The 72,089-nt window shown below is 34.5% G+C and overlaps 1 protein-coding gene across 2 annotated transcripts; it reads left to right on the top strand.

Moving 5' to 3' along the window:
* The first annotated feature begins 49,583 nt into the window (after positions 1-49,583).
* On the top strand, positions 49,584-59,497 carry LOC145046636 (gibberellin 2-beta-dioxygenase 8-like). Of its 2 annotated transcripts, none has more exons than XM_078994920.1 (4): positions 49,584-50,074; positions 50,814-51,253; positions 58,344-58,665; positions 58,756-59,497. In XM_078994920.1, exons 2-4 carry the CDS (start codon positions 50,823-50,825, stop codon positions 58,984-58,986), a joined length of 984 nt encoding a protein of 327 aa, XP_078851046.1. In that variant the 5' UTR covers positions 49,584-50,074; positions 50,814-50,822; the 3' UTR covers positions 58,987-59,497. The 2 variants fall into 2 exon arrangements, with proteins under 2 accessions (XP_078851046.1, XP_078851052.1); XM_078994926.1 differs by lacking the exon at positions 49,584-50,074 and adding an exon at positions 50,240-50,410.
* Positions 59,498-72,089: the final 12,592 nt, after the last annotated feature.

The following is a 72,089-nucleotide window of genomic DNA, read 5'->3' as shown; positions in this document are numbered from 1 at the left end:
GGCTTAGGTTGTGTGCTTATACAGCGAGGACAGGTTATTGCCTATGCCTCAAGGCAGCTGAAAACACATGAGATCAGTTAAACCACCCACGATATAGAGTTGGGAGCAGTGGTCTTCGCATTAAAGATCTGGAGACACTATCTCTACGGAACCAAGTGCACTGTCTTCACTGATCATAAGAGCCTACAACATATTTTCAATCACAAAAAGTTGAACATGAGACAACGACGATGGGTAGAACTACTCAGCGATTATGAGTGCGAGATACGTTGTCATCCAGGCAAGGACAATGTGGTAGCATATGCCCTCACCCGGAAAGAGTATTCAAGTCGTAGAGTGAAGGTACTGACAACGACCATCTATTCCCATTTATCCGCAAAAATCAAAGAGGCGCAGCTGGAAGCCTTAAAACCGGAGAAAATATCGGATAACGCCTTAAGGGGAATGGAAAAGAACTTGGAGATCAAGGGAGAACGAGTTCACTATTTCATGAACTGGATCTGGACCCTAAAATACAGCGGGTACTGGGAGATCGTCATGAATGAAGCTCACAAGACTAGATACTCTGTACACCCAGGTTCGGATAAGATGTACCTGGATCTCAAGAAGTTATATTGGTCGCCAAACATGAAAGAAAATATCGCTACTTTCGTGTGCAATTGTCTGACTTGCGCTAAGGTGAAGGTTGAATATCAGAAGCCATTAGGATTACTCCAGCAGCCAGAAATACCTTAGTGGAAGTGGGAGAGGATTACTATGGATTTTATCACTATATTGCCCAAATCTCCAAGTGGGTACGACACCATATGTGTGATCGTCGATCGATTGAACAAATCTACCCACTTCCTGCCAATCAAAGAAACATTCAAAATGGAAAGACTTGAACAAATTTACATTCAAGAGATAGTTCGTCTGCATGGTGAGCCTGTGTCCATTATCTCCGACCGGGATAGCAGATTCACCTTGAGATTTTGGCAGTCACTAAAAAAAGCTATTGGAACTGAGCTATATGTGAGTACAGGTTATCATCCACAAACCGACAGGCAAAGTGAGAGAACCATTCAAACCCTCAATGACATTTTGAGAGCGTGCTTTATCAATTTTGGCAAGTCATGGGACACCCATTTTCCCTTAGTTGAGTTTTCCAACAACAACAACTACCATACCAGTATCAAGGTTGCGTCGTTCGAAGCCCTCTATGGCTGTAAGTGCAGATCCCCTCTATGATGGGCTGAGGTGGGGGACATGCAGCTAGCTAAAGGTCAAATCCCTGATAGCACTCTCACGGGTCCAGAAATCATTAGAGAAACCACCAAAAAGATCGTACATATTCGAGAACGACTGAAAGCCTCCAGAGATAGACAAAAGAGCTACGCTGATAGAAGACGAAAACCATTGGAGTTTCAGGTTGGTGACCATGTTATGTTGAATGTCTCACCCTAGAAAGGCATGATACGCTTTGGTAAGCGTGGAAAGCTTAAACCAAGATACATTGGGCCATTCGAGATCCTCACTAGGATCGGCCCCGTAGCATACAAACTCCGGTTACCCCATGAGCTTAGTAACATTCATCCCGTCTTTCATGTGTAAACTCTTAAGAAGTATTTATCTGATGAAACACCTGTGATCCCTATTGACAAGATTGAGATCAACGAGAACCTCAATTTCGTGGAAGAACAAGTCGAAATAATGGATAGGGAAGTCAAGTGGACGAAACAAAGTTGCATCCCGATAGTGAAGGTTCGTTGGAATGCTAGTCGGGTTATGAAGTTGTACTTGCAATAATAGTTATTAGACTTATCCAAGTAGGAGACTATTGGATTAGTGTTTAGGTCCATAACTATAATTGGTATATACTTAACCCGACCCGGCATGGTCCATTTGGGTTACATGACATCGTAACCTTTGGATAGACCGTTTGTGAGAAGAGGATATTTATGACATATTAATATATTTTAAGTTCTAATATATTAATATGAAATCATATTATTTAATTAGTATTGATAAAGAATTAATTTGGAATTAATTTAGTGATCAAAAGAGACTAATTAAATATATGGGGATTGATTGTGTAAATCATTCACTCTTATATATGTGGGCTTATGATCCATGATTCCTTATGTTGGGTTTAACCCATATGGTGACCCATGGATACTCCATGAAGGTTAAAACCCATGGAGCATAAGTAATGGCTAAAGTCATGGGTTACATGGTGTAACCCTAATGTCCACACTATATAAAGACCCAATTAGTTGGTGAAATTGGAACTTGTGGATACACAAGAGCTCAACCCAATTTCTAAGAGTCAATTATCTCTTCTCATGGTTATTCCAAATGTTGATGATGTGGTGTGAACCATTTGAGGTGTCACACTTGGGGCACTGTGACACCCCAGAACTTCTACCTTGTTCAAACACTCAATACTATCAATGTTAAACTCTATTCAACTATCTTTTAGCATTGTTTTAAGTCTGTTTGGATGATCTAAATCCTTGTACAACCAAAGTTTGACTTAGGGATGGGTTGGTTTAAGATCTAGGGTTGCAAAAAGTCCAAACACTCCCTCTAGAGGAGTGTGTGGCCACACACATGAGTGTGTGGCCGCACACCCGAGTGTGTGGCCATAAACATGAGTGTCTATACCCGCACACTCAAGTGTGTGGCCGCACACCCGTTATCTATATATAGAAGAGGCTCATTTTCACTTCATTTCCCTTCTCCTCAACCATACACACCTCTCTTTCTACTCTTATCATCCACAAACACATCTAAGGCTTCAAGATAGTAAGTATTACATCCTTTTAGCTTGCTATACTCGAAAGATTTCATGATTTAAGGTCTGATTCAAGTCTACCACACACTCCGACCACACACTCCAACCACACACTCCGACCACACACTGCGGCCATACACTCTGACCACACACCTCGACCACACACTCCGACCACACACCCTGACCACACACTCCGACTACACACCCCGGCCACACACTCTGACCACACACTATTTTGTGTGGCCTTACACTCCCTTCATACAATCATATGTGATTGTAACACTTGTACCAAGTGTTTCCTAGTCACATAGGGTGTCGTTTGTCATGATTAGTTATATTATACCCTAATTATGTCCATACATTGTTATATGTTAAATTGGGTCCGTTTGTGCTCAAGGTTGCACTTGACACTCAACGTCCCTAACGATCTTACATTCGAATCACACGTCAAACAGTGAGTTCATACCCCTATGATTTTCCTTGTTTTTCATGTTTTCACGGGGGTAATACAAGCAAATGTACAAGGAAACTTGTGCTCAAAATATATTATTTTGTTGAAGTTAATAATATTTTTAGTACGTTTTAGCACAGAATACATTTTTATCAAACGATTAACAAATCAACTCGTAGAACAGTTTTCTAAACTAGGGTAACGAGCTTGTGAATCATGAAGTAAAATGTATTATTTTATAAAGGATTCATGCAAATCATAAACAGGATTTTCAGTATTATTACTTGTAAATTTGTTATTCAAAGTTGGAGACACGTCCTCGGTAACACTCCAACAGAATCAAAGTGTAGGACTAGCACTTGTAACTAGAATCACTTATAGGGAGAGTGTGACTGTTGTGTATAGATCTACACGGGATTGACAACCCCACACCTCGCTGCTAGCTATAACCGGACCGGTAGGTCTACGGATGACAACGTCATTAACGATACCGGCCATTCCGGGCCATATCCAGTCAGTTATGGTTATAAAACTCAAAACCTAGATAGCAGATATTTACTTTTGTAATAATGAATCAAGTGAACTAACTTCAAGGTAATAACCAATTTGATTACTAGCGGGTATTAATAGTACCTTCAGGATTTAGTTCAAAACATTTTCTTTTATTAGTTTTATTTATAAAATAGGGCTAATATACCTCACTGGGAGTAACCAGGGTTTTTTTGAAAGAAAACTACATTTACCGATATAAGTACGGTAAATACTTGTACACCTCAGTTTAGAACGGATAACCAACCATCAACTTTTAGGGAAAATATAGAATTTTCACAGGATAACTCGGTTGTTCATAAAAGAATTGTTTTTACATATAACTAACGGGTGTTCATATTCATTCCACAACTCCTTGGATTATACATACCTTGTATAAATCTGGATGTAATGGAAGGAATGATTTTTCAAACATGCATTTCATAAGAAAATATAGGATTTTCTTGAGGAACACTTTTCAAAAGGATTCAAGGAAATATTTTCCATCAAAACTAAATGCTTATGAACTCACCAGCTTTATGCTGATATTCTTTCAAAACTGCTTGTATTCTCAGGGATTTAGTAGACAGGTACTTCCAGGACTTTTGGAGAAGTCGGCGCGTTAGAATCACGTCTTTCGATTTTACTTTTGTGATGAACAAAACTATGTACTAAGACAATGTAAACCTTATTCATATATGTATTCAATGTTTGGTTGTATTTACTATGCTTTCTATGATATAGCTATTGTGATACTATGCGTGACATCAACCACCCCCGAACATTTCCGTCGTTCCGGTTTGGTGGTGTGATAGGAACTAGGCTCTTAAACTCCATGGAATCAAGCTACAACAAAGAGGTATGTATTCTATCTCATTATGTTATTTAGGGTAATACCTTGGGAAATTGATATTTGCATGTATAATAGAGAAAAAACAGATCCAAGGTATTTAGGGTTACATGTACACTTGAGGAGTGTTAGAATGCTCAAAACCCATCAGTTTCATCATTGACCAACTGAAAAGGAATTCCCTTTACCTAAGTTTCAATTGGATAGAAACTTGGAGTCGTGCAATTTGAATAGTGTGATGTATGAGAATCTTGATCGTTGGAAGATTAGGACTAATTCATTGATCACATGTTTATGTAAATCAAGTGAAGAACTAAAGGATCTAGTACACATTGGTGTGGACAATTCAGGTCCGGTTATAAGATTAAGCATAATTCTGATGCTTTGAAAACTTTCAAAGAGTGTCAGAACGAATAAAAAGAATTTCTTAGGCAAAAAGATAAAGGTTTTTCCAATATGAAAGGAAAGGATAGTACTTTAGTATCATGTTTTATGATCATCTTAATGATTGTGGAACCATATCACAATATATCCTCGAAGAACATCTTAGTGCAATTATTTTGACTAAGAAGTGGAATAGGATATTGTTAAAATGGTTCAATCATGAGAGGAGTCGTACTTCGTGTCCAATTGAAATTGTTCAATCATGAGATGAGTCATAATTCGTGTCCAATTGAAATTTTAGAGTCATACTCTAGTAACTATAAATCGTATCTTGAAGCTTGTTTCGTACTAATTAGGTTTATAACACCTCCTGAAATGTGGAATAATAATGTTTCTTACTCTTGCACAATAGAATCAGAAGTTGTGATGTTTTGGCTAAAACAAAGTATGAACTAATGACAATTCCATGGAGTGTTTCTTGTCGAGAATCCGCACTAACTTTTAAATATGTGTTTTTGCTTGCCAAGGATTGTACCTAGAGAGAGAAACTTATAAGTCAAGAAGTCAGTCGGAGTCTTATTGATCTTGAAGAGTTTTAGAAGTCAATCAAGAATAAACCTTTTAGTAATCACTAGCACATGACCCGAGGTGATAACCTATCGTGTTAAGTTGACACATTCTTGTTTCTATGCATCTTCCAGTTAAGTTGGCAATCCTTATGAGTTCTATGGTTTTCATTTTACTACAAAAGGCAAAGCACGTTGGTTAGTGAAAGTGAATTGATCAATATATGTGAACTGCTTAACAACTTGGAAGCACTGGTAGACCCTTGTGCTACCAGAAAGCAAGAAATTAAGAATGAACAAAGTTCAGTCCATGAAAGGAAAACTAAATTTGATTTTGGTTTCGTCCTCAACCTTATGTTATGATTGTAGGTTGTAAATGATAACATTCACATGGATGGGAACACATACAACATAAAATCTAGGTGGCAAAATTTTTCGCTCTAATTCATGAAAATGATTATGAGGAAACACTTTCGCTAGCAGATTTTGAAGATTTGATAAATATCATTTTGGTTTGTGGTTGTGTTAATTGCGTTCTCAAATATGCAATATGATTACAACATACCTTTTCATAGTTCGAATTATGAGAAATGGTAATAAATAGTTTGAACATTTGGGAATTATAGCTATAAGTTCTGAAAGGGATAAAACACACACACATATGCTATTTAATGAAAGGTGTATGAGCCTAAGAAGTCTGGCTGAAGAGTTATCGAAGCATTACATATCAGAAATCTGCACTTTGTTATGAAAGTCAATAGTATTGATTTCTATAAGTTTAGTTGATTTATGGATACATGTCAAAGCTACTGGGAGCATAATTGTTCTGTTAAGTGTTGCAAGTTCGTAATATTAGTTGTAGGAAACAAACATTTCAAAATTTGAAAATTGCAAACTTTGGAAATTATTTCGCTACATAAAAAGGGACAGGACACTCATACTTTATTTCAAATCAAAAAGTTTAGATTGAATTTTAAATGGATCTCAATCTTGGACATATATGAATGTCATGCTGAAATAATTCAACATACGAAATTTGATATATTGATATATTATAGCAAGAGACTGATCAGACATCATGTCTCTATATAAGACATTATGTGTCGAGTCATATATGCTTCGGATATAGGTTTGTTTACATATGTTATAATATTCACTTGTTCTTATTTTTTCAAAATCCTTGCGTATTGAGAAGGTAAAAGGACTAGAACATGGTGTAACTAAAGTTGTTAACACGACTGCCAATTACACTCTAAGGGTTACTGAAGATTGGTTGCTTTTGCAAAGTTGGAAGTATAATATTAATTTAGACGGAACATATTGATATAATTTTGAATGGAGGTGACTCTTTTTCATAATTGATAGTCATATGGGAATATGGAAATATTTCCATAATGGGAGTTGATGATTAGAATCCACATGTGAGTTAGGAACTTTATTGTAAAAACAATGTTCAAGGAGTGTACTTTGAATTTAAGACTTCATTTCCATGAAATTGTTTTTAGTATCAAAGCTCCAATGGAATTCTTTGTAATATCATTGGCTAAGTCTCTATGACTTTGGGGCCTCGACATTACTAAAGATCATTGCATTTAAGGTTGAACTCTAACACATTCTAGTAGTGACAAGAATTTGGAATTGTGGATTGAGCGTCATTAGAATGTTGTCCAATCGATTTTCTCACAAAGGAAGTACCATAGAGAAAGATAGTATGTATGTTTATTATGACTGATGTTTAGTTCAAGTGTCTAGTTGATTACTCGAAAAATTATACAATGGATAAAGTCTAATTAATATGGTGATCAAATAATAAGGGTTTTATATATACTCAATAGTTTTGAGACCAAAGTTAATCAGGTTATTATTGTGTTTCACTTTGCATGTTTTACTTCCCGAATAATTGGATTATTGAACCATCCACAGTCATTCGTACTTTTGGAAGTAAGTAGCGTTAAGACTGTCATGAAGTGAATCCGAGATTGTCTATGGAGATTAGACATAGCAATGGTCTTGTTACAATGTTTATGAGTACTTGGAAAATGGGGATTTTAGGTATTGGAATAACCCACGTTTAGAGAATTACTCCATGGATTTTATCACGAGTAATTTTGAGACAAAAATATATTATATACTTGAAACGAAGATACATGATTTTTTGATTACGAGTCAGTTGTACATCGATAATACGTATACGCATCAGTAACTTGATGTTATAAAATGTATTTTGGTACGGGATTTGATAAGTGAATAGTGCAAGCATGTAAATCATAGTTTGTCCGTTCCTTTTTCCCTAACGAGAAAAGCGATATATGTGGGCCCCTCGATGATTTGATGATGACATCTAAAGCGCTTGGCCAAGCCTAGACTGGATTAATGTGTTCAATTGGTAGTCTAATTTCGGTTGTAATAAATCAGAAATCAGGAAACAATCTTGTACAGAGAGATTGATTATAATTCATGTCTCATGTCCTATGATATCTAGTAGAATGGAGGAATATTTGATCACTTATATTAGGACACGTAACTGACTGCGTCAGAGTTCGACAACGGCTTTTGGAAGCTACAATTTGTTCATCAGTTTGGAAGATATACTGGCAATTATAGTTATTAGACTTATCCAAGTGGGATACTATTGGAATTTGTGTCTAAACCCATAACTTTAATTAGTATAAACTTTAATTGATGGTAGCACAGTCCTTTGGGTTGCCCTCAAACCTAGGAATTGAATAGGGTAACCTTTTAAGAGAGAAAATGATTTATTAATTTATTATATTGTTACTAAATTAATTAGAAATCATAATAAATGATTTATTAATATATTATGATGATAATATATTAATTGCAAATCATATTATTTAATTAACAATTAATTAGAAATTAATTGGAATTAAGTTTGGGATTAATTAGATTAATTATTTATTGAAATTTGAGGAAAGGATCCCATGGACCTCATTGGATGAGGTGGAGGACAATCTCTTGGGAAAGCCCAAGGAATTTCGTCTAATCCCCTTGAAATAGGGGAATGTATTGCTTGGTCACAAAGCTAAGGGATTAGGGTTTCCTCTTAAACTCTTGCTTTGGCACCATGCTACCTCAGCTATAAAAAGACTTTTAGCCTTAGAATTTGATACAAGACATTTCATTGAAGGCTTAGGGCCGAAATTCTACTCTTTTCCTCTCTCTCTTCAAGCTCCCTGGTTGTTAGGGTTTGAGTGTGAAACATTAGAGGTGCGACACTTGTGGCGCTTGCTTCCAAAAGTTTTCAAGAAGGTGTTCATTGTTATTTACAACAATAACAATCAAAGTAAATATTCCTAACCCTAATTTGTATAATTTTGATAATAGCCAAGGGTTATTAGGATTTTCCATTTGATGTTCAATAGTGATGAGAATTGTGATCGAGATTTAGAAGGCAATCATGATTATTTGAATGAAAAGTAAGACCACAAGGAGTAAATATAATCAGATCTTATATTGATGAAGAAACTGATTACAAACTAAGGAGAGAAAAACTTATCTCTACTTCTAACCTCAGTCCCTATTTATAGGAAACATGAGTGTAAAAAAAATATACTAAGTCCTGAAAAATAAGCATCGCACAAATGAAGACTTCGTAAAATAACTAATATGCGAAACTCAACACAGACACTTAGACTTTTACAAAAACTAGACTCTACATTCTCCCCCTTTGTAAACAGTCGAAGCTATTCAGTTTGTTAAATTCTAAACAGTTGAGTGCATCGTTCTTCGAATTTCTGAATACTAAGTGATGATCTTTTTAAGCTCCTTCCTGTCACCTTCATTATTCTTTGAGCAACTATTCATATGAACAATGAAATTCGTATATTGCAAAGTTGTATATCTTTCAATCTGTGAGACTTGAAACAAAAATCTTTTGGGCTTCCCATTGGTATCTTTGCCTGCAAAAACCATGCCAAAAGGTTTAAGGCATATTTCCCCGTCTGCATATTTCTTCAATTCTGTTTGAGGCAGAGTAGATTCCCAAGGAACTGTGACTTTTCTTCCACGAACTGATGCTAGTTCTTCATCAGTTAATGCCAAGCAATCATAGTAGTTATCTATGAATATCATGATATGTGAAAAACCAAATTTGAACACATTAGTATCATATCCGTTGAATTGGTTTTCTTCCATTTCTTTCAGGATCAGAGCCACTTGAATGAGATCATTTAGATTCATCAAGGGAGAGTCAGCAATTGTAAAATCAACAGGCTTGTTATCTGCTCGGACAACAAAGTATCGAAAATTTTGAAGCATGTTCTCGAACAGTTCATCCTTCGTAATGGTTAGCACTTTCTTAATATTCATCAATAACCAAACCTCATCTTGATCCTTCGCAAGCACAGCATGAAATCTGATTTTCATTAAAGTGTATTCATCAACATTTTTAAATTTTTCACTGATCTTGTACTGCGCAGTGACAAACATCATTTCATTAATCGGAAAGTCAAGTTGGCATCTGTTTGAATTTGCAACATCATAACATCTTCTGGGCTTTTTCTCAAACTCATACAGATGACTTCCAATGACTTTGGATTCAATTGTTTCGTATGAATACAACTTCACAGGATCACCTTTGTTCAAATTTGGTGGATCACTTGCCCTTTGCCTTAAAATGCTTTGAATTTTCCTTTGCTTTTCCATTTCTGCTTCAATCTTTGCTTTCCTTTCTTCTTTTGACTTTTCGTAAGCCACCTCTTTTCCTTTTCCATTATTCACTAGTTGAGGTTTCACACTTGAACTCCCTCCTTCTATTGAACCAATGATAATTCCCTTGAGAATTGGCTTTGTGAATGGATTTGTTGTTACTATTGTTGAAGGAATTGGTTTAGTGAGTATTAGCAGGGTTGTTTTGAGCTGAGTGTAATGCATCTTTCCAACTGCTTTCACATCATCATCTTTACTTCCTTTTCTTTCTCCCCCTTGCACCCCTGTGGAAGTAGGTGGGGCATTCTTTGGCAAGATAGAAGTAAAATTGGTGATCGATGCCAATGCTTTCTGTATAGCTTGCTCCAAGGTGTTGACTTTAAGTGTTTAAAATTCTGGATTTAGAATTGATTGTTGAGAAGATGTTGAAACACAAATTTTTAATTCAGTTACCAACTGAATTAATTTTGCGAACTACTCCTTAACTTCTTTGTGTTTGGTTTCGATAAGTGGAGTAGAAGATTGACAATCAGTGGCAACTTTTGTAAGTGTTGCAGCAACAATATCAACACGCTTTTTCACATCCACATTTTGCGAATTAAGCTGCTGAAGCTATTTCGCAATCTCCTTCTTTAACTCCTCAACTTTGAAGTTCACATCTTCCCGGACCTTCTTCACATCTTGTATAAAAAGAACATGGCGTTCTTTTGTAACAACTTTCAATTCTTGTACAGCATTGTTAAAAGACTTCCCTTGAGCTTGAATGAGAAGCTCATTATTCTTATCAGACTTATCAACTGTCGCAACTATTCTTTTCTCAGCAGATTTGAGCAAAGTTTCAACCTCCAAATGTGATACAGAAGATTTTGTACCAGATACGGCTTGTGATTGAATGATAGCGTTCGACTTTCGATTCAAGATTTTAAATTGCTTTCCTGACATAAGCATATGATCAGGAATTTCCTCCTCCTTTGAATCAAAATGAAAAGCATCAAATGTTCCTCCAAAACCTCCTCCTTCGGTTTCTTCATCAGATTGAGCTTGCAAAGATGGAAGTGGTATTGGTTTAGGGGACTGTGAAAGGAACAGTGTAGTGAAGGGATTTTGTAAAGGATGATCAAATATGGATGATGTGTTTACATTTGTATTTGGGAGAATATATGGTGGTAATGAAGTAGAGAAAGTCTCAGATGAGATGGGTAATGAAGTGGATAAAATGATAGGTAGTGAAGATTCAACACTCTTGATAGGTGTCCCCGTATTAGATACGTTAACAACCATATCAGAAGTAGGTACCTCCTCATGAACTGATTTCGTGGTGACTACTTCGAGTGGAATAGTTGTGGTGGTGGAAATTTGCGAAGTAATGGGAAGAGAAATATTTACCATTGAAACAGGTGGATTCGCAGAAACCACTTCCTCATCAGATGACTCATTTTGAATTATAATCTTTCGTTTCTTGTACATCTTCTTTGTGATATGCTTCGCAACTTCTTGAGCTCTTCTTTTCTTTGACATAGGAGAAACCGGAGCAGGAATTTCTTGAAACATAGCCCCCTTACTACTCACTTCAGTTTTATGAATAGTAGGAGAGGAGATCTTCTTTTTTGAAACCTTTTGTATCTTCTTTAGGACCCATGACTTAGTTGGTATAATATCCTTCGTAGGTTTGGAAGCTGACTCAACCTTCGCAACCTCTTCAGCCTTTGATACTTTTGGAGATTCATGTTTTTGCTCCTTTTTAGTTTGTTTCTTTTTCTTGGATGATTCACCGGTGACTTCAAGTAATACTCCAGTTCGCACGTTTGTATCAACAGTTTTCATGTATCCAGCTAAGACCTTGTGTGTAGAAGACAATTTGCGAAGCATTGTATCTGGAATTCTAGCAACACTTGTGAAGATATTCTCATCATCTTCAACAACTTTGGGAAATTTATATAAACAGAACTCTGCAACATCTTCACCTTCAGGAACATGAATTCCCTCTTTCACATAGACCTTTTCCAATATCAACCTCCAGTATCTTGCACAAGAAATGCCCTTATCAACACTTGTGTTTTCTAGGCTTTTGTTGAATTCCTTCCAAAGTTGAGTGCCATAATCAACACTGAGATCATAGTAAAGTCCCATAACCATGGCATAGACCTCCATTCTTCCCCTGTCTAAACCAACACTCCTTCCGGTCAAACATCTTAAAAAGATTCCAAATAAGAAGTTCCAAATGCATGGTAAGCTTGATTTTATGAAATAATTTATCTTTTCAAGAGTGGGTTAATGACCCATCTCATTGAACATGAAGATACTCTGTGAATTGGTTGGCTTAAAGAACGGTGGTTTATTAGGAATGTTCAAGAAGTCAATGAACATGTTCTTGGTAAGACGAACCGTCTTGTTATTCACCAAGTTGAAAGTTATCATGTCAGTTGTATAGTTGTATGACGTAGTTGATGCCGCCATTGACAACCAAGACATAGGAACAGGGAATGAACTGAACATAGTAGTTGACAGTGCTGATCTTTTGAGTGCAACGATCAACATCTTCAATTCGTCTGGGTAAGATGAAACTTTGGGATCAACTTGGTAATTTGTGCTTTGAATCTTCATAAGAGACTGTGAAAGAACTTCCTCTGTGTTGGATTCAGTGGCAACCATTGTTAATCTGAGAAATTTCTTGAGAGAAAGATTAGGGCTTTTTGTTCGTCCGAGAATTTTGAATCGCTTAACGATTCACATAAAAGATTATACCTTTTATAGGTTAATCTCAAAGACGATCCGTTTCAAGAATAGAGTGGGCTACATGTGTCGGGAAACGTGTAATCAATAGCCGCTGTGGTGATCATTCTGCATGAAGTTCCTTGAAACCAAGGTTGACGGTTACTTGAAACTATTCATGAGTACATTTGAGTGATAGAAGACCCTTCGGTATTGAGGTTGGGCTCTTTAGTTTATGGGATTTTAAACGAAGTCATTTACCAGACTTGCAAAATCTTCAGCCTAAGTTGGTATTACTGAGAACCTCAAGGATTTCGTGAGTGCATGTGATTAAAAAAAAATCAGATAAGAAGCAAGTAAATTTTTTTTTGGAATTCTGTGATGTCAAAATTTATGGACATACAACAGTAAAACCCCAGGCAATGGTTACTTCATTAATTACCAAGAGGGGTAATCAACTGCTTTCTCATTTTCCCGTGACATACAATCAAATACTTATAGAGAAGTATCGAAGGGCTTCTTTCATAGGCTTGAAATGGTGGCTTGCAAATTTCGTTACATATCATCCTAAACATAAGGTGAGTAATTGTAACCGAAATTACTTGTGTAAAAATTGTGTTTAGCAACAAGTTTGCTTTGGATTATTTTTGAAAAGTGATAAGGGTTTCAGATATATACTCACACTGATATTATATTCATGGTAAAAATTTAAGTGTTGGAACCTGTTGGGAAACAAACTTCGTGTGCTGCGAAAATTTGATCAGGATCACCCATAAGAATGAATATAATTTGGAGTATATGAAATATTAGGTACAAAAACAAGTGTTTCGTAAAAATCTGGAACATAGTTCCCCATCAATTCCTTAACTTGCGAAGTTTGTGGGTTTCACCTAATTCACGGACTCATGAAACAAGATCATTAACACAGAATGATGACATGTCTAAATCACGATTGGTTTGATCAAGTGACCTCTTGGACATGTGTCTTTGTGTGTGCATCGTGTTAAGAAATTTTGTGATTAAAAGTATTGGTTATAAGATCGACTGTACCTCTGTTATTTGTGGACCAAACAGAAAACTCTTTACTCATGTGAGATGAGTAAGGTAGCTCGTTTGACTAATGCGAATACAAGCCTGATTGGGAAGAAATTTTCATAAGATAATTTCATTAAGGATTTCATTTCTCACACATAGAGTCATATGAGGCTTGGGTCAACATGTTACAGCATGCTTCTAGGGACATCCTAACTAGTACATAGTTGAAAGAAATGATACCTTCCCATAGACACATAAGCATGACCTTTTCGCATTTTGCTCTGGACTAAAACTGAAAACACACAAAACTTAAAGAACAAAAAATATTTTTGTGAGTTTGTATTTTTCAAAAATTAAAGACAAAATAAAAGAAAATCTTTTTGTTGTTTTTGAATTTTTCAAAAATAGACAAACAAATGAAAATATTTTTGATTTTTCATGTGTTTCGCAAAGCATAAAAGAACTATATTAAATTGAACCTAGTTACCAAATGTGTGAATCCGAAGCAATGCGAAACCGCTTAACGCACAGTTGCTTCTAAATGATTCTGAATCAGAGCTATTGAATGAACCTTTCATTCTTGAGTGATAGATTTTGATACTGAATTCGCATCGATCATCCCTAAACCTACTAAAATTCTTACAAATGATTTTTCATCAAGAGGTTTAGTAAAAATATCAACAAGTTGTTCAGTGGTTTTTACAAAATGAACTTCAATATTCCCATCTTCCACATGATCTTTGATAAAGTGATATCTAAGAGCAATATGTTTTGTCTTTGAGTGTTGTACTGGATTATGACAAATGAGAATTGCACTTTGAGAATCACAATACAAAGGAATCTTTTTCATATTGATAGCATAATCGCGAAGTTGACTCTGAATCCAGATGATTTGCGAAGTACAAGCAGTAGCTGAAATATATTCAGCTTCAGCAGTTGACATAGCAACACAAGTTTTCTTCTTTGACTGCCAACTCACCAATTTTCCATCTAGTAATTGACAGCCACCACTTGTACTTTTTCTATCCAAAGCACATCCCCCTAGATCAGAATCTGAAAAACTTGAATGAAGAATCCTGATTTCGCAGGATACCAAAATCCTAATGAAATTGTCCCCTTAAGATAGCGAAAAATATTTTTCACTACAGTTAAATGAGGTTCTCTAGGATTAGCTTGATACCTAGTACAATTACACACATAAAACATAATATCAGGTCTACTTGCAGTTAAGTACAATAAAGACCCTATCATGCTTCGAAATAGTGTTAAATCAACAGCAGGAGTATCTAACGAAGGAGTTACTCTTGTTCCCACTGCCATTGGTACTTTAAGCTTCGTGGTGTTTGTCATTCCAAAATTTCCAAGCAGATTCTTTGTATATTTTTCTTGGTTGATTAAAATTCCATCCATGTTCTGTCTTATATTTAAACCAAGAAAATTGTTAATTTTTCCCATCATGCTCATTTCAAATTGACTTTTCATGAGATTTTCAAATTCAGTGGACAATTATGGATCAGTTGAGCCAAAAATAATATCATCAACATAAATTTGAACAAGCATACGATGATTCCCAACTTTCTCGTGAAATAATGTTGGGTCAACTGATCCTTGTTTAAATTTAGATTGTTTCAAAAAATTGGTAAGTGTTGCGTACCAGACTCTTGGTGCTTGTTTTAACCCATAAATTGCTTTGTCTAATATGTAGATATGATCAGGATGTTCCTGATTTTTAAATCCTGGTGGTTGTTCAACATAAACTGTTTCTTCTAATTCCCCATTTAAGAATGCACACTTAACATCCATTTGAAAAACATCAAATCTTTGTGAGCAGCATAAGCTAAAAATATGTGAACTGCTTCAAGTCTTGCGACAGGAGCAAATTTTTCTTCAAAGTCTATTCCTTCTTGTTGCGAATAACCTTTAACAACTAATCTAGCTTTATTTCGAATAATATTGCCTTCTTTGTCGGTTTTATTTTTGAAAATCCATTTTAATCCGACAATTGAAACATCTGGAGGTTTAGGAATTAATCTCCAAACCTTGTTTCATTCAAATTCAGCCAGTTCAGATTGCATAGCAACAACCAAATCTGAGTGTTCCATATCATTCTTTACTATCTTTGGCTCTATTTTCGAAATAAAAACTTTAAACATACAAAATTCTTGATTCGCATTCAGTACCTCATTTTTCGCACGAATTTGAGCTCTTGTCAACACACCATCTTGTGTATTCTCAATCACCTGTTCTTTGGGATGATTCCTCGTCCATTTCTCAAGTGGAAGAAAATTAGGATTGAATTCCAATGATGCATCTTCGTACATATCTTCATTTTCCGATCCCTGCAACAGAAAAATTATCATTTAATTCATGAAATTCATCATTTTCATCAAGATTAATTGTCTCTGTTTCATCATGCTCCCCCTCAACATGATGTTCATCTTGATGCTCTCCCTCAAAATGATGTTCCTATTGAAATTACGAATGCTCCCCCTCAACTTGATGATTCGTAGTCTCATTCTCCCCTTAGAAAGTTTGTTGTTCCTGAACATTTGTGATCGTATGCTCCCCCTCCATACGAGCTTCTGGCATACTTTCGCAAGATATTGACGTCATTGCAATTGTTGAATCATCAGTATGTTTTAAAGATTCTGATGTTTGATTATCAGGAGCATTAACTTCCACATCAATTGCCCTGTTAGAAATTCCAAAAATTAAGTCATAATCAACATCATTGATATCTGAATTTTCAATTTGAGTATCAGAATCAACAAGAATTGATTGATTTTCAAATTTAATATCCGTTTGATTAAGATAGTAATCATCAAAGGTTAGGTTGAAAGTTTCTTCAACTTTTCTTGTTCACTTGTTTAACACCCTGTATGCAACTAAATTTTGCGAATATTCTAAGAATATGCCTTCATCAGCTTTTGCTTGGAATTTTGTCAAATTTTCTTTTAGATTCATTATAAAACACCTGCAACCAAAAACATGGAAAATTTCACATTAGGTTTTCGATTGTTGAGTATTTCATATGGAGTAATATTGAATCTTCGATGAATGAAAGAACGATTCTGAGTAAAACAAGCAGTCGACACAGCTTCAGCCCAAAGATATTGTGGTAAGTTCGCATATGTGAGCATGGTCCTTGCTGCTTCGCATAGAGACCAATTTCTTCTTTCAATAAGACCATTTTTTTGTGGAGTGTATGGGGATGAGAAATTATGCTAAATGCCTTTGGCTGTGAGAAATGAGTCCAGCGTTTGATTTTTAAACTTAGAACCATTGTCACTTTTAATTCTGTGAACATTCTTTTTAAGACTCATCTCAATCATTTTGATAAAATCAATCATCATCTAAGCAACTTCAGATTTTAACCTGAGAAAGAATACCCATGTAAATCGAGAAAATCATCAACAATAACTAAAATGTACTGCTTCTTATTGATTGTAGCAACAGTCGACGGTCCATATAAGTTAATGTGAAGAAGTTCCAAAGGTTCCACAATTTTTGAATCTATCACAATTGGATGACCTTTTCTATGTTGTTTTCCTTGTTCGCAAGCTGCACACAAGGTATCATTGTCAAATTTTAGTACAGCTAAACCTCTAACTAAATCTTCAGTGACAAGCTTGTTAATATTGCGAAAGTTCAAATGAGACAATCTTCTATGCCAAAGCCAGCTGACATCATTAGAGGCCTTTGACAATAGACACACTGCAGGTTTGCCCACAATCGGTTTGATGTCGAGTGTGAACATGTCTCCATATCGTTTAGATTTGAGAAGTACTTCATTTGTCACTACTTTTGAAATGATACTTCCTTCTTCATTGAACACAACCTGATTTCCAGTACCCACAACAAGTTGCGAAACACTAATCAAGTTATGTTGAAGACCTTCAAAATAAGCAACCTGGTTAACTGTGAATTGTCCATTTGTGACTTTTCCATAACCTTTCACTTGACACTTGTGATTGTTTTCAAATTTGACTACTCCTGCATTTTCCAAGCTTCTATAATCTCGCAAGTTTTCCTTTCTTCCAGACATGTGACGAGAGCAACCACAATCAATATACCATTTCGCATCATATTGCTCATCAAATCTAGATATTGAAATTCTTTGAATTTAAAAACCACGTTTTCACTTTGTAGGTGACATTATCAATTAAATCAACATCATCAAATCTAGATATTGAAACATAGTTTTTCGATAGTTTTGGATTTCCATTGACTTTTACCTCATCCTTCACAACATTCGCAACTTTCACAACTGGTTTCCACTTTTCTACTGGAACTTGCGAATCATGAGATGATGAACTACCAGTATAAGACTCATTCACAAACTTGTCAAATGCAACCTTTATTTATTGTTTTTAGAACTTTCCATTTTGGTATTGTTTTCCTTGCCTTTCAAGCCAATTATTGAACGTATATACATCAGATTTTCCTTTTGTATACGAAACTTTGGTAGGTTTTGTGATTGAAGGATTTGGAAAATTTGGTTGTTTGGGTGAAAATCTTGGTTTTGTTTGAGTTTTGTAATTCAAAGTTGGTGAATTATTCGTTAATTTTCTAACACTTTGAAACTTATGATCATTCACAAAGTTTTGCGAAGTCTCAAATTTTCTAATGTTGTTAAATTTTCGAACAGATTCATCTTTATTTTTCTTTGAAATTTTGTCAACAGAATATATCGGTTTGTGAAAACTTGTATCCTTATGTTTATTTGTTCCCTGAAATTTTGATGGTTTTGTGCTAGAAATTTGTGCTTTCGTAACTTTTGGTTTATCATTAGACACGACTTTTCAAAAGATTGCTTTTCTTGCTTTTCATTTTGAAACATTATATTCTTTTGAATACTATCCAACCATCAACTTAAATTCATGAGAATTTAATTTCACTTCCATCTTTAGTTTTTCATCTTTTTCAAAAACTTTGTTTTCTTTTTCACCTTTAACCACCCATTTTTGTGATGATTTTTTATTTTGAAAAACATAAGAGTTTTCAGTTAAATTGTTTTCTACCATATTTTGATTTGCAAATAAACCTTCGGTAGTTGACTTTTTGTTATCATTTTCAACCATTTGATTGAATTCAGGCTTGATGTTCTCAACATTTCCAGTTGTGACAAAGACTTGGTTTGGAAAAATCGTGTTATCAGTGCATATAAATTTCGGATATACCACAGTGTTGGTTTCCAAATAATGTGCACCTTTGTCATTAAGAACTTTGTCAAATTTATTTGTATCACCAAACACTTAATTAACAAGAACACGTTGAGGTGATTCATGCGAATCTTTCACTTCTTCTTCGGCTTCATTAGTGTCATATGTTTTACAGCTTTCAACTTCCACATTTTCAAAGTCACAAGTTTGTGAAGTAGAGGGTTTATCATTTTCATCCTTTACTATCGAATCACCTATAATTTCTTTACCTTTGACCTTTGATGTGATATTAATAATAAACCATTGAGATCAATCAACCTCTTCTTCCTCTTCGATCTCACTGATTTCACTCACATTATCTGATTTGTCATTGACATCAGCATAATTGTGTTGAGAATCAGGAGTTGAAGTTTCAGTTTTCTTTAGTATTTTCACTTGTTCATTCATTGTTAAGATTTCATTAACAATATTAACTAATTCATTCGCATTCAAAAAATCTTCAATTTTGATAATACCATATGCGAACCTATCATCAGGTATTTTGTCAAAATGAGCAATAGTATTCTCACAGTTATAAGAAACAACATCAAATTTTTTCGCATTCAAATTCAAGAAAAGGTAGTAGTTTCCTATGTTGTTCATTGCTTATCTCAGATGAATGATGTAAAGTAGTTAACTTTTCATACAAACGTTTAGCAGAGTTACAATAAATGTTTCTTTGTGCTAGTAACAACCTAACTTCTTTATCAAGTTTGTCCCTATCACAATTTACATTTTTCATTTGTAATTCTAGTGTATCTACTCTGCTTCGTTTTATTTCTAATTGTCTTCTTGTCTCAACTAATTGAGAATTTAGATTTTGTGCTTCAGTACTAGCAGACACAATAACAACATCAAAATAAGCAACAGTATCATCAAATGAAATTATTTCAGCATCATAAGCAGATAAAGGAATATTAAAAGATTCAAGAATAGCATGTACCTTAGTGGTCATTAGAGATTTATCAGTGGACTTGGACACAAAGCATCCTCTAGAAACATTCTCTTCGCAATTATCTTCATAACTTGCGAACATTGCACCATGAGTTGGGTGCCTCATCTCTTCATCATCAGATCCTGAAGACCATATCCGATAAGTTCCACTTTCTTCTTCATCAGACTCTCCTTTCACAACCAAAGACAAGCCTTTTGCCTTTGCACGCACCTCCTTAAGCTTTTCTGAGTAGTAGGCTTCATCTTTAATTTTCCTCTTCTTCTCCTCTTTCTTTTGCAAAATGCAATTAGCTGCGAAGTGATTCGCACCATTGTACTAATGGCAACTAATTCTTGAATCTCCTTTTAGTTTCTTCTCAGCTTTTGCATCTTTCTGCTTTTCTTCATCCTTCTCAAATTTCTTCTTTTCCTCACCTCCAGCTTTTATGAAACCACTCTTCGCATCAATTTGCTTCCCTTTTGGATTAAAAGGCTTTTTGAAAAATTTCTTAACCCTATTATTTGAATAAAATGCAACTACTTCGTCATCAAAATTCATTAAGAAACCTTCATTGTCTGATTCTTCTTTCTCACCGGAATCAGTTTTAGTAACCTTTGAAACTAAAGCCAATGGTCCTCCTAGACTCTATTTCGATTCTTCAAGCATTTCAGTAACTTGGCTTTCATGTGATTTCAGCTGGTTGGATAGATCATTCAAGGTGGTTATATCAAAACTTTGTTGGTTCTTTATCATCATACTCACACTACGCCATTCTTTGCGAAGACCCATGATGAATGTCAGATTGAATTCCATGAGAGATCTTGGGATTGCATAATGGCTGCAATGATAAACAAGCTCATTCAGATGATCATAGTAGTTTTCAATTGTTTCAGCATCGTTTTGTCTGAATTCCTTAAGTTCAACAAGACATTGCTTCATAGAATTGATCTTTGTCTTCTCACTTCCTTGATATTTCTCTTTTAGTGTGATCCAAATATCCTTGGTTGTTTTACAACTACGAATGTAATTGTAAACCACAGGAGGCAAAGCACCTCTTAGCTCCCTCATACATCTTTTCTCATTCTTCTTCATGCAATTCTGTTGTTTAACAACGTCAATTAAAGAAGCAGATGATCCGATTGTTTGAACATTTTCAGGAGGTAGAACTTTTCCACCGATACAATTCCAGAGTTCTTCATCAATTCCATTTAAGTAATCCTCCATCCTATCAACCCACTGATCATAGTACTCAGGGATTAACATTGGAATTTTGGTTGAAGAACCAATCAAGTGAGAGAAAGAAGTCATGGTATTCATGTTGAAGTTCTCCATTGAGGAACATGAGAATTTTTCAGAAAAACATGAAAAACTTGATGATTTTGTGAATTGATCGAATGAATTGATCACTAATTGCTAATCGATCACTCGACTAAACAATTCAAATACAGAATCGATTCAAATCTGAAGATCAAGAGTGATTTTCAGAACCAAAATGCGGAAAATTTTTGAATAAAAACACTACTCAAAAAGCAAATGATTCGAAAATGAAAATCAGATCAATGCAGTTTGAATCCTGCTCTGATACCAATTGATGAGAATTGTAATCGAGATTTAGAAGGCAATCATGATTATTTGAATGAAAAGTAAGACCACAAGGAGTAAATATTAATCAGATCTTATATTGATGAAGAAACTCATTACAAACTAAGCAGAGAAAAACTTATCTCTACTTCTAACCTCAGTCCCTATTTATAGGAAACATGAGTGTACAAAAAATATACTAAGTCCTGAACATTAAGCTTCGCACAAATGAAGACTTAGTAAAATAACTAATATGCAAAACTCAAAACAATCACTTCGACTTTTACAAAAATTAGACTCTACAAATAGTTGTATGTTCAATTAGAGAAAACATAGATCAGTCAAATTAGGGTTGCATGCACACATAGGATTGTTTGTTATGCTCAAAAACTCATCACTAGAACCATCTGTATCAATAATAGAGTAAATCTAAAGCTCATAAATTTGTAATATTAATAAGTTAATATAATCAAATCACTGTCAATATACATTTAGAAAAATATTTACTTACCTATCGAGATAACATTGTTATGTAATGTAAATGAGAGAAAAGGTTGTCATAGGGAAAGATTACTCAAATCATCAGCAGGAGGATAAACTGCTTGGAAAAAAAGTAATTGAACTTCTTTTAGTTGTTGTGATACATTCCTGAAGACCTCCAAGATCATTTGCCAATGTTGGTTGATAACGCACATTAGATCGAATATGCCCAAGTAGAGCAAACATTTTAGAATTAGCATGTAGATATAAAGAAAACAATAATCAATCACACTTTAATCAAGAAAAAATAAGTTGTAAAGTAATAAGATAAACATTAAATGATAAATGTGTGAAACAAAAAATATATTGAATGAAGAGAAGCATTTCTTGATCTTCAATATCTCTTGAAGTCTAAAGTGTTCAACCACAGTCATCCCTAAACGAGTACATATACATGGGCATTCCATTTACCATACACAATAGGACATCATCTCTCACTCTAGAAATAAGAAGTTTGAAGTAATTCATAAATACCATGGAAATGGGAATGGAAAATATAAAGTTCTAAATAACATAAGGCGTGACTTGGCGGCAATGTCAAACCTCAAGCTTTTTTGAGTTGTGGCCAGCCACGTCGTTTGTAAAGCGTGACTTAAGGTGGCAATTTTTCATAGAATTAATAACTTGATTTATATTTTCTACTATTATTCCTTTTTATATACATATGTGACTTAGGGAGGAGGGAGTCATTCCGTCCCAACCCACTCAACTCACTACCGCATCACTTTTTCTATCTTTTTTTTCTTCATCTTCTCCAACCCATAACGCACGGAAACCCTGTCTTTTTCAACTCACTGAACCCACTAAATTAAAAAAAAAGTACAAAAAAAAAAAAACTAAGTTACAAGTCTTAATTAGCAATAGAGCTACCGGTGGTACCTCCAAGATACCACTCCCTCTTTAGTGGGTTGGGAGTGGTGGGTTGTTTAATTGGTTTCACTAACTCGTTTCATCATCTCTCTACTTTTTCTCTCTTATTTTCTATTGTACCATGCGTTTTAAGACTTGTACGTTAGTTGTTTTGTATTTTTCTTAATGAGTGGGTTGAAAAAGATAAGATTTTCATGTGTTGTTGTCACACCCCGAAAATCAAAGGCGGAAACATTTACGGGGTGGACTACCACGTCGTGTATCAAATCCAATGTACATAATAATCACAGTAAACAACCATTACATTACATATATATATATATATATATATATATATATATATATATATATATATATATATATATATATATATGAAAGTTTACATTTGTTTCAAAAGTAAAGTTATACAAGATATACATATGCATCATATTAACAAAAGTTGAGGCGAATCTTCCACACACTCCGTCTTCACCAAAAAGAGATCACCCGGTACCTGTCTAACTTGGACCTGAGAATACAAGCGGTTTGAAAATCAGCATAAAGCTGGTGAGTTCATAAGCGGTTTTGTTTTATGAAAATGTATCGGTTTCCTTTAGTTTCTGAAAAGGTTTGTTATCCAAGAAAATCCCATATTTTCTTATTTGAAGTTAACTTAGTTATCATTTGTTACCAATTCGATTACGTGTTGTGTTTTACCCCAGGAAAATCCCATATTTTCCTAATTGTAAGATAAATTGTATATCACAAAGTATAGTTTAATACACAAAACTATATGTTGAAAATCTTGGGATCACTATCCCGTAAGAGATATAAAATAGTTTGACACATATACAAATACAGATTTAAGATCATGGGACTACCATCCCGGACTAGACACGAGATATTTTGATATATATGGAAATATAGATTGAAACCATGGGATCACTATCCCGGACAAGATATAGCTTTAGACCATGGGATTATCATCCCGTACTTAATATAGATTGAATTCATAGCTTAATATAGATTGAATTCATAGGATTACTATCCCGTAAGAGATATAAAAGACAAAATTACACAAATGGTCCCTGTGGTTTGCCAAAAGTCACAAAGTCAGTCCCTGTTAATTTTTTTTGACGCAAATGGTCCTTGTGGTTTGCAAAACTTGCATGGATGGCCCTTTTTACTAACTCCGTTAGTATTCAACCGTTAAGGACTGAATTCGTAAGGGCATTTTTGTCTTTTCAAATATAAAGGGACTGAATTCGTGACATTTTGTAAACCACATGGACCATTTTTGTAATTTGTCTAAAAATAATATAAACCACGGAGAGGAATCGAACTTGAGACCTGCTCTCCTCCCCCTAACACCCTAAACCTTATGCCACTAAGCTGCAACCAAACATGGTTTATTATTTCGAAAAGTAAATTATATTACCTAAAATCGCAAAAAAGATAAATAAAAAAATAAATTACAATATTTTTTACATAAATTTTTTTATTAAAACAAAATGTAGTTTTACGTATTGTAGAAAATTTGAATTTTCACAATTACTATATGTTTTTTTTATGTATTTATTTTACGTAAAATATTTTCTTTATGTATTTAAAAAATACATTTTCGTATAATACATTATTTAGAAAACAAAATGTACTTTTACGTATTTAAAAAATACATTTTCATATAATCCGTTATTAATAAAACAAAATGTACTTCTATGTATCGTAGAAAAATAAATTTTTACAATTAGTTTGTATGTTTTTTTATCGTATTGATTTTACGTAAAATAATTTTTTTATGTATTTAAAAAATATCTTTTCATATAAGATGTTATTATGTTGTTATAATATTAAAATATACTTTTACCTTATGTTAATATCTTTAATTGGTTAAAGCAAAACTGCAAGTATTTTTTTTTACATAAAAACATTAAGAACGTGATAATATAACGTCAAAATATATTTTAGGATTTTTTACATATAAATATTAACGTGATAACATATTATATGAAATTGTATTTTTACGTTACGTTAACGTCTTTAGTTTGTTTTACGTAAAAAAATATGTGTCGCTTTGCTTTAATCCTAAAACATATTTTTACGTTATGTTATCGTGTTATTAATGTTTTTACGTAAAAAAAAACTTGTAGTTTTGCTTTAAACAAGATAAAGACGTTAACATAACGTAAAAATATCTTTAAGTTATAACTACATAATAACTTATTATATGAAAACGTATTTTTCAAATGCATAAAAAAATTATTTTACGTAAAATAAATACGTAAATAAATCATATAAACTAATTATCAAAAACTATTTTTTTGATGATACGTAAAAATGCATTTTGTTTTATTAATAACGTATTATACGAAAACGTATTTTTAAATACATAAAAAATTATTTTACGTAAAATAAATACGTAAAAAAATATATAAACTAATTGTAAAAAATTAATTTTTCTACAATACGTAAAAGTACATTTTGTTTTATTAAAAAAAGGTTTTATGTAAAACAAATTGTAATTTATTTTTTATTTATCTTTTTTGCGATTTTACGTAATATAATTTAATTTTAGGAATAGAAAACAATGTTTGACTACAGCTTAGTGGCGTAAGGCTTAGGTTGATTAGAGTGAGGGGGAGGAGGTCCCGAATCCTCCTCCCCTGATTTTGTAGCATTTTATTATTTTTAGACGAATTACAAAAATGGTCCCTGTGGTTTATCAAATATAACGAATTCAGTCCCTTTATATTTGAAAAGACGAAAATGCTCTTACAAATTCAGTCCCTAACGGCAGAATACTAACGGAGTTAGTGAAAAGGGTCATCTGTGCATGTTTTACAAACCACAAGGACCATTTGCATCAAAAAAAATTTAATAGGGACTGACTTTGTGAGTTTCGGTAAACCACAGGGACCATTTTTGTAATTTTGTCGACATAAAATAAAGACCATGGGATCACTATCCCGTATAAGATATAGTTAAAGACCATGGGGAAAAACATCCCATACAAGTTATAGATACAATACCATGGGATCACTATCCTGGACTAGATACAAAATAGTTTGATAATACCATGGGATCACTATCCCGAAAGAGATATAGATTCTAAAACTCAAACTGTGAATAAACTAATATTAATACATGTTGTGAGTCGGGTAACCATGCTAATGCGACAACGAGACCTCCTTGACGTTTGTCAGACGTCGAAACGATATCCAGAAATTTGTCACCCCAGGCATGCCCGCCTAACTGTAGCTAGCAGTTAAGGTGTGGGATTGTCAGTCCCGAATAGATCTATTCACAAATTCCTTGCTTTCCCTCCAGGAGACTCTGGTTACACTTCCGGGGAGGATTTACTGATCATCCATAAACGGTAGTGACTATCTCACAAACTAGTACTAAACTATTCACAAGGTTCTCATACGATATCAACATACAGAAGATTATGAAACGTAATACAGCGAATATAGATACATACAATGAAACTATCTGACAATACATTCAAATGATACGGAGATAAACAGAATCAGACATAGTTTATCTAATAACTTTATATAGATATTAGTACATGATAAAACGAACAATAAAGAACCCCAAATTATTCCCATAATAATTTGATTAGTTTGGTTATTTTCTTAACTAAAATACATTTAGTTGTAATTGATAAATCATTCCTTATGCTCAGCATAATACATAAGGAGTAAAAGAGTTTATAACTTTGTCAGATATTTTTGAAACATATCAATATTATGATTTGAAAATAGTTATAGTTTGCTTGTATTCCCCCCCTGAAAACATTGAAAAACACGTAAAAGGGCGTAGGGGTATGAACTCACCGGACGAGAAATGTGGCGATTTCGGATGCTAAACGTTGGTCCGGGGCTTGCAAAAGCACGAGGTTCCTAATTAAAATGTAAAGATACACATTTGAATCTAATTAGGACTTAGATTGATTATTTGATAAGTATAATTACTTCTAGTCGCGTAAACACTCCGATACAAGTGTTTGGAGGGACCCGGGTGGCGTTTAAGGACATGTAATGATGCGAGGGACTTAGGAAATGAGTTTACTCCCCAAGAGTACACTTCTAAATGGTGTTTACGGCCAATACACCCATTCCTCATGAGTTTACGGCTGTAAACTCATGATGGGTGGTTTATGGTGCAATTTGGACTTCAAACACTTAGGGGACAATTTCTAGATTTGGTTTAAGGGTTTGGAATAAGTTTTAATCACCAAAATGACACATTTTAGGGAGTTTACGGCCTAAGAGGGTTCCATGGCCGTAAACTCATGAATGATATCTTAATCCATGATTTGAACTCGAATTTGAAGGCTAAGAAGGTTACAATACAAGCTAGGGAAAGTACCTTAGAGATTTGAGGCCTTAAATTTGAGTTTTGGACCCTTAAACTTTGGATTTAGGAGAGAGGTTAGAGAGAGAGTAGACAGAGGAAGAAAAAGCTTCAAATGAGTGCTTAAACACGTTTATATAGGTCCTTAAACTTGGACACGGTGGAATTCTACCCGATACCGACGTTAAACGCGGCTTTTGGTCGCACCCGATTAAGTTTCCGTCACCCGGCGGGGACGTTTCTAAAACTTATGAAAATAATTATTTTGGGTTAATTACTTGAGTTCCTGAGTGGTTTAGACACTCATTAAATTATAATAAACATATAAGTTTAAATAATTAACCCAAAGTGAAAACGGAACGAATTTGATAACGGCAAATTTTTCGGGTAGAACGGGTTTTGGCGACGAACAACTTCGGGTTGTTACATTATCCCCCCGTTAGAGGGAATTTCGTCCCGAAATTCAAAGAATAAGATATAGATCATGAATTTGGAATGAGACACGAATGGATTTGTTGCCTCGGATCTTCACTTTCTCAAGTGGAATCAGGTCTCTACTGGGCGTTCTAGTGAATTCTCACTATCGGGACGTGTCTTTGTTTCGTACCTTGACTCTTTCTCAATCTATGATATCAATCGGTTTTCTCATGGAAGTTCCAACCCTGGACGACTTCGGTTTTCTCAAGGAATCACTAGGGTTTCGTTGGGTAGAAGCTTTTAAGGATTCGAGACATGATGTACTGGATAGATGTTTACAAGCTCTAAGAGCATCCGAAGCCTGAAGATTGTAGAATCAATCTCTACGAAGACCTCGAAAAGTATGAGGTGGGACTAAACTTTAGACGTTCGAATGAAATTCCCGGGAACTCTTCGGGAAAGACATTTAGTAGAAAGAGCTACTAACTTCCCATTTCTCAATGATCACAGAAACGAGGAATGTGTGGTAATTCGTATCAGGAAAACTTTTGAGTTTTTATAGCATGAAACAATACGAAGGTTTGATGCCGAAGATCATCAGAGTCAGGTCGAGGAAAAGATATAGACAGGCGACCCTCTCGAAACCAAGATAACAACATGAATGAGGCTCAGTCATTCCATGTTAAACGTAGCTTCAAAGCATTCTCGTGAAAAGTTTCCCGTTTAATCGAATGGAACATAATAGTCCTCTGGACTGAGGATTCAATCTATAGGTACGATGTTAGTGTTCTCAATCTCATTGGTTAGTCGTCTCGATGATACACATTTCGATCACGTACGAAGGATTGAGCTTAGAAAACTGTTCGAGTAGATAGTTAACAGGTTTCCCTCTAAATACTGGAATCGAAAAGAGTTGCAGGTATAAGAATTATCAAAGAGAAGTATACCTGTGGTGACAGAGGGATCAGTGGTGGTAGTTGCTTTAGGGCAATTCCTTTTGAAGTGCCTTGCTTCACCACAATTGTAGCAGGTCGGACTGATTCCTGCTCCCGATGATTAGTTCGTTGATTTGACTGGTTTTCTACAGGTTCGAGCAAGATGGCCCTTCTTGCCACAGTTGTCGCAGGTCCTTTCGCGACATGGACCAGGAATGCGGTGATGGTAGTTGCACTTACCACACCAAGGAAGGGTACCAGTGTATCCACTGGCGGGAGTTTGGGCTGTGGATCCAACAGCTGAGACAGCAACAGGGGCAGTAGCAGCATGGACTGCTACCGTTTGCTGTTTCTTAGAAGACCCTTTCATACTCGGGGCCTTCCGCTTGTTCCGAGATTTCTTTTTACTTTCACCTCCACTTGTTTCTGACTCAGGAGTGGTAGCTTCCTCATCAAAGTTGTCTTCGTGATCGATCAAGATTTTCGCAAGACATTTAGCGCTATCGTAGGTGTCTGGCTTCGCAGCGAAGACATTCCCTTTTGTTGGCTGGGTCAATCCCCAGATGAATCTCTCGATCTTTTTACTCTCCGGGGTAACCATTCCCGGACAGAGTAATGCCAGGTCATCGAATCTTGAAGTATAAGCAGCTATGTTGGAACCCTTCATCTTAAGGTTCCAGAGTTCGTGTTCTAGTTTCTGAATTTCGCCCCGAGGGAAATACTCTGCAAGCAGAAGCTCCTTCATAGCTTCCCAACCCATGGCATTTGCTACAGGTAAGGTTAAGGATTACACTCGGCCGTTCCACCAAGTCAGGGCTTTGTCAAGGAAAGTGCAGGTGGCGAACTTTACTTTGTCAGACTCCGAACAGGCACATATTTCGAAGATTGATTCGATTTTCTCAAACCATCGAGTTAGGGAAATGACACCTCCAGTGCCATCAAAGGTTGTGGGTTTCGCGTTCATGAAGTCTTTATAGGAACCCCCTCTTCGGTGTTCCTGGCTGTCTTCTGGATTTTGGGGCTGGGGACCACCTCCGGAGCCACCGGGATTCATTTGTGACATGGCTGCCACCATTGCAGCAGTCAGAACTGTTTGAAGTGATGCGAGATCAAATTGAGGAGAAGGTGGTGGGAGAGGAGGATTGTCGTTGTTCTTTGAGCTGGGTCTCTTTCTTGGAGGCATCTTGATCTAAGAAGATCAGGAAAGAGAGGATTATAAGTCCTCTGAATTGAATCAAGAGATATGGAACATGGGATATCTCATCAAGACAGATATAGCATCATACTAAGCGATAAAGCAGGAAAGAGTTATCAAGATAGGACATTTTATCGCTAGAGAGATGTTCAAGTAACATCACGTATACAAGGATTTTCTACGAAGGATTGGCTCGAGAAATACTCCCATAGTATTTCATGGTTCGCTGCAGTGACGATTCGTTGTTTGGGATATTAGGTAAGTTTTAGGCATGCTGCGTACCACAGTCACTCCCAAGCACATGTTGGCCGTGTCTCGAATGAATATAGTTAGCCAGTCTATATTGATCCTAGACACAACTACATAACTGCCCGGGTTTAACCGTAGTGTACAACACCCATTTACTTATGTTTTTTTCTACTTGTAGTTACGGATTTCGACAGTTCGGTATACTTGTATACTTTTGAAAATACTTATAGTTTTGAAGATACTTTTAGTTCAGAGCATTGAGGCCCTTTAGTGTTTATAGTTTTATACCATGTAAGGTTTGGTATACTCCGTTCACTATAAACAAGGGCTCTGATACCAATCTGTCACACCCCGAAAATCAAAGGCGGAAACATTTCCGGGGTGGACTACCACGTTGTGTATCAAATCCAATGTACATAGTAATCACAGTAAACAACCATTACATTACATATATATATATGAAAGTTTACATTTGTTTCAAAAGTAAAGTTATACAAAATATACATATGCATCATATTAACAAAAGTTGAGGCGAATCTTCCACGCACTCCGTCTTCACCAAAAAGAGATCACCCGGTACCTGTCTAACTTGGACCTGAGAATACAAGCGGTTTGAAAATCAGCATAAAGCTGGTGAGTTCATAAGCGGTTTTGTTTTATGAAAATGTATCGGTTTCCTTTAGTTTCCGAAAAGGTTTGTTATCCAAGAAAATCCCATATTTTCTTATGTGAAGTTAATTTAGTTATCATTTGTTACCAATTCGATTACGTGTTGTGTTTTACCCCAGGAAAATCCCATATTTTCCTAATTGTAAGATCAATTGTATATCACAAAGTATCGTTTAATACAAAAAACTATATGTTGAAAATCTTGGGATCACTATCTCGTAAGAGATATAAAATAGTTTGACACATATACAAATACAGATTTAAGATCATGGGACTACCATCCCGGACTAGACACAAGATATTTTGATATATATGGAAATATAGATTGAAACCATGGGATCACTATCCCGGACAAGACATAGCTTTAGACCATGGGATTATCATCCCGTACTTAATATAGATTGAATTCATGGGATTACTATCCCATAAGAGATATAAAATAAAGACCATGGGATCACTATCCCGTATAAGATATAGTTAAAGACCATGGGGAAAACCACCCCATACAAGTTATAGATACAAAACCATGGGATCACTATCCTGGACTAGATACAAAATAGTTTGATAATACCATGGGATCACTATCCCCAAAGAGATATAGATTCTAAAACTCAAACTGTGAATAAACTAATATTAATACATGTTGTGAGTCGGGTAACCATGCTAATGCGACAACGAGACCTCCTTGACGTTTGTCAGACGTCGAAACGATATCCAGAAATTTGTCACCCCAGGCGTGCCCGCCTAACTGTAGCTAGCAGTTAAGGTGTGGGATTGTCAGTCCCGAATAGATCTATTCACAAATTCCTCGCTCTCCCTCCAGGAGACTCTGGTTACACTTCCGGGGAGGATTTACTGATCATCCATAAAGGGTAGTGACTATCTCACAAACTAGTACTAAACTATTCACAGGGTTCTCATACGATATCAACATACAGAAGATTATGAAACGTAATACAGCGAATATAGATACATACAATGAAACTATCTGACAACACATTCAAATGATACGGAGATAAACTGAATTAGACATAGTTTATCTAATAACTTTATATAGATATTAGTACATGATAAAACGAACAATAAATAACCCCAAATTATTCTCATAATAATTTGATTAGTTTGGTTATTTTCTTAACTAAAATACATTTAGTTGTAATTGATAAATCATTCCTTATGCTCAGCATAATACATAAGGACTAAGGAGTAAAAGAGTTTATAACTTTGTCAGATATTTTTGAAACATATCAATATTATGATTTGAAAACAGTTATAGTTTTCTTGTATTCCCCCCTGAAAACATTGAAAAACACGTAAAAGGGCGTAGGGGTATGAACTCACCGGACGAGAAATGTGGCAATTTCGGATGCTAAACGTTGGTCCGGGGCTTGCAAAAGCACGAGGTTCCTAATTAAAATGTAAAGATACACATTTGTATCTAATTAGGACTTAGATTGATTATTTGATAAGTACAACTACTTCTAGTCGCGAAAACACTCTGATACAAGTGTTTAGAGGGACCCGAGTGGCGTTTAAGGACATGAAATGATGCGAGGGACTTAGGAAATGAGTTTACTCCCCAAGAGTACACTTCTAAATGGTGTTTATGGCCAATACACCCATTCCCCATGAGTTTACGGCCGTAAACTCATGATGGGTTGTTTATGGTGCAATTTGGACTTCAAACACTTAAGGGACAATTTCTAGATTTGGTTTAAGGGTTTGGAATAAGTTTTAATCACCAAAATGACACATTTTAGGGAGTTTATGGCCTAACAGGGTTCCATGGCCGTAAACTCATGAATGATGTCTTAATCCATGCTTTGAACTTGAATTTGAAGGCTAAGAAGGTTACAATACAAGCTAGGGAAAGTACCTTAGAGATTTGAGGCCTTAAATTTGAGTTTTGGACCCTTAAACTTTGGATTTAGGAGAGAGGTTAGAGAGAGAGTAGAAAGAGGAAGAAAAAGCTTCAAATGAGTGCTTAAACACGTTTATATAGGTCCTAAAACTTGGACACGGTGGAATTCTACCCGATACCGACGTTAAACGCGGCTTTTGGTCGCACCCGATTAAGTTTCCGTCACCCGGCGGGGACGTTTCTAAAACTTATGAAAATAATTATTTTGGGTTAATTACTTGAGTTCCTGAGTGGTTTAGACACTCATTAAATTATAATAAACACATAAGTTTAAATAATTAACCCAAAGTGAAAATGGAACGAATTTGATAACGGCGAATTTTTCGGGTAGAACGGGTTTTGGTGACGAACAACTTCGGGTTGTTACAGTTGTAGGTTGAGAAAGATGAAGAAAAAAGAGAGAAAAAAAACTGATGTGGAAGTCGGTTGAGTGGGTTGGGAGGGAATGACTCCTTCCTCCCTTAAGGTGGCATTTTATCAAAGCTTGACAACAAGTATAAACCTTGGAGGCATTGCGTGTCATGATAGAGCCATAACGAGCTTTTTAGAACCTTGAAAAATATATAAAAATTTACCTAGCTTAATAACACTGCTTTCCATCATTTCCCTGTACAGATCAGTACCCTCAAGGATAGGTTCTCCAATGCCAAAAAAGATAGAGAAACCACTAGGGGAGACAAAATAAATAAGTATCTGCAAGTAGTGTCATGAAAATCAAGGTATTGACTTGAATGTATAGAGAAAAGATAATTAACATTGGATTTTGAACATTGTTGATAGGCCCCATTATACGAATGGTCTTCCCATTACTCATTTTAATCACAAATCCATCAGGGCCACTTTTAACCTCAACTAAAGTATGAATACCCCAAAAAAATCAACTTTGGATAAACTAACTTTTTTAATTATGTAAATCATTTGTTTTTAGTGATTATCTTACCAACTTCAACCACGTCGAAGTTGACACAATATGAATTCTTCCCATTGAAACTCTCCATCATGTTAGCTACATGTCATAGTTTTTGAACCATGTCGATGAGGCCCTTGGATCCTATGATTGTAAATTCCTTTAGATCCCAATATTCCACTTCTATGAATCATTTCCTTCATTAAAAGCCCGTTAATTGTAGGAACCGCACCATGCTTCCTACGGAAAGAAAGAAGAACAATTGGATCATGCATTCTATGCGAGGATATTAAACTAATGAGTAATATAGGTGAAACGGAGGTAGCTTAAAAAGAGGACTGTCACATCCTGTTTTAGGGGCTAAAAGTTTTTGGCTTTTTGGTAAAAATAAAAAAATATATATTATTAAGTTGAAATAAAATAAATCAAAGAAAAAAATTAAATATAGTAATTTTTTGGAAATAACCATAATAGTAGTAAAAATCTTGTCATTAGTTGGTATTTTAAAATAATAAAATTTTAATGTCTAGCAAAGTATTCTGTTAAAAGCGTTATTTGCGTCAAAAGGGTGAAACTTAGGTTTGACTTGAGAGTTCACCAATTTAGTGACTTGGACTTAGTTTGTAAAGGTTCGGATGGAAAGGGATCATTTTGGAAAGTTATTGGTTATTTCCTTAGTTAGTTTGGGGTATTTATGAAAAGGCTTTTTCAAGGAAGGATCAAAGTTTTTTAAGTGACCAATGATGGCCTATTTGAAGTCATCTTCTTCTTCATTCTCCCCCAATCACATTTTAAGCCATTTTCCTCCCATTTGGACAACTTTAGACCTTAAATCCATGGTGTAATGATGCTTGAAGTCCATTTTTTAAGCATTAGTCAATTGCTCTTACAATCTAACATTTAGTTTCTTCTTCCCTTTTTCTTCTAAATTCATGTATGGATTTAGGTTATTTTACAATTATGAGTGTTTCATTGCATTTATGACGATTTTCATGAATTTTATGTTGTAATTTCCCTCTTTCATTCATCTCTAAGCTCCAACCAACAAATTGTTCTAAGATTTGTGAGATTGAAGGATTAGTTCGTGTGTTTTCAAACCCTAAAGCCCCAAATCTGAATTTATACTTGAATTGTGTCATTCTTATCAGATTATTGTTAGTGTTTCATCTCCTGATCCTTACCTATGCTCCAACTAGTAAATAGATGCGGGATTGGTGGGATTAAATGTTGTTTTGATGGGGCTTTGAAACCCTTGAATGTGAAACCCAAATCCAGTTGTTACTATCTAGTTGTAATCTTGACTTTGATGTTCAATGATTTTGGTGATATCAATTCAATGATCCATTTGTTAATTATTGACTTTTGGTGAGATGCTTGGTGTTTGATTCAAAATTTAGCTTTTATGTGTTGATTTGGGAACTCTTAACCCTTGATATTACATATCTAGTTTCATGACTCCAAGCAATTATATGAGCTTGATTTCATGATTTGGCTGTGTATTTAGCTTCAAGTCATTGGGTCAATTGTCAATTCAAGTCTCATTTTGATGATTATGGAGTTTTGATGAAGTCTTAGCTTCTATGTGTGGTTTGGGGATTGCGCAAACCATAGATGTTCATAGGAATAGTTTCAAACTTCATTTAGTGTTATAAAGTTGTTTTCATTCTTAAATGATGTATTGTATTTAAAGATCTAAGTCACTCCATGATTTCATGCTTGACTTGGTGTTTGTAAGCTTTATGAGATGTTGAGCTTTTTTGATGTTCATGTGAAGTTTGGAGCTAAATGGATGAGCGAGTAATCTTCATGGCATCTCAATTCCATATGTTTATAGTTGTAGAGATCATGTATGGCCATGTTGGGTTAACTACCCTTCACACATAGTGAATTTGTATAACTTGAGTTCTTAATTTCCCATTTAGTCCTCCAATTTGAGTTATGAAATGATATTAGTAAATTTCTTTTTAATCCAAGGATATGAACCATTAGGGATCCTTGGTAATGCCAATTGAAGTGTTTTAACTTGTATTTGAAGCTCCTTGAGTCATCTAGGTAATTTATAAGATGTTTGGATGCATTAAGACCAAAGTACGATGCATAAAAAGTGAGATTTTGACCATTTTTGACATGCTATGCACGACACGGGTAGTATCGATTTGACATGGGTCTTGTACAGTGTTTTGAATTAACATCACAAATGGTAAAACTTATTTTGGTCATAACGTTTTCATTCGTATTTGAAATCGCGCACGGTTTTCGCAAACATTCTTATTTTAACCGAGGAAGGTTTTGAAACAATAAAAATTGAATTTTGGAATTAATAACATAATAAGTGACTTAATAGACCATTTTGGAGTAATTTAAACTTAGAATGTTAAGTTGACCCATAAAAGCGTATTATAGTCTTTTGACACCTTGTAATGATATTAGTTGTTTTATTTGAGTATTTTGGAGCTAGAACTGGCATTAATAATGATTAGAAGATCTTTGGTGTTGCAAGGTTAGGACTTAAGGTGAGTACACATACCTTGGAACATTTATCCCCAAAATCAATATTCTAGTTACGTTTTCCATTTTGTGCTATGTTATACATATGTATACTCAAGGTTGTAAAAGTCGCTCGACGGTATCTCGACGGTCGACTGGTGTTAAGGGATTAATCGGTCTTGGCGGGAATTAATCGAGGATTAATCGGAGACCATAGATTATTAATAAACTATTAAAATTAATTAAATATTAATATATCTTAAGAAAAACAAGTACTTCAAAATTAGAAAATAAGAAAAATTGTAATTTGGAAATTTGGAAATACGAAAATATAAACATTTTGGTATAATATTCGAAATTTTGAAAATTTGAAAATTTTGGATTAAAAAAAGTTGATTTTTTGAAAAAAAAAAATTTTTTATATTTTTTAAAAGTTTTATTAAAAAGTTTTTAAAATTTTATTAAAATTTTTTGACATTTTTTGAATTTTTTCGACTTTTTTGACTTTTGTTGACTTTTGTTGACCGATTAATCCCGCCAAGACCGATTAATCCCGTCAAACCCGATTAATCCTAAATTTCCGATTAATGCCTTAATCCTCAACGGATGCAGAACGCCAAGCGATTAATCCACGATTAATCGCCGATTAATCCTGATTTCTGCAACCATGTGTATACTATTTGAAAATATATGTTTCGTTTTCTCATTTTGATAATTTATTATTAGGGGAAGTCCATTTGAATTAAGGACATGTTTTGAGAAATTGATTTATTTGTGGGGGGTTAAACTAATTTTCTAGTATTTTGGGTATAATTTCCCTTTTGAATATCTTATGAAATACTAGGAGTACACATCTCTTATTGTTGATTTTGTGTTTTGGAAACTGTTTAACATGTACTAATTGCTAGTTGCCCATATGGGGATTGTTTGTGCATTCATGAAATTGCATTTTCATAAATAATTTTGGTTATAATAAAGCTAGTAACGCTTATTTTGAGAAAATAGATTTTTGGCATCCTACTTGTTGCATACATGCATTTCATGCTATGATAGGTGTGACTTTGTGATCATGGGTACCCATATGGACATTTGTTTTTGTTTATTATTTGTTTGTGAATAGATTTATAGATAATACTCATGTGCATGAGTAGAGGTTCGATACACATCATGTGGCCTAGGTTGGATGGACCCTAGTGCCTAGTTTGTTGTGGGTGTAAAGGCGACTCGACAATTTCGTCTGATGTGTGTTCTTCATACCTGGTCATCATTACCTTATTTTCGATGGTGAGTACAAAAGTTGATTGTCTGCCATGAGTACTACACACCCGATGTTTGTTGTAGTTGGACTTTGAGATTGAGAAGGGTTGGGAGTATTTGCATGCATTGCATCTTACTTATTATGATTGATCTTGTTTTACCCCTTTCTTATTGTGAGATATATTCTCTTTTTGGAAACTTAAATGTTTTATGGAAAGCTTTTGGGCATTTAAGACCCTTATATTATTTTGGATTTCAAATCTAATTTCTTATATTGCATTTGGATGTATTGGCACTACAACAAAATGAAGCTAATGCAACCCTGCTAAAACGTTGCATTAGGCCTTGAAAAAGTTGCATAATGCCTAAAGCATCCTTTTAGCAAAGGTTGCATTACGTAAAGTTGCATTAGACCTAAATCTACCTTTTTTAGGAAAATGCAACCCTTTCTGAAATAGTTTCAAATCTTTTTTAGTGCAACCTTTCTTATGCAAAAGCAAGTTTTTTACACTTAGATGCAACTTTTTTAACTGTTTTAGTTACGAAAATTCAACTTTTTTTACAATCAATTGCAACCTTTGTTGTGTTTCTAGTAAAGAATTGCAACCTTTCCATATGGTATCTGCAACCTTTGTTACGTCTTTAATTGCAAAAAATACAACCTTTGTTACGTCTTAAACTGCAAGAAATGCAACCTTGATTATAGTCAAACGCAACTTTGTTGTGAGCTTTCTAATGCTAATACGACATCTTTTTTCTAGTCATGCATATGCTACATATGTTTTAATACATTGCTACGAATATTTATTACTATTAAAATTACACCATAACACAACAATAACGTAAATATGTTATATAATTTTATGGTCTCCTTTGACATAGCTAAATTTAAAAAAACATCCATAAATCAAAGTCAACACAAAGTTCTCAGCTATAATCACAAAAAAATAATATTACTAACATTCCAATCAACTTCATTTTCTTTAAATATCACTAACAATACAAACGAATATTACCAAGAAAATGGGACCATTCTCCTCAACCACACAATCATTTTTTAGAAGAAACCTAACAAGGAACTCCAAAAGTGTGCACCTTGAACATAAACTATATACCCTAGAAGCTCATTTCTTTTCCATTGTATACACCAAAAGTCTGCAAGGTAACTAAAAAAAAAAGGTATTATAAGTTTTAAATAACATAAATGGAGGTTGAAGATAAACTAACAACTTACCTTACAACCTTCCTTTGAATAGCAAAAATAAATTAAATCTATATAAGAATATTAGAGGAAAAATCTCTTGCTGGAAGGAATTAGAATTTAATCCATTCCATTGAAATTCAGTTTGTATAAGTATATAAGCAAACCACTTACATTAAAACAACAGCTGCAAGACATACTTTCAAGACCTATTCCATTTAAGTTTATCTCATAAATAATATAAATAAAAAAGGTTGATTATAGTAACTTACTTTCTATTTCTGGGATATCTATGATTGGCTCATATAATTCATCAATCTCAATTTTTTGGTTACCTGTCGTAGTTAAAGATCATATTGACAAAGTTTAATTATTTTTCATGGACTTAAAGATAAAAATCAAGAAATCATTCATCTCAACTTTTAGATACAACAATGGCAAGATAAATGTTTGAAATCCCAACCTTTGATGTTTTTTCCCTTAAAAAGTGTATTGGTCAAGTTTAACCTTATAACTTCTTATGTTTTTTCCACTTAGAAGGCCTACATAGCGACAATTTTCACCATCCTACTTACAAGTAAATGAGGGTAAAATGGTCTATAAAGAAGGAAACTCTAGAGTAAGCAACAAAACCAACATTATGACCATAACGGGAAGGAACTAACAATAAGTAAGAGAAATCAAATTCAACAAGGTCGAACAATAACATCCATCAGCATCAAGGAGACCATAAGCATAAAAATCATTAAAACTATCCACCAAAATACAATTTACTAGATTTTTGAATAAGGATTGACTCACCTTTGTTACGAAAAGGATCTTTCCTACTTTAAGTATCATGAACAATTGAGATTATCTCAAGCTCCCCTAATACAACACAACCAACCACACTATTATGTGTTTTCAAGTTTACTGCTTTGACACATATAGAGTTCATATTATGATTAGGTTTATGCTCATTTGGTTAGAGTTCTAGAATTTCTCAACTTGACCTCTATTCAGTGTTTTCAGAATAAAACAAAATCTACAACTCCAAATGACCTGGTATCCAATTCCTTGGAAACTAGACTCGATTTCCTACAACTTTTTTCTTGTGGTGATCTTGTCTTATTCTGAACAAAATAGCCTCTACAGTCCTTTCAAGACAGGTCAATAATTCTGCACAGATTCTAATATTAGACAACATCACAATTATACTTTAAAGTTTTAAACAAGGGGTTTAGGATTATAAAATTCCATCATAATACACTTTACCATATTCAATAATTAAATTTTTAGCCATTTACCTTTTTCATGATTACCAAGATTTACTGATTTGTTATTTTTTTTTTTACTTGTATACATATACAGACTCATTCATAACTTTTGTTAACTTACCTTATACATAAACTTGCATATGTATACTCATATGTTCATATTTAAGCATTACTTGCCCATTTCTACCTTCTCCCATTCTTTTTTTAGATTATTATACTAACATACTTCTCAAACCATATAACATTGTACTTTTATATTTTCTCTTTTCTTTCGATAACTTCCATTACTAAATTTTGTTAACCCATATATTGATCTGTTTACCTTTATATATACCTATTATTAAATTTCTTGGATTTCATTAGGATTAGAAAACTCCAATTTGTAGTTACAAAGTGTTGAGCAATGGAGTTATAGACAAGATCATGCGTAGAGAGTTTCAAAACCAATTAATGACATACATGTCCTTAATTCACCACTCATTAACCTAGCACACAGGGGATGTATTTGAACTAGGCTTCACAGGAAGAAATTGGCAATAAATAGATAAACCTAGGGCACAATTACGTCCACACCACGACCACCATTCCATGGTGGTATTGTGGTTCATTCCCAGCGGCAATAGGTTGCCGGAGGTGGCCTTGGTGGTCGTTCAATGTGGTATTGATGCTATAAGGGATAGAAATCGAAAGTACAATACTTAGACATGATAAAAATGCAACAAGACCACAAGTTGAGCCACTTTATCTCCTTTAATGCTCTCCTCGCTTCCTCCTATCTCATTTTTTTTCTTTTGTTGTCGGTTTAGATGCTTGTTGCCTAGTTTGATTTCTTTTTCCTTTCTTCTATGGATGATGGTCATGATGCAATAGCTAAAGGAACGAGTTAAGAGTGTTCTTGATGCTTACGATGCTAGCCCAAGCAAAAGAAATAGATGGATTTCATAAATCCCATCGATCTCTAGGTTTAGGGTTATGAACGAATGTTTACTAATCGGTCCCTTAATCCTTAAACCTCTCCTTCCCCAACTCTAGATTAGTTAGCATTTCTATTTTCCCTTAATACCACTTCAACCCCTCCACTTGTTATGGTTCTTTAATTTTAATTTAAATCAATTCATCTTTCATTTTCTTTGAAGTTAATATCATAAAGAGGGGAATAAAATTTTCTAATTTATTTGGAGAAAAATTAAAAAATATATATATAGTTGCACAAAATTAAAATTAAAAATGTAACTATTGTAATAAATGTTATAACTTTAATAAAATTTGCAACTTTTTTTAAAAAAAGATGCAATTATTAACAACATTTGTAACTTTTTAAAAACAAAGTTGCAATTATTAATAAAATTGGCAACTTTTTGAAACAAAGTTGCATTAAATCTTCTAGTGCAACCTTTTTGTTCGACAATACCTTCTTTACAACTAAATGCAACTATTATGCAAAGGTTGCATCTAAAAGGTCGCATTAGACTCACTTTGTAGTAGTGTGGAAACATTGAATTCGAAAAAGTGGATTTCTATCATGTTGTAACTCACTCCAACATTTAATAGTTTGACTATTGTATTTTGTTCTGATTATTAAGAACTGCTACATGGGATACACCCAATTGGTATTATTTACTTAATAGTGAATTTTATCGCGAATTGTCACAAATGTGAATGTACTTTGTCTTATGTCTCTTTTTACCCCAAAGCTAACCTTTATTGTTGATTTTTCTTTTTTTAGAAGGTACGGGTTTGTACATTGGTGTAAGAACCATAGGGTTCATTCATACACCATCCATAATGTCTAATCCTGGGATCATACTCACTAGGCTCCCCATAGCCTAACCCACTTGTTGATAAATTGTTGCAGGTTAGTAGATATTGTTAGAAGATTAGGAGACTCATAAGCTTTGGATATTTAGAAGATCGTTGGTTTGTAATATCTTCTTAGACATTTGTTTTGATATCTGTTGTAGCACTCTCACATGATTTGTTTTATAAAACCACTAAATGTTTTGGAAATTTTTTTTGGGACCGTTTTTCGCGTTTGAACACTTTAAAGTATTAGAGCCTACTTTGGAAATTGATTTTCTACAAACTAAAATTGTGAAATTATGTTGACATATTTTATTAAAGGTCAATTTAAATAGACCTATACGAGGGGTGTTATAAGGACAAACAAAACTTATGAAGCTACTTCAAATTTAAAATAATAATTTTTTTTAAAACTCTTGATTTGTTATCTCCAACACTAATCAACTATACCTAATCAACTTTACCTATGATCTTATATATAGTTAAAGGAAATCCTTAATTAAAATAAAAACAACATAAGCTTTAAAATCAATAAAGTTTTCACAAGGAATCATCAAACCATTTCCAGTAAGATATTGAACAACATAAATACATATATAAACTAAAAGATTGTTATTTGCATATATAATCACTTATCATAAAAAAAAAGTTGAGTAAAACATATATAGATAATACATCACCAAATCCAAAAGGGCTAGGATCGAAAATTGATAAAACAAATTTGTGGAAATTCAGAAACATAAATTTAAAAAAACAATGAGACAGAAAATACAAATAATGGAATGTTATCATAGAACACTCATATCATGCATACATTGTTACATAATAACCTTCATACGATGCATAAAATATTTGAATAAACTTCATTTAAAATAGCTAAAACTTGTGAATGCTAATAAAATTCAAGAAATAAAAAGAAAATGTGTTCATGAAGAGTGACAATGAAGCCTTTCTTACCTTATGATTTGAGTCTAGCATACCACACTCTAACAGAACATAAAGCCATATCCACGATCACAAACATTGACCCCCCGACTATAAAATCAAAACCAAATTGAGAAGAGAAGAACAACATAGCATTGAGTGAAAATAAGAAATATCACCTGAAAGATTACATCAGGTGTGTTGTATCATCACCATATTCCAGATTCTGTTAAGAGTCGAAACTCGTTAAATGATCCGCATAAATTGATAATCAAAGAAAAACATACTCAATTTTGAGGACAAATTGTCACACCCCCGAACCAGACAGTGGAAATGTCCGAGGGCTTGAGCGTGACTCCATTTTTGTAGTATCATCACAGAGTATATAATTGAAACATGACATCATCATCACACATGTAATATAACAACATTCATTGTTTACATCAAGTATTTTATTTGAATATTACATGCCAAAATAATTAAACTCTGTTGAAATAGAAATATAACAAAACATCCATTAGTTTGTTCGTCCCAACTTGCTTCAACGGTTTCCTGAGAATACAAGTTAATTTAATAAGGTCAACATAAGAATGTTGGTGAGTTCATAAGCATGTTTGAGAAAATGATTTGTATAACTTTGTAGTTACAAGAAAATCCTGTATTTTCTTATATAGCTTAGTATGTTTGTGTGCGATCTTGTATTAATACATGTGTGTTATTGATTAATAGAATGCCAAAAGAGAAATGTAAATAGAATGTCCCAGACAACCCGATGTTGCCTATAAAAGAAGAAAAGAGAAAGCTATCGTACCAACCCCGAGGTTGAGTACCAGTGTGAGTAAGTTTATGAGTAATCCAAGACAAAAGAGAATGGTCTTCTGCAAACTTCATAACGTTAATTCCTCTAAGTGAGTCGTCATAACCATACTAAATAATGACAACTTCGCCTGTCTTAGCATTTGTGAACACCGACGGAAAAATAGAATAAGGTTGTCGTCACCCTAGACTGATGTAGTCTAACTGTAGCGAACAACTCAGGTATGGGGTGTCATCCCCGTATAGATCTATACACAAAACCCCGCTCTCCCTCCAAGAGACTCTGATTATAACTACAGGCTACGATCTTACACTCAATAGGTGTCAACCGACAAATCTCACTAGATCCTTAATCGAATTTATGCGAAGAAAAACATATAAATCTCATTCCCAGGCCTAATGAACCATGTAAGCGAACCACTAAGGCATCACTAAACATGTAAGTCATTTCAAGGCCCGATAGGAATGATATTATATAATATGGACCCAAAATATATGTAAAAGGACAACTAAGGCCCATTTTACATGTAAAATATTTATAGGTCCAAATAGCACACAAATAGTATACAAGATCCGTCGCATATGTTAATGGGTCAGTAAGGCCCAATAAACATATAAATAGTATTTAGGACCTATCAAACATACAAATGCCCACTAAGGCCCAATAACATGAAAAATGGCCAAAATTAGCCCGTTTATTATTGTATTGCTAGTTTAGCTCAATTATTTAGTACAATAATGTAAAATGACCACTTTTTGTGAAAATGACACTCTTGGCCCATTAAGCAAAAAAATTTACACTTAAGGCCCAGTTTTAGTATAAATAACATTTTAGTCCCCATTTTGTTCAAAACTTGTATTTATAGCTATTTGTTAGTAAAAATGACTTTTTTTAACCCATTTTGGCTTGATTTTTGTGAAAATACATATTTTTCTGGTTTTTGACTTTTCTGACGCGGTTGTTGGAAAATTTGTAGAAAAATCATCGTAAGTCAAAATTTGGATCCGTAAACTCTGGAAGTTTGGAAATTTTGTCTACTTTGTTCACAATTTTCTCATAATTTTTAATAGCTTCTAACAAGTGTGAAATTGCTCACATTCATAGGCTGGTCCGAAATTATTTAAAATCTTATAGGCAGTTTTGTAAAATTCACCAAAAATTGTAGAAAAATTGTATGAAAACATGAGGGTATTCATTTTAAAGGTATAAACCTGAACTTTTAGCATATAAAATAGTTTTGAAAAATATTATCATTAAGGCGGTCAAAAGAGGTCAATATTGGACCAAAATGTTTCTATCAAGGGCTGATTTTTTAGTTTAAGTTGTCCATGTTTGCACACAACACTTATTTTTGCTATTTTAAGTGTATAAATCCCAGATCTACTAGTTTACATATAATATATGTGATAACACATACTTTTCTCTAGGTTTTCATATAGATCCAAGTGATAAACTTCATATTCTTTACATACTTTTAGATTTATGAAGTTAATAACATATATTCACCAAATAAATCATGAAAAACACATAAATTCATGCATATACACATAGATCTACACCAAGCAACTTGTATTCTCCCCTAAAACTTAGTAAAAACCAAAAATATGGGGTATGAACTCACCTTGCTTTGTTGTTTCGGTTTTCGGTGAAGGAAGAGAGTAGATGATGTTGATTTCGGATCTTTGAGTGCTTCTTAGGGAGAGTTTTTGAAACTTGAATGTTTCTAGGAAGCTAGAACGTGAAGCAAAGTGTTTATGTGTGAGAATCCTTGCATGAAATGGAAAAAAAAATCATTTGAATGTGATAACAACTTACCTAGAGGTGATCTTGTGGAAGGATTCTTGGACATACGATTTTTAGTGAGGAAGATGACAGGATTTCTTTGGAAAATTGACAGGATTTCTTTGGAAAATTTAAAGAGTATAATGTGTTGAAAATGGAGAAGTATGATGGTGGGGAGTGGCTTTAGGCCGTAAGTAGAGACAGAGGAGAGAAGAGATTAGGAATTTTGCATGAAGGATAATAGATTTCCTTGAAGTATGCGATTACATGATAGCTAATTATGTGTTGTCAAGTTTTAATCAAAACTTCTTCCATTTCTTTATTTATTTTTGTTTTGTTTGTTTGGGCCAAAAATTGGGCTAGGAAGAAGGGATTGAAGAAATTTGGGCCTTTTCTTGACTTGTTCGAATCTATGAAGCCCAATTAAAAGGGTTTACGACCCATTAAGGCAATTAGGATCATTTATGGTGTAACGATGTAAATTTCCAAAAAAATTGTCGCATTTTATAAAAACATAATTCATTTGTAAATCATAAAAACATCATTGATTGAAACTCAATTTATAACATATATCAATCCCAAGATCTCATAGCATAAAAATCTCGTGTGTGTACTGATCAAGCCGGCGCCTTCCCGCGATCCTAACTAGTACCTGAAACACATAACACAAAACACTGTAAGCACAAAGCTTAGTGAGTTCCCCAAAATACCACATATAACACATATTAGCCACTCGAGGCTATAACTCTGTGGGTCCGTGCACCCAAACTCTGTGAACCCTCAGGTTCTAACTCTGCAAGCATGCACAACATAAATCACATAGAAGAATGCAGTGCAACAAACAATATATATAAAACACTATATCACATAACTCTATTTACCTACTCAAGGTAAAATATAGTGAGAAGACTCACCTTGGGTATCTCGGTAACTCGTAAATCCTTGAAATCACTAGTGCTTGATCTCCCGAGCTATAGTCCTCCTATACACAGATATATCTCTAATTAACACTTTCCCAACTAGGGTTGACTAACTCTACCAAGTCAATACCGGTTAACTCTGGTCAATGGTCAACGGTTAACCCAACTTGCCAAGTCTGGCGTGGACTCGCTGAGTCCCTACGAGGACCCATTCCCTCTGAACCCCTTCCGACTCACCGAGTCACTCACCCAACTCGGTTACCCAACCCTTGGTTCGAAAACACGGGACAACTTGCTCCAACTCGCCGAGTCTGCCAATGGACTCGGCGAGTGCATTCCATGCATAACCCCAAACGACCTTCTGAGATCAGATCAGTTCCACTAGCTCATAGATCCAGTCTCCCTAAGCTTATTTATCACGTAAAGTTTATGTCTTGGCGCTCATATCACACCTATTGACTCATAAATGGTGTTTTAACCTCACACACAATGATCCCAAACCAAAACATCCATAGACTCAAATAAAGCTTGGATAAAGAGGCACTCTGGACCTCCATGGGTCTAAATCCAAAACCTAACTCGCTTAAGGGACCATCGGAGCACTAGATCTAGTCACAAAAGGCCTCACTAAGCCCTAAATCAATATGAACATCACCACAATAGAAAATGGTTCGAAAATAGTACCTCAAACGTGATGTTCTAGACCTCAGATCTTCAAGAAGTTAACCTTCTTGCTTCCTCTTGGCTATAGCTTCCTTTCCCTTGCTAGACAACACCTCCAAGGTCGACAATGGCTCCTTCTCTTACTCCAAACGCTCAAGATTACTAGGGTTTCGCTCTGGGGGGCTGGTGAACACAAATGACGACCATAAGGCCCTTTAAATAGGCTCCAAACCCGAAAAATTAGGATTTCATTAAACAGCGCGGACTCACCGAGTCCACCAATGTGACTCACCGAGTCCGGTTATTAATCCGGGTGAGAAATCGCGTCTCTACTCGGCGAGTCTACGCACCAACTCGCCGAGTTCTTCCTCAAAACTCAAAATAAAAAGAATAATTATAATACCTGAAATTTCGGATGTTACATATGGACCAACAAGGCCTATTAGAGATAAAATGGATTAGTTTAGACCCACATGGCCCAAAATACTCTAGTTTCATGATTGTGGGTCCAATTAGAGACCAAATAAGATTCCTAGACCCAAAATAGTCAAATTGAAGGTTTATTGGTCCAAAAGGCCCAATAAGAGGATCCTAGTCCATAATGAACTTGAACCGGAATTTCTAGGGTTTTCAACCCATAGCTGAACATAGAGTTTGGATTCCTAGTCCATAATGAACATATGAGATGTATTGTATGTGGTTTTGACCTTCATTCATGAGTTTGGATTCAAATGGATGACGTTGATTGAACATAGAGTATGATATTCACTTAGAGTACAAGCCTTACAATAGATGATGTTTTCATGAGAATACAATTTCCTAGCAAAAATGCTAGTTGTGACACAAATTCGTCTAATTTTTGTTCCAAAAAACAAAAACAACAGAACCTTGAGTCATGGTGATACGTAAAAATAACAGTAGTTTTTATCTTCACTTTGTATTGTGCAATTAGAGGTGAATCGATGACACCCAAGTTTGAATTAATACTAAAAAAACCCAATAGTAAAGTAATAAAGGTTATTGGTCTCTCCTTCTTCTGGACCGTTGGAGTTTGTAAAGAAAAATAGAAAGAAAAAAGTTAAATAAATGTATTGATGAAGAAGAGCGTGTATTATTAAAGCCACCTAATGTCTTTAGAAGAAATTGTTACATTCAGAGGCACACCGGTTAAAAATATTACATCGAGATTGAGAGAGTACGTGTTGGTATAGAGAGAACAACTGGCAACGGTTGAAGAAAGTAGTGACAATGCTTGAAGCACGACTCATGAACTAGTGGGGACTGATTATGGAGTAGATCGAAGACACAAACAACTGGGGAACCAAGAAGGAAAGATGAATAGGAATATATGAGAAATAAAGAGGCTAAAAGACAACGAGGTGATTATATGTAGGCTTGTTTTGGGAAAGAGGAAAGACTCATGAATGAAACATGTCTTCCATCTAAATTTGTAGAGCGGATGACTCACCTGGTAGAAGCTTTCCATTTTATTCTGAAAATCTCCATCCCAAAGCGCATAAGAAGAAGAAAAACAAATCCAGACGCGCCAAAAACCACTATGCATGAAGAACATAAAATAATCTCAAGCCATAAGGCTTTTGTGTATTATATATATATATATATATATATATATATATATATATATATATATATATATATATATATATATATATATATATATATATATATATATATATATATATATATATATATATAGAAAGATTCAAATGAAAAAAATTATGAAACTGATAACCCGAGAACAAATCTATACGACATTCTTTTTCTAACCCTCATGCGTACTGGCGTAACGGGGGACTGTAATATTCATATGTGAGTATAAACCACTACAACCACCATTGGACCACATATTTCAAATTAACCGCTCAAGCGAAAGACGGAGAAAGTAATATTCATAAATGAATAAGGATAACCCCGTATGAATATGTAAGTATATTCATATATTTATATATGAATATATATAAGTATATTCATATATGAGTAAGTCTATGTTTATTCAATCGTGATTATTCATGTATGAATATGGTAGTTGGATATAGAGATCATGATGGTAGTGAACAGTGATAGTCGTGGTTCCGGTGGGTGGCAGAGGTTCCGATTACGATGATATATATATATATATATATATATATATATATATATATATATATATATATATATATATATATATATATATATATAAGTGAGCAGTGATAGTCGTGGTTCCGGTGGGTGGCAGAGGTTCCGGTGACGATGATATATATATATATATATATATATATATATATATATATATATATATATATATATATATATATATATATATATATTATAAGGGATTTTTAATACAAGAAATAAAAGAGGGCTCCGTGTTAACGTCCACTTTCCTTTTTGTGAGGTGGCATTACAAAAATGTCGTGACCATGCCGAAACACCGCCCATTATTTTGTTTTCATCCATTATCTTCGTTTTCATTGCCCTCCGTTGCCTCCATAACAACGTCATTTTCTTCTCTCTTCACCTCTTCATCTTTCTACGCTAATGTGGACCGTTGAACGGGGTTGTCCGTACCAAGCAGCCTAAGAGATTGCTTGTTTGACCGTTATTTACATGCAATAAAACATTATTGAAAAGTTATTTTTTATCACAAAAAAAAATTGTACAGAAGAAAATGCAAAATATAGTGGTTTTAGATATACCTATATCTCAAATGATAACCTGCAAGAAGGTTCATGTTTTCCGCCCAATCGTCCTAAAATGTACAACTAGAATTGACGAGCAACATTTTTTTGTCTTTTTTTTCAATCCCCAAAGCACCATCCATCAAACCACAGAACCCTACAAATTAAGCTTTTTTCCCAATCTTTGTCACTTGCATCCTCCTTTATCTGTTTTCTCGAAGTTCTTTTCTAGCGAATCGTGTTCATGATCTGAACATGGACAAAAACTCTATTTATTATTCTAACTTAGCTTTGAAACTCATATCTGGAGCCACATAATAATCTTTTTTATGTCAAGAAAAAGATTCGACCTTTCTATCGGAAGCAGATAAAAAGCACAAAAGTTCGGAAGAACTTCTGTTCTTTCTCTGGGCATATCTTCAAAAATTCGTCAGACGTGCTGTAGGAGAATTATCTTCTGTGCAAGTTTTTGGTCCACACCCCAAATGATTCTCAGTTTTTCTTAACGGATTTTAAGTTCTTTCATCAGTGTAGTATGCTCGAATCTTACATAGCGAAGTTATAGGTAAACATATATGGCACGTTTCTTTTTTCTGCAAAACCATTTCCTTAACCACAAATCTCTTAGAATCACCATCAATTAAGACGATTAGCAAAACGAATGTCATGATATCCACTTTTCCTTCTTAATTTTGAAGAAGTGATTAAATTCCAAGATGAAAAGATCATCTCCCTATATTTTATCACTCATGCATTATTAGATTCAGTGTCGCATCTTTAGATGAACGAAGAAGGTTGAGTTGTTAGGGTCGTCTTCATTCTGGAGACGACTACGACTAAGAACAGAATATATAGGCAACCTAGCATTGCTAGAAATTGATATTAATTAATAGATCTACATGTAAGCTCCTTCTTTGTTTCTTTATTCCAATATCGATTTTTTTTTACTTTTCTAGTGTTCATTCTTTTTCTTCGTATACCATGAATATTTTTCTCAAAAGATTCTGGCTAGCCATATATGTATGAATTCCTATGTAGTTTTTGGTACCAAGCTCTCCAAACTAAGCATTTATTTGATCCTACGCTGTTATATCATCCAATTTATCACCACCATAAAAGGAAATCTCTTTGCTTTTCTTGCTTGTGTGTTTTGACCCTAGTATTTATTATTCAAGTTAAAAATCTATATCTAAAAGATCTCTAGCTTTGTTATTTTTTAGCATTACAGTTAAAGAAATATTTAAAATTAGAAAACCATATAGAAAGACAAATACAAGTATAACACGTTCAAAAAAATTTCGCAGTTGATATCCATGGAATCATCCGACCCACCATTTCAGGAGTTCTACCATAATTTATTTGACAGCCATGCAAGGAATAAGATTGATTTCAAGATTTTAGATGTAGCAGAAGAAAGGGAACTTCCACTGATCGATCTTGGTCTGGAGGAGGAAAAATGCAAGATGGAGATAGCCAAAGCCTCGCAAGAATGGGGATTTTTTCAAGTGATTAATCATGGGGTCTCGTTGGATGTTTTGGAGAAGATGAGATGTGAACAGGTGAAGTTGTTCCATAGACCTTTTCATGAGAAGACCAAACAGGGAAACCAAAATTTTAATTTTCCGGCGGGGAGTTACCAGTGGGGGACTCCTTCGGCCACCTGCCTCAGGCAACTGTCATGGTCCGAAGCTTTTCATGTACCACTTGCCGGCATTTCTACAACGGGTGATAGCTCTACTCTCAGGTACAATTTTCATGTTATACACGATCCTTCAACTCATTATTTATCTTTAGGTTTTAAACTGAACTTCCTATACGTATAAACTATTCCAATACATCTATCAACATTTCCTCATCATGGGATTTGCTTTTTCTAGTTAGTTATGAAGTTGAGAAAGTGTTCTTTCTTAGACAAGTATAGCATGACAACAAGAATCAGCGCAAAACAGAATATATTAGCATGCAGAATAATTTATCTATACAATGATACATAATAAAATGATGAAAAGTTAAATAAACAATGAAAAAAAAAAAGAACACAAGGAATATCAAACCACGCAAAAGAAGATTATCTTTAGACGTGAGACGGTTCAAGACTCAAGAGAAGCCTGAGACGGATCGAAGATATTAACTTTAACAGTAATTAAAGCATTCCATGAAGTTTGGTTATTAGGTATCCATAATGCATTAAACTTCATAGAGTTTAATGGATTGTCAGATCATCATTTTTAAATTCATATAACTCTATTATTGTTTTCTCTACAATGCATTCAATTCTACAAAATTCAATAGAATGCTACAAAATATAATTTATAGTAAATATTTAAGGATTAAAACTTTTCTTTTTCCCATTAAATAGTTCAATGATCATTGAACTCCGAATCCATTGAATGCCAACTGGCGTTTCACTCAGAATGGTTGAGTTTCATCTATTAAATGACACATGGACTTGCCACCTCATTCAACTCTCCCATTTAACTCACCATTGTGGATGCTCTTAGGTTGAGTCGCAACATAATAATCTATGAACATCTTTGTTTCTTTGACTGTAAAATCATCACCATTACTCAACTCTCACGACCAACCATTTTTTCGGATGAAAAAAACAGCCTCACCATTTCTACAGAATTAAAAAGCAAAATTTTTAATATCTTTTATTGGGAAGAATTCCTTTTTTATAGAAATACTTTTAGGAAAATTATATATGTTACAATCATATAGAAATACTCGGATTCGATAATTCATATAGAAATACTTTTAGGGAAATTATATATGTTACAATCATAAGTTAAAACGATAAGTTTATTGAAATACATAACAAAATTAGACAAATCTGAATACACACACACAAAAAAAAAAAAAAAAAAAAAAAAAAAAAACAATGGCCTCAATTTGTGGATAATTATTAAAAATTTAAGATATATATGAAGTAATAATGACATGTGTATTCTGTTAAATTATAAATCATATAGAAATACTCGGGAGCACTCGGGGAGTGCTTCGATTCGATAATTCATATAGAAATACGTTTACGGAAATTATATATGTTACAATCATAGGTTGAAACGATAAGTTTATTTATACACATAACAAAATTAGATAAATTTGAATACACAAAAATAGAAATTAAAAAAAAAACAAAAAAAAACACACACACACACAACGGCCTCACTTCGTAGATAATTATTGAAAATTTAAGATATATATATATATATATATATATATATATATATATATATATATATATATATATATATATATATATATATATATATATACACGAAGTAATAATAAAATGTGTATTGTTTTAAATAATAAATCATTAAGTATGTTATATATATTAATTACCGAGTTTTCTGAGTTTTACAATACTGTTTGCTTCAATAAAGGGGCCGATCGGGGAGTACTCGAATTCTATGACTCACCTCGGTAAGGGACTGAGCAACGAGTATTTAGATGAATAATCGGACAACTCGACGACTTTTACAACACTATATATATATATATATATATATATATATATATATATATATATATATATATATATATATATATATATATATAATTTAAAACTGCCTAATTTTATGAGACCGTGAAATCATTTATTTCTAGTGAAATGTTTTAATATTCTACCATTCAGAAAAAGTTAAATTTGCGCAATATTTTAATATTTTAAAACAATAATTTTAACATATTTTAAATTGTGATGTTCTAAAACATATAATATTAGAATATATTGCATATTTTCTTTTTACGAACAATGAAATATTAAAGTATTTCACTAAAAATATATTTGGTGTCACTGTCTTTCACTATATATATATATATATATATATATATATATATATATATATATATATATATATATATATATATATTGGCTTTAGTTACTTATTATTTGTGTCATTGGCATATTTTGTCATTCAAAACAAACTTGATAATAGCAAAAAATGTTGGTGCAAGAAATTTTTGATTGAATGTTTGTAGATATATATTTGTATTGAATACAATTGGTATAAAGGATTATAAAAAATGTAAATAAATAAAATGGTTACAATATTATATGTTTTCGGGGTGCTAAATGATTATCCTTTTTCTAAAATCATGTGAATTGACGCCGTAATCATAATTGGCAATGTTTATTTATTTTTTTACCACTGGGGTCCGATTACTTCTTGGTTTTAAATATAATTTTTGGCATTTAGCATTTTAATAAAAAGGAAGGTATCCTATGATTGCATCTTTGCCATATGCTTTTATGATTATTTTCTATTTAAAAAATATTTGTCTTGTTTTATATATATTTTTCTGAGAAATATTTTTTTTCACAATGGAAAAAGTTTTAAATAGTTTAGAATAGTCACAAACTAAGAATTTGTTTTAAAAAATTCAAATGGTAAATATTTTGTTTTATTTATTGACTTTTAAAAAAGTCATTAAAACATTCTTGACACATGGAGGCTTTTTTTTTATTATTATTATTATTATTATTATTATTATTATTAATTACGTGGTCGATAGTTAGTTTATTTGTTTTTTTACCACTTAATATATATTGATATTAAGTATTTTATTTTATCACTTTAATTAAGTGGTCAACATCATCTTAGCCCTCATCCTTTAATAGGATATCATTTTATCCCTTGAATATATTTTAGTTTCAAATATTTGTTTTTTATTTACTAAATAATTCATTATATTATATATAATATAAATTTATTTAGGAAATATAATTTTATATCGAATATATAATGTTTTTAAAAACTTTTTGATTTTTTATAACTTTGATGTAATTTTTTTTTTCGAATTTTATGTATATAAAATAATAACTGAATTTATCTATTTTTATGTTTATGACATTTTGAAAGTAATGCGTGTTTAGAAAACAACTTTTTAATTGAGTAGGGTTATAGAATATTTTATATAGACAAGGATATATTAATTAATGAAATCATTTTATTTCTAATTTCTTGAATATCAAATAGACGTTTTAGTTATCATCATACAACGAATCGGAAGACAAACGGGCAACAACTTGTGCCGCTAAAGCCTTTTTGTAAAGTAAATTCAATTCTTTTGAACACTAAATCCATCGATCTAGGGGACATAACATTGTTATGCATGATTCGTTGTAGTCTACTAAGAAGTTCCACCACATCCGACGCAAGGAAACCAAACATATCAAATGCATATGGTATGAACGCGTGGTGATTTTCCATGTACAGTGTCTCATGTTTGGTGACCTTACATGTAGCAACGTCTAATGCAGTATGTCCTGTCGTGAACCCCCTCCCCCCCCCCCCCCCCCCAAGCATACGAGAGAGGATACCCCTGTAAGGACAACACATGCATGTTTTCCTCTACCCCATCCAAAAATCAAAACGTCAGTCGGCCTAAGGGTTGACATTTCTTCTGTTTGGCCAGTCAGAAATTCACAGGAGCCACTTTAATGGTGGAAACCCTGACACACTTATATATGTCAACCAAAACATCCTTAGCCATATCATGCCTGTATTTGAACCCCGAGATTTCTTTGCAATGAACTTCATTCTCGCCGAAAGAGTCCAAACATGCCTTGCAGCACACCGGACATATCTCATCGGTTGTTAATATTGGAATCATGTGTCGATATTTGAGGATGGTACGATACTCCACCAGAGATATATGTCGGCCGAACCGTCATATTGAAATTCACTTCCAAAAAGGGCACTCGTCAGTGTATTTTGGGATTTAGGGGGGAGGGGTGTCCTTAGTAGTAAATTAGGTCACATATGGGGTTGACCATTAGAGATGTTATTTAATTATTGTTTAATGTATTAGGAATGATGAGTTGGCAATTTGTTTGAGTTTTAGTATGTGTTAACCATTTCAGATACTCTTAGACTATTCTAGTTTGGTACCTAAATTCTCAATCAGTGGTGGAGCCAGGATCAAAGTAAACCGGTATCCCAATTTTATTTTTAGGGTAACCCAAATTTTTTTCCGGGGTAGTTGGGTTTCCCTGGTTCAATTTCAGTTTTAAACCTAATCCTTAATGAGTCTTTAGCTAACCTCAAGTCTTGTTATATAAACATGAAGTTGAAGTATATTTTGATATTTGAATTGATGTGGGATTCAAAGTAGATATCAAATAAAGTATGAGGATAACAAGCTTATATAATAGACAAAAATGATTATGTTTACATATGTTTGACGATGTGGGATAGAATAGCTGGGGAAATAAACCAAAAATAAACAAAGAATATACAAGGAGCAAGAATTGAACCTAAGAGCTTTACTTTAATAAGGCAACACCTTAACCAGTAGCTCTACTATTTGTTTGTATTTATAATTGAGGGGATACATATGTATACATTATACTGAAAAAAATTGAAGAATTCATAAACAAAAATTAGACTACCAAAAAAATTTGGAGGGGTATCCCGGACTACCCCGAGATCCCCTTGGATCCGCCTATGTTCTCAGTTATCGTGTCATAGTTAATCAACTTTGCATCATGAATACGCACAATGCTGGTTGTAATTAGGGTTTGATATTGTCTGGGTAGGTTTTTCTACCAATCGATTATGTTTATTTTTTGAAACAAGAGAAGGTCTTTTAAATTAGGTCACATATGGGATTCGAAAATAAAGTTTTTGTTCTACGGACACTTAAATATACTAAAATAAATCTATATCTTATTATCCAGGTAAATAACTCTTGTGACATAAATATACTTCATATCTAATTTGATACATATTCATATATAACATAAATGAATATCTTGAACCTTAATCTCATTGATGTCACATTTTTGAACTAGGTAAATTATGTATGTATTATGAGGTACAATGCGAGCATGTAAAAAGAAACTCATGTGATAAATAGTTAAAATACAATTATTCAAAAAAAAAGTATAGAGATAAATTTGACATGAATCATGCATTATTTATTAACTAACCCCTATTTATGATATCGACTTAGCACAATTGTGCTTTCTGTTGTGTATAAATTAATTATATTTCAAAAAAATGATACAGTTGGTCCTTGTGACTTATCAAATACCACAATTTCAGTCCTTAATAATTTATTTTAGATACAAATGGTATCAATGATTTCTAAACATGCACGAATCGTCATTGTGGTTTCTAAAACATTCATGAATCTGAGCTACATATAAAATGCTTCTTTCTCATTTTTCAAGTTCTTTCTTTTATTTAAAACTAAATTTAAATTGTTACAAATAAAAAATAAGTTAACTTAAATCATCCCCAACTTCCAATCCCTCTCCCCCTCCTCTTGCTCTTTAACATTAGAATTAAAAGAGAAATAGTATGAGAAAAAAAGATTGGGATGGACCCCTTTGCCGGTAATTCCGGTAATTGACCGTCTTGTCGGAGATCAGAAAGAGAGACAAAAATAAGACAAGAAATAAAGAACAAGATAGAGAAATTGAGGAGAAGAGATGGCACATCATCTTCATCAAATGGGAGGTGACATGATGGTGCTCTAGTGGCTTGTGACAACGATGATGGTGCCCTCACCTGGTAACATGATTCGACAATAGTTAGCCACCGGTGATTCGTTACCCTCACCATCAGCAACATTCAAAAGAAGCCTAATTGATAAGTTCTTCTTTAGCGTCACCATTACATCACCTTCATCAAAAAAATCCCAATCTCCACCATTGGTCGGTGCCGATTCTCTTTCTTCCTATTAACATGATTTTCTTCACAGATGGTGGTTTAAGATGGAGGCAATCATTTGAAAGCTACCGTGAAGATGATCATCCAGTGGTGTGGGTTTTTTCAATCCTCACAACCTTTTCTGTCTCCAAATAAATCAAAAACAAAAGGTTTTGTTCTTCATATGATTTATACAGGTGCGAACATGGAGGTTTCGGTAGGGTTAGTGATGGAAGTGCAAGTAGTTTAAGTTGGATTTGAATATGGAAGTTGGGTGAACATGGCCTGATGAAAAAGCCATATGAAGATGATGGTTCATGTAGAGGATGGAAATGTTTGACGATGGGTTTGTCGTATTGTACCCTCTATTGGTGCAACAAATAATTAGAATTGGAGATGGTGATGGTCTCGATGATATGAAGGTGATAACCTAACGGTGATGTTGGCGGTGTTTGGAAAGGGTGAAGGATGGTAACAAAAAGAATAGGGTTAAGGTGGGGAGCTTTTATTTCCTTTTTAGTTAAGTGAAAGTTACTAAAACAAAAAATAAAATAAAAAGGGTATATCAGTCTTTTTACTAGGGACCAATTCTGAAAGTACGAGACCATGTATATAAAAAAAAAGTTAGCATCGACTGAAGTTGTGACATTTGGTATACGATAAGGACCACTTATGTAACTATGTCTTATATTTCTTATATATAGCATACTTTTTATTGATTATTATTTAGAGTAACTATGTAATAAAATGAAATTTTTAATGGCTTTCAATATTTACAAATTTTCAAAACATTTTACTGCATTGATCATGATATCCACCTTACTTCAACGAAGTCCATGATGGTCCATGCATATTACTCATAAATGAAACTAAAGCATTCATGTGATAGATAGTTATGACTGGAGAGTTGACATGTACATAATAATTGTTTTTACCACACAAAAATTTATGTTTTCTAGGGTTATACAATACACAAATATAAAAATTTCACAATTCTGTAAAGCATAAATTTTTGTGTATGACATAAATTTGTTGTTTACATATCACTTTCCTTAGGATTTGTGAAGGGTTAAAAAGAATAGACATGAGTTTAATGATCAATCACCAATTTGATAATAGTATTTACATCATGGATACATTTTCTAACCTCATATTATTATTGTAATACAGCATAACAACAAAACAAGTTGCAACCAAGATTTCTAACCTAGCACAAAAATTAGCTGCGATTTTAGCAGAACAATTAGGCTATAAACCAGATTTCTTTGAGAGAGATTGTTCTGCTACCAATTGCTATCTTCGACTGAATCGATATCCTGCTTGCCCCATTTCACCAGAAGTGTTTGGATTAATGCCACATACTGATAGTGATTTCTTGACCATCTTACATCAAGATCAAATTGGAGGATTACAATTACTAAAAGATGGGAGATGGATTTCTGTTAAACCAAATCCAGAAGCTCTAATCATCAATATTGGAGATCTTTTTCAGGTATAAATTTTATATATTATTTTTTTATGGTATAACTATTATCAATGATCTACGTGTCAGTTTGTATTACGTTGTTCCTTTTGGTTTCAGGCTTGGAGTAATAATATTTATAAGAGTGTTGAGCATCGTGTTGTCGCTAATAAGAATATGGAGAGGTTCTCAACTGCTTATTTCTTCTGTCCATCTTATGAAACAATGATACAAAGTTGCTTTGAGAACTCAGTTTATAGAGAATTTAGTTTTGGAGAATTCAGAGAACAGGTTCAAGAAGATGTCAAGACACATGGTTACAAAATAGGACTTCCCAGGTTTATCATTTAAACCAAACATATAGACCAAAAACTCCACACATATATTTAGACCACCACTCTTTGAAATATATATAGTATATGATGTATAAGTGTTAGAAAGAATCATTAGATACTAGTTAAGCGTTATAACAAAGAAGCATGGGTTATGAAACTAAAATTAATATATCTTAGTTAATTATATATCACCAAAGTGTATGCCTAAAAAATGGAATTTCCTTTCAACATAAAAAAGGAGAAATAGATAAATAAAAACTTAAGAAGACTCATCACAATGCACGGTGCATGAATGAAGAATCAATGGAGAAGATGAACATTCTTAGAAATCGTGGTTGGATGTGATGTTATTAAAAGAATAATATGTGAGCAATAGGAAATGATCATCATCAATATCACCACTACAATCATGATGCATGTAATATATGGAAAATAAAATCTTCTACTAGTTTATCCTAATACTTCATTCTCCTCCCTTTTAATCTTACATATTTGATGATTGACATTTGTAATGTACTATTTATATTACCTCATATAATCCTTTGATTGTAATACTTGTCATGATTCATTGAGTAGAAGGATCAATAGAAATATTTAGTAGAAGGATATTAAACCTTTCATAATGTATTCACACTATTAAATATTGTTTTTGTTGTATTCATTCCAATACTACTTGGCAAGGCATAGAAATGGCATGTAGAACTAGTGCTAATTTTCAATGCAGAGCTTAGAATCCTTTAAATTTACAAATCATAGTGAATACCTATTTATATTTCCTTTTCATGTATGTATTTTATTATTTTTAGGCCCATGTGTACTTAGGAAATTAGGATGGCTTAAGATCATGAAATGTGTCGCTCAATTGCAATTATAAATTTTGAGATGAATTAGGGACTCCATCCTTGAGTTTTATATTAAAGGGTCGTACATTTGGAAAGTATTTAGAAAAGTGTTAAGTTCTTTAAGTTATTTTCAGAATCCTAATGCACCAACATTGTTTAGAAATATGGACCATGTGTTTTATTGCAAAAAATAAGAAACAAATGAATTCATTTTTTTTTCTGGTGACCATCTTCATGATGGTTGACACTGCAGAAATAACATTCACATTTCCTTGCTGGAAATTTATATGTTTCTTCTACATATTTTATAAAAGGGATTATGGCAGATGGTTCCGGTAGTGCAAAGAGCCATTAATACAACAAATTTTCATTAAGAACATCATGTTTTAGTGTTTATATACCCCCTATAATTATTACTGTCATTTAGTTATTGTGCTATTTATGTATTTCTCCTATTATTGATGTATGTATTGTTTAACTTTTCTTATTTATCAACGGCTTACATATTCCCTTTTTTGGGACATAGAAATTTAATTCACTCATTGTATAATATGCCTAGTGTTTATTCTCTGTTCCTTTGAGTTTTCTTTTTCCCCCTTTATCTTGTTTATCCTTCTTGTTCTATGATTCTTTTTTTCCATGTATGCTTCCTCTGATAACTCCTTGCCGTTGAATATGATATTGCACATGATAACAATCAAGTTCTCCTCTTCCAATTATCGTGTATTGAAGAATCAAATGCTACCCTTATTTTTTTTTTTTTTTTTTATCAAAACCCTTTGCCTCATATTGATGATTCCGTCAATGCCATTTCTATTGGATTACATGTCTAACCTCATAACTATAATTGGTATGTACTTGAATTAATACTAGCATAGTCGTTTTGGGTTACCTTCACCCTAGCAACTAGTCAGGATGACCTATAGATAAAGAGGAAGAATATATTGTTTGATTAATAAGTTGTTATAAATTATTTATTAATCTATTATGGAAATGATATATTAATTAGAAATTATATTATGTAATTTATATTTAATCAGAAATTAATTTGTAATTAAATTTTGGATTAAATGAATTAATTAAAAATGCAGGGGATATTTGGCAATTTATTGAAAGTTATGGATTTGGGCTCTAGAACCCTCCTAGATGGGTTGGATGAAATCTTCTAGGAATACCCTAGAAATTTCATCCTAGTGCATCTTGGATGGGGCTATTGGGTTGCTTAGGCCTTAAGCTAAGGAACTAGGGTTTCCTCCTTAAAACCCTAGCTTTCGCGCTAAGATACCAAAAAATATATAAAGGGCATACCCCTTAGGGATTTCGACCATCCATTCTAACACTAAGAAGAGCCAAAATCTTGAAGCTTCCCCTTCCTCCTCTCTCATACATCCTTTTTCTAAGTATGTTTGTGAGACATTAGAGGTGTTACACTTATGATATTAGTTTTCAAGCTTCAACAACTTCAAGGAATTAATTGTTATTACTATATAACAACTAAAGGTTAGTCTACTTTCTCTTATTATGAATTTTTATTATAGTAGATGTCTTCTAGGGTTTTTTTTGCTTTGTGTTTAATACATATATGTCCAATCGTGAGAACATAGATCCTACATTTTAGAGTTGCATTCATACATATGCATTGTTTGTGAAACATCCAAAAAATACAATCCAAAATTTTCATTCTTAATCATTAATAAAACCATAGTTATAAAACCATTACATCAAGTCATAAGTCATTATTCTCAAAACATCATAATCATCTGTCAAATATATATCAGAGTAAAAACATCAGAGGCTGTATAAATGGTGTGTGCACTACAGTCATTCCGAGCTCTTCCCCTTACTACTGGAAGTACCGAAAACCAAAACTTAAAACTGTAAGCACGAAACTTAGTGAGTCCCCCAAGCTACAATATACCATACACGTAATCACATAATCACATAAAATGAGCCCCGCCCGGCATCGGACAGAGTCCGGCATCAGGCCTCTCCTGGATTCGAGCCCCGCACAGTATACATATATTTTTGTAATTGGCCCCACCTATCTCTTGGCCTCGCCCGCTAAACACATACAGACAATAACATATAATCATACTAGCACATAAAGAATCATACACAATAATATATACTCTTTTCTCAAGGCCTCGCCTATCATGGGCCCCGCCCCTACTCTGCTGAAAATGAGATATGGAACCACGTCCACTCTCAGCTAGTGGTGACATACAACACCCCGCCCACACTCAGCTCCATACCAGGCACATACAAGTATAAAAATGACAACATTTATTACTAACATGCATTCCTTCATCAATACCACTCCGCATTGAACCGTAGTTGGGAAACACACATATAACCTTCCTTGGGCTCCGCCCGACATTGGCCTTTAGTTTGAAACATATTGATACCATAAATTACCCACTCATAACATACTTCGATAATACTAAGATACGGGCCCAGTCTACACCTAGCTACTCATCATAAACAAGTATAAGATACGGGCCCAACCCACACTTAGCAACTCTACATGGGCCGACATTAGTGCCTTTTACCCGTTCCTAAAGGACAAAACTCACCTCACAAGCCGTTTACAAAATCCCGTGAATAGATCTCTCACTGCTAGTTGGAAGATCCCCAAACTATTGATCCCTCGAGTCCCCGAGCTACTGATCATCATACAAATTAGATAAGTCTAGGAATATTATAACTTAACCATAGGTCATCACTGGGGTAGAAGATCATTCCACCCGTCACATACTCTTATCCAAGTTGGACTCTACTCAACCCTCTTGAACCCTTTCCATCCTTCATAACCCCCCCCCCCCCCCCCCGCGCCCCACGGTTAACCCTGGTCAATGTTAGGGTGAAGTTCAAAGTCAACATTCAGTCAATGTCAAAGTTGTAACGCCCGCAGATCCGGGCTAGTCAATTTAGAGGCAATAAATGTCGAAAATGACTTTTCGACAAAAGAATATTTAGAATAAATATTCTTAACCACGTTTCAGAATATGTCTCAAGGGTTCCATATATATATAAAGATCGCCGAAATCCGAGTTATAACAAAGAAGATATGACTCGTCACAGCAAAACCGACATTACACCGGGAATCGTAAAAAGTGAATTTATGATAAAATACTTTCTAGCCTTAAAAATCTGAATGAAATTCGTATTGTATGTTAAACCGAGAGTGTGCATAAAAATAACGTCCAAATCTGACTTTGTACAAGGAACTAATGTTTTTCTAAGATTTAACATAACAATAAACAGCCTGGAAATTCAAAATTTAGATCGGTCGATTTTAAGCCAAAATAATCTAAACGAGAAATGAAGATATCGTTAATAGGAGTTAAAAGATAAAAAGATAGTCAAAGACGGAGCTTGTATGCAAAAGATATGGACGAAGCCTAGTCTCTACTTTTCAAGCGTGGCAAATTCGATGCAGATTTGTAAATCTGAGAGAGAATAAGAATTGGCCAACGAGGTCAAAATGAAAGTTGTAGTACTTATAAATACCAATGCGTGGATATAAAGAACGTTGAGAATAGATCTTGTATGAGAAAGATATGGACAAAACATAGCCTTTACTCTTCAAGCGAGAGGAATTTGATATAGTTTTGTAAATCTGAGCTACAATGAGAATTAGCCAACGAGGTCTAAATGAAAGTTGTAGTACTTGTAAATACCAATGAGTGGATATCAAGAATGTAGAAAACGGAGCTCGTACACAGAAGATACAAATGAAGCTTATAGACTACTTTACGATAAAACCCCTATAAATAAAGGGTGAATCCTTCATATTTCTCACACCTTTCACCCTCTCTTTGTCTCTCTACTTTCTCTCTCTAAGCCCCCTAACCACCCTCCTAAGCGTAGGTAAACCTCTAGCACCCGAAGGAAGCCAACAGGCTCCTGGAGTCTCGAGAAAAAGTGTCTTTCGGTTCGGAAACGCTGCTCCAAGCAAAACCCGGTTTTCGAGAAAACCGATTGTAAGTGAGCTACGCCTATGCTATTTTTAATATAGCTTTTAATTAATTATAGTACCATTATTAGGACCTTATAATAATTATTTGGGGTATTATTATGAGTTATATAAGTGTTGTTGTAAAATCTTTTTAACCACTTGCGATACGGGGAATCTGGTTTGGAAGGCCGCTTGGGTTGCTGGATTCAGAAGTGCTATATGCCAAAATGATCATGCCCTCCGGTGTTTCATGTCTGGCCCCTATCTGTACATAGTGGGTGAAGAGTATTGTTTAACCCTTATATAATAATAATAATAATAGCTAGACTCTTAATTTGTCTTGGTATAACGTTAGACTAAACTCTAGTGGTAATGGTACTAGGTTTTGTCTAAGGAAATTGTTTTAAAGTAAACGAAGTGTTGTACGAGAACCGCATCACCAACTTTGCAGGTAAGTGAACGGTCCCTTTCATCTTACACATAAATATGAAGTATTTAACATAAATGGCGTGCTGTGAGTGCATAGTTACTTTCATCTTACACATAGATATGAAGTATTTTATATAAATTACGTGCTATGTGTGCATATTATCTGAATACTTGCGGTCTATGCTGGATGAATGATTTTGTACATGCTTCAAATGAATTAAAATGTATATGTATTTTATATCAACAAAATATGTTGGGTAAAATATGCGTAGATGAAATATGAGTCGGATGATGAGATGAGAGGTGATATAGACCATAACATAAGGGTGAGAGGTGAACAATGAGAGAAGCCTTTTACCCAAATGATGGAACCGTCATCTAGTAGAGTATGGATGACAACCACGTAGTATTCTAGATAGTCCTATGCAACACTAGCAGGCTCATGGCCTTTAGGTGTTGTGAACGATGTGTTCACCCGGTGTACTCTACACCTTGGTGACTATGCAAACTTCGTGCCTAAACCTTGGCAATCATGCAGACATGATGCCTAAACCCTGGTGACTATGCAGACTTGATGCCTAAACCCTAGTGAATATGCAGAATTAGTACCTAAACCCTGGCGACTATGCGGACTTAGTGCATGTTGTATAAACCCTGCCGACTATGCAGATTTAGTGCCTAAACCCGATGACGATGGACTTCTTGCCAATTCCTTAGGATAATCCTTAGGAATAAATGAACGAGGAATAGCTGATTTTTAGGGTAGATCCTTAAGAGAAAAGAAGATAATTGGGATGAGTAATTGGGTTGATGAATTGTTTGAAGATTAAACGTAATAATTTTATTATTGTGGGTTGAAACCTTCCTCTATCTTTATTCTTGTCTCGATACACCAAACGACTGCTTTGATGTGCAGAACATCATGGTGAAAACTCATAGTGGATTGAGTAAATGGAGGAAATGAGAAGGCTTACGATAGTGAATGATACACATCGGAAGATATCGTAAGAGTGATATCTTTCTTTAAAATGTGTCTAATAAAGAATACGTCTTGTATGGGAGAAGTACACGTTCGATTAGCAGAAAGAAAGATTTTTCGTATAATCCATGAATTCATCACATTGTCTTACATTTCCATCACCAACTGAGTTGAAGCCGAATTGATAATTGAAGATACGCATGGAAGAAGTCCTAGTAGAGTCTAGGGAAAATTATATGATTGTTTGGACACATTTGTGTGTGTTAAAACTGTTTTTATGATAATGACTTGGAGAACTACGAGACAATAATTGGGACGAGTATGAATAGGTGTGAATGGTAGTAGAGGCATATACTACTGGAAGCACAAGACTCACGCTTGGATCAGGGAAAGTCACAAGGTTACCAAGAAGCTGGTAATTGATTCCATTTTGTTCAAGTATGTCGTTACCATCATTTAGGTAATGACTAAGAAGAAGATTGTTATTCCGACCCAAATGGTCATATCAAATCAAGTCTGACTAAGATGATTATGTTACGTGGCTCAAAGAACCAAGTTTGATGTAGCATCCGACTTAAGCCAGAAGATTAAAGTGAAAGATAATCAAAGCAATCAATAGAAGTATCGTGATCATTGTTAAAGAAGTTGGTAGTTAAGAATGCTACATGTTAAAATGTGATTATATCACATTAGAGCATGAAGGAAAGTATATTCCATTATGAAATTTGACTCTAAAAGACCTGAGTCTGAAAGTTGCATCATACGATGAGAGGTAATTAGAACGTGACCCATCGGTCTATTATAAAAATAAAAGGAAGGAACTTATATTAAGTTACTAATAAGAAGAAAGAGTCTCCAATTAGGGTCGAGATTGTGACAGGAAGGTCATGATTGAAAGCATGATATGAGACATAGTGCGGTAGTAAGATCAAGCACCGCATGCAGCCAAGAAGTCAAAGAGTCGAATACTCGTTCGAAGAAATATAGAGGTTACATTTATTACCTAGGATGAAGAGAAAATGTATGAAATCATTTTACAGTCCTGTTTCATTGATGATTAAGGGATGTAATAATCCTAAGGGGAAGATATTTGTAACGCCCGCAAATACATGCTAGTCAATTTAGAGGTAATAAGTACCGAAAATGACTTTTTGACAAAAGCTTATTTAGAATAAATAATATTAACCAAGTTTCAGAGTATGTCTCAAGGGTTCCATACATACAAAGAACACCGAAATCCGAGTTATCACAAACAAGATTTGACCCGTCGAAGCTTTACGGCAAAACCGACATGACACCGGGAGTCGTAAAAAGTGATATTATGATAAATTACTTTCTAGCCTTAGAAATCTAAATGAATGTCGTAGTATATGTTAAACCGATAGTGTAAATAAAAAGAACGTCTAAATCTGACTTCGTAGTTGGAAGTTATTATTTTTCTAAGATTTAGCATAACAACAAATAGCCTGGAAATTCAAATTTTAGATCGGTCGATTTTTAGCCAAAATAATCTAAATGAGAAATGAAGATATCATTAATATGAGTTAAATGATAAAAAGACAGTAAAAAACGGAGCTCGTATGCAGAATATATTGATGAAGCTTAGTCTCTACTCTTCAAGCGCGGCGAATTCGATGCAGATTTGTAAATCTGAGACAGAATAAGAATTGGACGACAAGGTCTAAATGAAAATTGTATTAATTGTAAATGCCAACATGTGGATATATAGAACATCGAGAATAGAGTTCGTATGAGAAATATATGGACGAAACTTAGTCTCTACTCTTCAAGCGCGACGAATTCGATACAGTTTTGTAAATCTAAGCTACAATGAGAATTAGTGGACGGGGTCTAAATTAAAGTTGTTGTACTTGTAAAAACCAACACATGGATATAAAGAATGTAGAAAATGGAGCTCGTATGCGGAAGATACGGATGAAGCTTAGAGACTACTCTACGATAAAACCCCTATAAATAAAGGGTGAATCCTTCATATTTGTCACACCTTTCACCCTCTCTTTCTCTCTCTACTTTCTCTCGCTAAGTCCCCTAACCACCCCCTAAGCCTAGGTAAACCCCTAGCAACCGAAGGAAGCCACGAGGCTCCCGGAGTGTTGAGAAAAAGTGTCTTTCTGTTTGGAAATGCTGCTCCAAGCGAAGCCCGGTGTTTGAGAAAATCAGTTTTAAGTGAGCTATGCCTCAGCTATTTTTAATATACCTTTTAATTAATTACAGTAATGTTATTAGGAACTTATGGTAATTATTTGGGCTATTATTATGCGCTCTATAAGTGTTGTTGTAACATCTATTAACTAGTTGCGGTACGAGTAATCTGGTTTGGAGGGATGCTTGGGTTGCTGGATTCAGAAGTGCAACATGTCAAAATGATTCTGCCCTCCGGTGTTTCATGTTTGGCCCCTGTCTGTACATAGTGGGTGAAGAGTATTGTTTAACGCTTATATAATAGTTATAATAGCTAGACTATTAATTAGTCTTGGTAAAACGTTATACTAAACTCTAGTGGTAATGGTACTAGGTTTTGTCGAAGGAAATTGTTTTAAAGTAAACGAAGTGCTGTTCGAGAACCGTGTAACCACCTTATCAGGTGAGTGCATGGTCCCTTTCATTGTACACATAGATATGAAGTATTTAACATAAATGATGTTTTGTGAGTGCATAGTTACTTTCATCTTACACATAGATACGAAGTAGTTTATATAAATTACGTGTTATGTATGCATATTATCTGAATACTTACTATCTATGTTGGATGAACGATTTTATACACGCTTCAAATGAATTAAAATGTATATTTATTTTATATCTACAAAATATGTTGGGTAAAACATGGGTAGATGAAATATGACTCGAATGATGAGATGAGAGGTGATATAGACCATGAGATACGGGAGAGAGGTGAGCAATGAGAGAAGCCTTTTACCCAAATGATGGACCCGTTATCTAGCAGAGTATGGATGATAACCACAAACTATTTTAGACAGTCCAGTGGAACATTAGCAAGCTCGCAACCTATAAGTGTTGTGAACGATGTGTTCACCTGGTGTACTCTAAACCTTGGCGACTATGAAGACTTAGTGCTTAAACATTGGCGATCATGCAGACTTGATGCCTAAATCCTAGTGACTATGCCGACTTAGTACCTAAACCCTAGCGACTATGAAGACTTAGTGCCTGTTATATAAACCTTGGCGACTATGAAGACTTAGTGCCTAAACCTGGTGATGATGGCCTTCGTGCCAATTCCTTAGGATAATCCTTAGGAATAAATGAACGAGGAATAATTGATTTTTAGGGTAGATCCTTAAGAGGAAAGAAGATATGGGGATGGGTAATTGGGTTGATTAATTGTTTGAAGATTAAACATAATAATTATATTATTGTGGGTTAAAAACCCTATGTACTCACCAGGTTTCCCAACCTGACCCACTCAGTTTATTTATATCACAGGTGTTGATATGAAGTCACATTACAAAGAGAGATTAAGGAGATAAAATCACTAGTGATAATGAATGTAAGTTCTGTTTATGCTTATGTTTCTGCATTGACGATGATGTCCAGAATGTTTTAAAATGAATAAAAATACTTTTCTTCGGAAATGCCTTGATAACGTATTTATCATGTTTTAGTAGGAATAAATTTCGCAACATTTTTATTTAAAGAGGTACTCTGGTTTTTATAGAGCATAAACAAAGTCGGGCTTTCCTGGCCATGAAAATAGGGATGTCAAAAAATTCAAAACTCCAAATTGACTCAACTCATCAAATCATCCTCCTGACTCGCCAATTTCCCTCGATACTCATAGTCGTACCAGGATGAGTCAACTCGTCGAGTCTCTCTTCAGATTTGTCGAGTTATGCCATGTCCTGAGTTGGGATAAATCGATTTAACTGGTCGATCCATCTCTAGTCTCACCGAATTCCTCTGTCTATTTGGGCCACCTTAACATATTAAGCCTCTACTCTCCAGATCCATACTCCATACTTCTTCTACATACTGAAAGTGCCCACCTAAGGGTAAAGTTTCCAACTTTACCCGCTAATAGTCCTTCTTAATGGGTATAGCTCAAACCCTAGTTCTTTAGGACATAGATTTTTGTCCAAAAGCCATAATACTCCAAACCAAAGCATGAAAACCAAGATCTAGGTCCTAGACACCAAATGAAGAGGTAAAGTCTCAGACTTTCCTTCCATGCATGGCCTTTCGGGGCTTAAAAGGCCATAATAACACCTTAAAGGTTGCATGGGGCTTCCATGGTCAGAATGTTTGCACCTTTACGCCATGAAATGCCTTTTAGGCTCAGATATGAAATGTAGATCACTTTGGATGTCCATATCCCAAGGACTAAGCTTCTTTGACTAAAAACCCCCATAAAGTAAAAGAGGGAGATCTATCAAGATACTAAGCAAGGTTGGGAATTTCTTACCAGAAAATGAAGGGGATGAGATGTTACTTCGGGATCTACAATCTTCTCCAGGAACCCTCTAGCTTCCTCTTCTTCTACAAGCTTCAAATCACACAAAGCTCACTCAAAAATGCCTCACAAACGAAGACAAGGCTCCAGGGTTTCATGGATTAGGGTTTGGGACTTGGAGACTGGAAATGAGGCCATAAAGTGGGATTAAGATGCTTAAATAGAGTGCAAAGCCCCGAAATTATGGTTTCACTTTGGCAGACCTACCCACCAAGTTGAGGGCTCTCAACTCGTCGAGTAGATTGCTTAAAACCTACATCCCTTTCTTATTCCTACTTGTCGAGTTATCCCCCTTGGACTCGATGAGTTGACCTTCTATTTGCATAATATATTTCCTTAATTAGCCTTATTGTTTCCGAGTGTTACAACTCACCCACACTTAAACTAGTCTTTATCCCTCAAAGTCCTCTACATCTACCTACCCTACAATCATCTCGCGTGCCATGCCTGTAGTTTTCTTCCTACCTTCCCCGAACCAACTGAAGTTTCCCACCACCACCGGCATTCACCATCCTGGATACACCACTGTCATCCTGGAAATCAATGGCCTTCACAAGGCAACTAAACCAAACCATCGTAACCTTCTAACCCTGCTGAACGATCATCCTTACTGTCATACAGAGGACTACTTCTATCCTTCCGATATCTGAAACCTATAATGGTCTGTCTCCCTGTCGGACAGCCTATGCTCCAAAAACTACATTGCCAAAACCTCATCGAATAACTGTTCAATCGTAAAACTTTGCATCCTGAAAATGAGAGTGTCTTCGCTCTTCTGATCCGTAAGCTACCCTATGCACAAGAACCATCAAAATTACTACTTCTTCCTGAACATCGTGCTACCTCTTATTTACTTTCCAAAGCAACCGAGACCTCCCAAGTCCAAACTTATATGTCCACTATCTAGAATACCGGATTCCACCCGATTACTGAACCAATAAACACCCTCTCAATCGCACCCAATGACTTCCGTCGAATCTTCGTCTATCGGAACTACTATCCACATTGCCAATCTTGACTTTATAATTCCTAGAATCCCCGATCCTATATCTCTACCTTATAGTCTTTTCTAGGTCCCACCTGCCTTGCTACGATTGCACGAGCCTCGCCTATGGGTGTCACTCAAACCATACTACTGAGTGGTCTCACCCCCAGGTCTCATTTATTTAGTGTTATGCAGGTACAACTCCCTCAAATTCTATCTACCTATCCTTTCCTGATTCTAATCATGCTAACTAGAAGATACGAGCCTCGCCCATACCCCGCTAACTAGGGGATACGGGCCCCCACCCACACTCTACTAACTAGGAGATACGGGCTCCCTCCCACACTCCACTAACTAGGAGGTATGGGCCCTCGCCCACAATCCACTAACAAACAGATACAGGCCCCCACCCATACTCCACTAACTTGATGCTAATGAATGCTACGAATATTCCACAGTCTTACAATATTTCTTCACACAGTCTAGATTCTAATGAATGATATGGCTATCCCGTAGTCTTACAACACATTCCACGTCGATCATGCCCATGACCTAACATCCTGGCTGAACTCGTGTCCTGAAGGGAATTTTCTCAACCTAGTCTCCAAAGTCAACTATCGAACACCAAAAACATGCGGACATAACATTGGGAAGCTTCCCAAACTCCAAACTCACATACCCCTCAATCCACTCAGCCACTTGGCCATCTTCCTTCCTATCGAGAATGCACACGCATCTTTAATTCCAACTTCCTTATGTTCCTAAACTACTAGAGAATTCTCCCCCACTTTGTTTCAACTAACATCTTAAAACACACTAGGCTAGAAGGATTCCATATCCTTTGTATCATCCACGGATCAATCTTGCGGGCAACTAACGCTTACCACTATTAGTGTTCCCCAAAACTAACCAACAATAAAGCAGTAAGACTTTTGAAGACCATCGGAACACTTCCCGGGTTTCAATCACACTTGCTACAACTACCGCATACTGAGAACCCATATATAAGGAGACGACCTCCCACAACTACTCTACGACTCATGGTATGAAGATGACATATAATCCGAACATAAGCAGGAAGTATAAAACCAAGGTACAATTACTCATAAGGATGCAATATAATAGCAATAGAATCATAAATAAAAACAGATAAGAATGCAAAATATATGCACCTACAACATCAGAAGCTGCTCGTGTCACCTCTTTAATCTACTGGAAAGCCTTGCTCCTCGCTGCAGGCACCTCTTCCCGGCCTTGACGGTCTTCGACGATCCTCAATGTCGCAGGGGCAAGTGGCATCACCTGTCCTGCTACCACCAAACTTGGACACTAGGCCTTCTTATGGCCCTTATGACTACAACAAAATTTGATCAGGTCTGATCCCTAGGTGGTGGTAGCAGTACTATCCCTACTATAATGAACAATCTGTCCGCA

Source organism: Lactuca saligna, chromosome 1 (genome assembly GCF_052625555.1).
Source record: "Lactuca saligna cultivar CGN05327 chromosome 1, ASM5262555v1, whole genome shotgun sequence".
Taxonomy (NCBI): domain Eukaryota; kingdom Viridiplantae; phylum Streptophyta; class Magnoliopsida; order Asterales; family Asteraceae; genus Lactuca; species Lactuca saligna.
The sequence above is the reverse complement of the archived record's forward strand: the minus strand, read 5'-3'. Positions and strand labels throughout refer to the sequence as shown.

Excerpts from the sequence above, each read along its gene's own strand:
- LOC145046636 (XM_078994920.1), top strand. The coding sequence starts at position 50,823 with ATGGAATCATCCGACCCACCATTTCAGGAGTTCTACCATAATTTATTT. Across the intron at positions 51,254-58,343 it reads GGTGATAGCTCTACTCTCAG|CATAACAACAAAACAAGTTG; the intron begins GTACAATTTTCA and ends ATTGTAATACAG. Across the intron at positions 58,666-58,755 it reads ATATTGGAGATCTTTTTCAG|GCTTGGAGTAATAATATTTA; the intron begins GTATAAATTTTA and ends TTTTGGTTTCAG.